Below are 72,089 nucleotides of genomic sequence, written 5' to 3' on the forward strand. Positions count from 1 at the left end.
ATTTTTTTTTTTCAGAAAAATAACCTGTTATGCTGATTAACTAAACAACGAGTAACTGTTCAAGTCACAGTCACAGCGCACCAGCATTATTGCACATTATTGTGAAATTAAATGGAGATGACGGCAACATAATTGCAACTTGATTGACAAAACATAATTAATAAAGCACTGCATTGCTCCCTGCTACGCTGCTCAATCTGTCTTTTAATCAGTGTAATGCAGTAAGTAGGCATGCGTTTATGCAGGGAATAGACACACTAAAAGAAATAAAAACATGAGATTTTGTAAATTACTGTGTAACGCAGTGCATGTGCATTTTTGTAGCGAAGCGTCTTACACAAACACAGACAAATACATCATTTGTAATACAACAAGATGACATTCATTTATGCAAAGCATACACTCACATTAAGAAGAATGCATGTCGTTTTTCTCTCAAAACACATTTTGAATGAAATCCAAACAAAATTTGTATCTGTAGAAGTGGAAAACACGAGAGAGGCATAGATCTGAGGTGGGACTCTGGTTTTTGGCTCCTAACAAGCAGCTCTCATCCGTGCAAGTGCTGAAGGGAAATGCTATACATATATGTTCAATAAAACCTCTATCATACTGTGTATGTTTCATTTTGTACATAGAAATGTCAGAATGGTTCTATTACTATCTTCTTAATAGTGTCTAACGACACTCTTATGTGGGGCAGAGTGCTGTGGTGTAAGTACTGTATTACCTCGTGTCAAATTATTCACCTGCTGAATGCTATCATCTTAGTAGGATAATGACTCTGCATTATGAATAATGAGTACACATTATATTTCTCTACATCTCTACCATGTCCTGTTAGTTATTCTTCTTTAAAAAAAAGGCCTGCTGGTGTTGCTTTCTGCCGAGTTTCCGAGTTAACTGCAGGACCAGGAAGAGATAAATGCCTGTATGCTTGTATTGTCGTTGACTAGTAGTAAAAAGCACATCCTCTTTTTTTCTCGGCGACATGGTTTAATATATGCGAAGGTAGCGTCATGCAGATGAATTACCGCCATTCGTGTTTGTCGGATCTCGCACTTCCTGACGTGGAAACGGAAAGGCTGGGAAGGTGAACAGAAGGCAGCCAGTCATGATAATGTGCCATGGAAATAAAACTTGATTTATTTAAGCAAAAAAAAAAAAAGAAATGTGCTGAACAAAGAATAAAATACATTTTAGTGACGTGCGGGAGAACGAGACCACATCCATTACATTCAAATAGGAGGTTTCATAAATCTGGGTGGAACTGCGGGGCTGTCATACGGGTGATGACAAGTTGCAATTCCGGACTGTTTCATTGTGCAGAATGAATCGGCTCCGATGGAGATTCCATTAATGCAGGTTAATGTAAGGAACACTTCACCAAAAAAAGAGACTGTTTTGCACGCTCGCTAAAGCAGAAACCAAACAGCCACATAAATAACATGGTCTACAGTTGTTAGCACGTTCTTCACGACCATTAACCACCATGTCCTTTTGAGTTTAGTAATTGGAGATTTGTTTGAGACCATAAATTTCCGCCTCCGATATGATATCTGTAAAAAAAAAAAAAAAAATCATGGGGTTGTTGGTGCATTACAGACCGTCACTGAGGTATGACGAATGTATCTGAGAGTGCGGCTCTCGCATCAGTCGGGAGAATGGCGCGTTCTCTGGGCCTGGCTGATACGCCTGCAGATGGTAGGACATCAGTAGCTCCATGCTCTAAGCTTCATAAGCCCCGTCACATATGACTAATCAGCCAAGTGGAACGGAGTGAAAATAGAATGTTATGGAAATGAAGGAAAAAAAGAGAATAAAACCTTTAGACTCTGTAGTATGGAGGAGACAAACTCTTCTCCAAACTCGTAGCCACTCCGATCAGTCCTGCGTGTGCATACTGGCAATTAGCATTTTTATGACTGAAAGTGTGTGAGGAAGACAGATAAAGATAGACGGAGAGAGAGAGAAGAGTCAAAAATTTTTCAACACAATCATAAGCCCAGGCAGATTTTTAGGACCTCCAAATTATTTATATGCCGCGCTGCTGATAACTTAGGAGAAGGTTCCCTTTTATGTGAGCTGTGTGGTTGATGTTTAAATCAAAATCAAATACAATTATTAGTATCTTATGTTTGATATGCTGCCATGGCAACCATTTACTCTAGTGACACCAAGGTTACCCTGTGCTGATGTTATTCTTCTCTGCTTTATCAATATTCATACCTTTCTATCAGACCCTTTCTTTACATCAGTCACACAGTAAAATACAGTAACCCTGGCCTAAACAAACCAGCTCACTTTGCATTCAATGAACACCCACAGAGAGTGAGACTGACTTGGTCACACCTTTCCAGATTCAGAGGGCGGCATCACCTGACGATGCCTGGAAAACATGGAGCCTCTCCTGAGTACAGAATGAGCTCAGAGGACTGGGATAAAAAGATTAAATTAGATCAGGGACGCAAAACCACAAAGAGCGAGATGGGGAAGCATTGCTGGGGCCTGTTGCCGAAGTCAGGTGCATGAAGTCAGATCATTGTGTAGCAGATTTCTTCATATTGAATTTAATTATGATAGGCTCTTTTTCCCCTTCATGCAACCCTGTTTGGAAATGCCAATTGTATATTAGGCTTGTCTCAACACAGCAACTGCTGCGCTCTCACACAAGCGCCGAAGCGAGACAAGTGCAATTCCCTGATACACTCACACACAGCCAACGGCTATTTTTCGCAGCACAAGTCGCACAGCGTGCTAAAGTGGAGTTGCCAGTCATTGGACGGTAGGTGCTGCTCTGACAATGACGTCATCTGAGCAACTCGCAGCGGCCTGACGAATTGTACAGTGCATGAGAGAAGTGAGACGAGGAACCCTGGCCAATCTACACACCTCTATCTCCAGCAGAAGCCAATTCGTTTCACCACTGGAGGGTCCTGGTCATTGCTGACAAATGATGTGACTGGTTTCAAAACCCAAAGCAATGGGTTTAGCCTCTGCTCAAAGAAGATACCTTGCCAGCTGAACCACTCAGACCTGTGTTTCCAAGTCTCTTTGTCGTTCTACACACAGAAAGTAAGATAGGGGAAGAAACAATTCCGCATTATTTATAATGCTTGTAAATACATGGCAACAGGACCCCCAAAGATTGCATTCTCTAAATTTTTGTTGTTCTTATCAAACACACAGGGTAAACAGGAAGATGTTTACAGCTTCACTATGCGGTAATTCCAGCTAGTGTTAACACACCTGAATTTACTCCCAGCAAGCAGAGCAATAACATTTTGTTAAATGTTTGTGCTAGCAGAAGCAGGAAGTTGTAGAAGAAGCAATCAATCACAGGAGAGACTATTTGGTGCTGACAGACTTACAGCCCTGCACTGTTTTCTGGCGGGAAGGTTAGGCGGTCTGCAAAGGGAAGTGCTTTTCAAAGTCTGGATAATAGAAGCAGAATTAGGTAATTACAGGCATATAAATTATGTCTTTTATGACAGAGGCTTTAAAAGAAAGCAGGGAACAAAAGCATAACAAAGTAGGCTAGTTTCTACCAAGCCATAAATGATGGTCATTTTACACACACATATACCTGTATGGACACACATGCATACACACATGCACATCCATACATACACATGCATGGATTTTTTCAATGTTGTGTCACCAATAGCATCACTGAGCCAGCTAGCCTGATAAATGAACACAAAACCAGGCAGTCAAATTAACAACAAAGATTATTGGAATTATTTTAGACTGTATTTTTCTAATTATTTGCATGATTAAATAAAACACACATGAATGCTTAATTTCAACAACTACAATTTGGCTTCACATTCTCATTACCAAGGATGTACTGAATGCTGCTTCAGGGATGTGAACAATTCTCACAGAGGTGGATCCAAGCAACATATACACATGTTGTAATATGAGCAGTGGAGTGTCCAGGACAACAGTAAATCACTGGTCTTTGAAAGGAATCCAATATCTAAATCAATTTTTAGATCAAAAAGTCTCCTCTTTTGTTGTTTCATCTAACAATGAAATTTGTAATCGACACACAGAAAGCATGTGGGAGTAGACTTCAGAGATGTACGCCAGGGGGTCAAAGCCGGGGTTATGTGTAATTCACACCTTGACTCAAAGACGTTCAGTTAATTTTTTGCGAGTCTGAAACATAGCCCTGCTCTCCAGAGCGATTCAGGCACAGGTCCTCTCCTTGCCGTTTATTTGGCGGTGAGCAAACGCCCTGTTCATAGCCCTATTGTGGAGGACACAGCAGGCCGACGTGCCTTACACATGTTCTCCGCTGTGTACAAAAGCGTGCCATCCGCTGTGTCCAAACACATCCACTGGCCTACATCACCAAACAAGTGCACGCATGTGGTTGTACACAATCAATCGCGGTCTCATGAGCCGGGGTTTCAGCACAGAACTATGTAGCACTTTACCCTCTGCACTTGGGTACTTCGCTGGTGTTTACCTTATTTCCTTCGGTGGGACTTTTCAGTCCTAGATAATAATGGTCGGCAGGTTTACTCTTGTATCTTATTTTGTTTCCCTAAACTAATGCACCCATGGTAAAACAAGTTCAGTGTTTGCTTATAGGCGTAGAATCAAATACTTTTCAGCATAACCTCTATCACCTACAGTATAGACAGATTTGCAGTTACAATTTGGCAAGTAAATTAATTACAGTATAACCCTGCTGATTAGATTAGTCACTTAATTTATTTGTTTATCACAAATTGAATAATGTGTTTATGAATCTGAACTGTGAAAGTTAATTTTGTTAATATGTAAATTTGATAGTTGTCCAATTTTATTGGAATAGCAAACACAGAAAACAACATGTTTTCTTGCATATGTAGTAGGAGTGGTCTGGAGCTGTCTTAAGATTCAAACAAATAACAACTCAGAACCATTCATGAATTTCAAATTATTTGTCAGATTGATCATTCACACAAAATACATGCACAAAATAGTTTGTACGCATGAACAGTGAATCTGGCCCACTAAATCTAAAACGATAAAATGGCATGTTGCATAATCACAAGTGACACAGTATGAAGCAGCAAAAATAGCCCAGGCCTTTTTCAGTGGTCACTCTGGGCTTTTCGGATTGGAACGATTCTCATTTTTCCCTGAGCTGAACTCTGAAATCTCTTAGATCCAGCTGGGACACCCCACAGAAACAGAGAGATGGAACATTTCAATCTCTGCTCCTATTTTCGCATCCTTTGTGACTCTGCTTAGATTGTAGAGGTTAATCATCTGACCCTCTGCAATTGAACCTGTCCTATACAATGCCAGAGAGTCCTCTGTGGAGCTTGCACCTCCACTTTAGTATGTTTTCTTCTTAATTTGGAATGAATGATCATCATATTGACTTCAATATCTGGGAAACTGTGGACAATCCAACCCGACCTAATTCATTTTCAAATCTGTGGGATTTATGTTCCTAATAATGGTGATACAATACACAAAAAGGAAACATTACTTCAGTAACACATCAATGTTTTAGCGTTGCGATATTGCTAAGGAATCAAATCAAACAGAACTCCAGCTGGCAATAAAGGTCAAATGAAGGATGTGAGCAAATCTAAACTAAGGCCCAAATACAAGCTCAACATAGTGACGTCCTTAACTCTGAATAACGAAGTTAAATAAGAGATAAATTGCTTTCACAACATTATTTGTTTCAGTTTCAACATCACAACTGTAGATAAACCTTAAACCTTCAACCTCACGATGATCTGAAGCTAAGAAGACTGCGCTAGACTTGTTTCATTTCTTTATTCGCATAGCAGTTTGATTGAATCTGGGTGTAACCAATGACAAGGAGCAAAGTGGTATGAGATTTAATGATCTCAATAACCAGCCCAATTAGATGTGGGTCACATAAGTTAATATCCAAAATCCATAACTTATTAATCAGTTATTGACTTTTCATGAAAAAGATCAGCTGCTGAAAGGAAATGGAGGCTTGTGAAGCAGCAATAAAGTCAGCTTTTGACTCTGTACTGTGGACAAAGGGACCTGTTCAAATATTCCCCCTTTGTAGCTTCTAATTTGACAGACAAATTTACTGGTGGAGCACATTTTTGTAAATGACACATTATCTGTTAATGTCTGCAAGCTTCAGGCTCATAACAGTCTGTGGGCAACCAGCAAAAAAAGGAACAATTCATCAACCTCATTAGACAAATTTCAAGGACGAACCACAAAGCATCAGGATTCAATGGCCACTCAAAGCCCTCTCTCGGTTACTGTGCGCTGTTAGGATGCATAAAGGCGAGCAAAAAAAAAAAGAAAAGAAAACTGCAAATTCCACTACCAAGACCTCATAAAAATGCAGCATTTGATTAACTCAATGGGTTTCATTTCTAAATGAATCAAAGGAAAGGGGAACACTAAAATGCGCCTCCAAGCTCGCATGCAGCAAGGAGGGCGGTGCACAAACATGCCAAAAAAAGAGAGTTCATTATGTCTCCCAGCTGTAAGTATCCTGACCTTGGGTATCTGAACAGATGGACCATGGAGCTGTTTAGTGCCGCCATAAAGCATGTCTCTCAGTCCTCTCCTTTCAGCATCATATGCTTGCAGTCCTCGCACTCTGCCTCCATGGCTGTGTGCAGCAGAGAATATAAACCATGAGGCTTCTCACATCCACCAATGCTGTGCAACGCATCCTGCATCCAGTCACCAGTTCATTAGAATGCATCCCACAGTCAACCGCCAATAATGTCCAATGCATCCAGCATTCATCTACCAGTATTGTACAATCCCACATTCTGTTTTTGTTTTTGTTTTTTTTTTTGTTATAATATTCTTAAAAACAATATTCTTCATAATGTGAGGTTAATTTGTTTGTACAAAAAAAAAGCACTTCCTGGAAGTGACAGCCATTTTTCTCATATTTTCACAATAACTGCTCCTTTTTATGACACACAGTGATCCTGGAAACCCCTTCACAAACAGGGCCATCAGGAAAGCAATCCTATTTTCTCATGCGCAGAATGTTACAGGAAGGGGTTACATTCATAAACGTGGGGCTGTGGGTTTATATATAATATGAATTCACAAGTTATTTATACATGTTAAGGCTGTATAAATATTTGTGCAATAAAATATACTTACACGTGAAGTGCAGTCTAAATATTCAGTATTGTGACCATTCAGAATGGCAGGACACAGAAAACAGCAAGATATAATCACAGTCCTCAGACTGTAGTGTTTATTCACAGAGAAACTGCAAACATACTCAAAGAAATAATATATAAAATATAATCTTCAGCTCGCCCTCAAAGGTTCATGGAGTGAAAACAATGAACTAAAATAAGAAAAACAATATAAGAAACTAAAACAATGAACTTTGACCAGGAAAAAAGTTACTGTCTTTCCAGACATCTTTGTGTACATGGCCACCTTCTGTCTCTCATCCTCACTCCTCAGACTCTCATTCATGATTAATCACAATTTCACATCATTAAACAATTAATGATATTTTAGAAAAACTGTAAATGCAGACTGTTGTATATTTAAACTGTGTGTATAAAATAATAATCTTGAAAAGTTTTTTTGGAAAAAAAAAATTTAATCAGGCTGCAAAGGAAATTACAACAACAATCATTTATTTCTTGCCAGTCCTAAGGCCAACAACTGAGATTTTTAACAATGAAATATTGTAAGCGAAAGCTGGGTCATTTTCATTAACTTTTTGCATGATTTATAAAGTTTCCATAGCAACCAAAGTCACGTGATTTGCATGCGCGCTGTTCATGGAGAGCTGTGTAATCTGCCTGTTAGCATGCGCATGATTAGTGGTGCATTTCTAAATGTGAGAAGCGAGCGAGGTGGCCGGGAATCTCGAGTGCAGGGACTCCTTTAATTATTCTGAACTTCTCTGCCCGCCTTGAAGCGGATTTGCAGTCAATGCTTTGCACCCAAGAACTTGCATTTTGCAAGTCGAATTTCTCAGATTAAAAACAAACAACAACAACGAATGATACTGATCACATCACTGCAACGCTCTCCTACAATATTACGGAACAAACACCCATCGCCGCATCTCTAAAAGCACACCTCCAGCGCGCTTTCCTTCCATGGACTTTCTTTGAAGCGGGTTTCTGCTGAAATGCAAAGCGTCGGAATATTCCAGGATGAGATGCTGTTGTGTTTGATCAGATTTTAATCAGCCTTTGCTGTGGCTTTTTTTCTACAGCAGTGAAGGTTATTTATATTATCATTTTGCTTTTTATCATCCCCAAAGCCATCCCTAATTTAATGGCCATTGGAGAACCGACTTCAGAAGCAGGAACGAGGCTTTGTAGGTGTCTCCTGTCCTTTTGAAGCCTCCCTCCACAGCCCAGATCCATGGCCGGAGGACACTGTACCTGCTGCATTTGAAGATAAAAGGACAGGCAATCAAGCTTTTCGTGAAAAAAAACAGTTAGATGTATTCCTTGTCAGAGAACATACATTATTCACTGTGATGTCGTTACCAAAAATAAACAATAACTCAAAACACATCGGGGTGCATTTAACAGATCAAGTGCACTACCTGGTTTATGATGAGCAGGTTCTGAAACGGTCAAAAATTTTTATATCTGACCATATTACTGCAGATGGGCCGAGAACAAACAGGGCCCCATCATTGTACATGGGTTTAAAGCGACTAGAAATCCTAGAACTGGGCTTAAAGGCATGACAGAAGCGAACGGCCAAAGGGACTCTATTGTTTGTGTAAATGACATTCACACAGTAAGGCTTTGAATCCAGTTGTTCATGAACTGCACTGTGCTACATTACACTGCACTATGCCATACTGTGATACTCAGTACAACAGCCAACTGCACTGATATTCAGCCAACTGCACTGAACGGCACATTGTGTCACGCACTACATTTTTCGACATTATGCCATGCAACACTACACCACACTGGCCTATTCATTAAACCACACTTCATTACACACTGCATTACACTATGCTATCAGTACACCACATTGCATTATACGCTACACTAGACTGCCTTACACACAACATTATGCTGCACCACACACTACACTGCAGTGTGCGCCACACTAGGCTGTGCTTCACACAGCTTGCTTTGAGGGTATTCCCATGCGAATGAGTCTTAATAAGACTGCCTTCCTCCAAACATGTTTTGATAATATCTATGTAAACTTGCAATCAGATGCAATTTTGTCAGCCCTTTAATAATCTCCAATTAGCGCTCACAACCAGGATGTTTCAGCCATTAGCAAGGCTTTATTCTCTACTTCCTTGCAGTCTGCGGCTGATTTTACCCAAGCCAGGGCCTTTCCCAGTTTGTATTTCTTCCTTTTTCCTAATGCTGATTACCATCGTAAACTCTCTTTTGTTTGTTTCAAAGACAAACCCTAGGTTTTGTTCAGTAATGGAACAAAAAAAGAATAACAAGCTCACATTCATTAAATTCTTTTTTGTCATTTGCTGTACATACTCTGTCTGTACCCCACTGTTCAGGGCTGGTTTGGATGGTCACCTTTTTTATTTTTTATCAAGAGCAAACCATCTGCTTAAAAATGTATCCTTTTATCACCACCTTCATGTTTTCCCCCTCTCCCACACACACATACACGTGTGCGCTAGTGTACACACACACACACACACACACACACAGTTTCTGACATTTGGCTTTGTCAAAGATATTGCCCTCTATAACATCCACAAATGTGACAGGATTTCAATGGAGATTTTGCCCCATTTTATTATGGCGTCTGTTTAGTCTGGTATAAACAAGATTTATAGGTTTGTTTTCACAAGTGAAGAGACCCTTTATATATAACTGCACTATTCTCCTGTATTAAGAGCTCTAAAGAAATTCAAGTAGACTTCATGACTAAACATAGAACACCATGTGCTTAAACACTGTTTGTTTGATTGGTGCTGTCTTTCAAACCTTACAGACAAATGTTCTCAACAAAACATGAAATAAAGCTTTGGCTTTGAGCAGCAGTAAGCAGCATGAAAAAGTGATTTCTTTTAGTTTCCTAAACAGTATATGGAAAATGGGAATACACCTCCTAATCTTAGCAGAGAAATGACACACATGTGTCCAGCCAATGATGGACGCATTGCCGGCAGCTTCACCTTCCCACGGCTGGGCACACGCTTAGATTAAGGCTCTACACCCTCTGTGTCCCAGCAGAGGATTAAAATATAAAAGGAAATGTGACATGTTGCAGACGCACACTGACAGCTATGGAGCCCACCCGCAAAAAGATGTACAATAACAGTGTACATAAAGCCAAGATAAAACTTGGTGTGCTGAGGAAGTGTCTGTGTTGACCTGCTCTGACTCATGCTTTTTTCTGTTCTGCTTCTGCTGTTATTTATCATTTACGATGCCGCAGCCAGTCCTGCACTTATCTCCTTGTCTGGTGCTGAAACCTCTCCATTTTAACATTAGCGGATTACCAAAGTGCAAGCCGGGGACGAGGACGAGATCAAACGAGCGAGGTTTCACTCTGACAGTCCCTGACAGCCCACGCTGTGAAGACACATCGCTGCCACGCACGACGAAGTGACGGGCAGGGGGGGACAGGCGTCACATGTTTGCGTGCAACATCTCGCCCCGATGCAGAACCGCCAGCGTTGCTTCTCATGTGGACAAGCGGAGGAATGGACCAAAGGACACGGGCATGTTGCTCTACCTTCCTCCCTTCCAAAGATGGCTCCAGTGTGGAGTTAAAGCACTGGACCCCAGATATTCACTAATTGACAAGAATGCGTACAATGCTCATTTAATGTTTCATTACATCAAATTGCACTGCATTTCATTGCATTGTGTTGTGGTGAAGAAGCTACAGATTTAAAATCAAATTTTAAGAAACGCTGGAAGTTAAAAAACACACGTTTGCTTTTTGGGAACAGCTTAGATTCTCAGTGCTGGCACCTCTTATTACCATAGCCAAGCAGAAAAGGGCAATATGTTTAGATGTGATGCTCAGAGACCACTTATGGTGTTGATATTTTAGAGGAGGACCTTTGATCCAGAGGTACTGGAGAGCGAGCATAGCATCAATTAATTTCCTCAGAGGCTTGCACCTTGGGGAGCTCAGAGAGCTGTGAATCTTTTTTCCACAAGGTATTTTTATGATATCCTTTTACACTTTTTACACAGCAATCAAAGGGGAGTAGGGTACTTTAAGATTCACTGACCGCCTGGAATTCCAGATATACCTACCTGACTCTACTGGGACACTTTCCATGCATGAACTTTACCCAGTTTCTGTGCCAAGTATTCACTAGTCTTTCCGAAGAAGTCTCTGGCTGACTTTTGGATGGTACCTTATACTCTCACGTTGAATTGCAATAATACCCTTAAGTAACACACAAAAAGATAAGAGGTAAGCACTTTAAACTAATAGGCAGAGGAACCAAAAGGCTATATAAAGAGGTGAGCCTTCAGTCTGTGATGAAAGATGGCAAAAGACTCTGCTGATTTCAGCAGACAGTGTAGCTGTCGTGTATAGAGCTCTGAGTAAAATTCTGGGCTATTTATTTGGTATGAATTTGCATACAATCGATGTTTTTGTGGTGGTTATACTGGTATGTTTATGTGGCTTGGAGAATGGATCATGTCTGGCCACAGGCCAGGACAGTCAACCCCCTGTTAGGACAACATAAACAGGGAAAGGAAAGGGGAAGATGGAGTGGAGGAGGAATGCCATGAACAGCTGACACAGAAAGGACATGGGAAGTGGGACTGGTTTGTCTAGGTCTGGATAATTGAATTGGGATTACCTGAAAATTCTCTTCCGGAATCTTCATTTGGAATTTCAAAAATAGGAGCAGAGATTATTTCCGTGAGGAATGTACATGTGGATACCTGATGGCAACTAAAGGAAGCTGCTGACCACAGGAAGTGGGATATTAAAGCGGAACTGAAAATACCACTGCCAAAGTATTGGTATTAAAAATATGTATGTATACATGCACTGAGCTGTTTGCATGATATTGAGTAGTAGTCCTTTTCTAACCTCAAAGATGTAACAAAACTATTATGTGGTCAATTCATAATTTTCACATCAATGCTTGTGAATATTTCTCACAATATATAAATAAAATAATGCCTGTTTATCATGCATTAAATAAAAGGTAATATGGAAAGGCTTATTTCGTCTGCTTCTAACAGTTTTCCAGAAGTTTAAAATGTTCAGCCGTGATTTTTTTTCTATAATATTCTTGCTTTTTGCATTGTGCCTCTGGGATTTTTACATATGAATATGAAATTTCTTTTCAACGATCCAGATTCTGTAGCATAAAACAGCACTTGATTTCGCCTCTTACAAATGCTCTGCTTCAAAGGCACCATTGAAGATCAAATGGCTTTACCACTATAGAAGCACAGTACATAAGGCACTGTGATAGCTTTTTTTATTTTCATTCCATTTAATTTCCACACTCATACCATTCAGAAATGGTAGTCGGTAATTTTTGTCACAGATTTATCTAAATAAGGTTTAAATTAAAAGAGCGGCTGCACAGTGAACAGAACTGAAAAGTGCATTTCTCTGTATAAAAGAAAAAATGAACACCACAGAGTCAGAGCGTAATCGGTCATAGTCATGGGTGTGGGGTGGGACGGACGGCTATGATGCAGTATTGCAGATTGTTTTTTATCATCGGAATATTACCCTAAATATTGGAGAATGAATTTCTGAGGCCCCCCGAAAAGATGACATCGCAATGAATTTTATTTCAACCACATCAGAAAATTGAAGGGCATTAGCCCTATGTTTCTGCAGCTTACTGCCTCCCCGAGATCTCTCCTCGTATGACTTTAAGCAAGATCAGAGTGTGGATTTCACCCCAGGAGACCCCACTCGCGTTCATTAAAGAGGAAAGCCTTCTCCTCTGTCGTGTCACCGAGGGGACGCTGCAGAGATGCGAAAGGGTCACAGAGAATGAGACGTGACACCGGGTTCCATTCCCTGAGTGAATCCGGGCCTCATCAGGTGATTATAGAAACGCCACCTTTGACCCGTCTGCCATCAGCTGAATATCAGTGCGATGTCTCGCTGCTCTCAAAGCATAAAGATACCCATCTCCTCTGTTTATTGTACTCATGCTAATGAAGCCGCATTTTGAGAGTTGCACCTCGGAAAGAAGAGATCAGTGTTTAATGAAGAGGTGACAGTAAAGCTGTAAATTTGCAGTTTGGAGTTTGGAGTTTTCTTGGCTGAGCTGCAGTTTTACAAGGCATATTGAAGTGCAGGGCTTTTTAATAGCATCTTTGGGTATATATGAAAACAGATATCATTTGTAATGCCTGATAACATAAAATCACAAATACAGGGCTATTGAAAATATTAACAATGCTGAGAGAATTGTGGGAATGGAATTTTGAGACACGGTACACAAGAGAAAGAAACCAAGATATATTTAAAGCATTAAAATGCTGACTGATAAATGTTTCTGATTTGTGGCAATATGGCTTGTAGGTATTGAGGATTGCTTATTATTTATATGACCTAACTGAATGTGTTTGGGAGTTAAGCTCTGGTGCAGAGGGCTCGTGGGAACGTGAAGTGGGCTCTTTCATGGTGTCTTCCCCTCATCTTCTCCTCCAAAGACTGAAGATTGCAGTGCAGCACACCATTAATACGACAGCAGCACTTTTGAATGCCTTCCATGTCGTTTGACAGGTATTCAAAAAGACCTGCTCGCAATGAAGTAATGCAGACTCTGCGCCCACATCGATCTGAATATCCAGTTTGAATATTCTGAATCATTCTAATATCATCTGCAAATTTCTCTTCAAAGGCGTCTTTATTTACACCAATACAATCATCTGAAGTCACCGAGCAGAATGAGTTTTCTGCATCCGTGCTCAGTGGTGGTCCTGGAGTCCGCTGCTCGATATTGGCAGCACGTTCCTGTGGAGGGCTCAAGCAGCCACACTAATGTAACCGGGCATTCTCACTCAGAGTGGAGATGTGCTGCAGACCTTAATTGATTGCATTATCTTCTACTCATCAGCGGTGAAACTAGGGCTTTTTTGGCTGCCTCTGTTTAAAAAATAAACAAGAGTCTGGCTCTTCGTAAGATTATTAGTGACAAAAAAATGCTGAAAACATTGCATGTTTCTGAAAGCGCAGAAATTGCTGTGAAGATTGCCTCTCTAATGCTTATGTGGCATAATAAGTAATGGAAACTGTCTGAATTTAAAAGCGGCAAAAATTTGAATTGAATAGTAGTCACACTGCAGGTGGCAACCTTTTTCTCCTCTCTGAACTTGACATCTCCATCTATGACCTTAATCTTTGATAAATGACAATATCAGATGGGGTAGAAAACTGACTGACATGGCTGTTTAGGGGAAAGGGGAAATTAAGAATGTAAACTGTTTAATGGCCCATAACCAAAAGCCTGGGCTTTACGGCTTTACCAAGCATTTGATATGCGGGTCCTGTAACACTGCTGTAATAAGCCATCTGAAACAATTTATTGGATTTTTCTCCCGTTATAAATTATGAACATAAATACTTCATATGTGTTTTACGTGCCATCAATCACTCAGCACTCATTGGGTTAGTGTAATGAGCAGCCTAGATGAATTTCAAAGCCAAACCTTTTATCAGTTGTGAAGCATATGAACTAGAGCATATCCTTGTTTGTTTCTGGTAGAATGGATGGATTTGTTCAAAAATGTATATAGCCAAATATACCAGGCAACACAACACACAGTGCTGGCTGTCTACACAAGGAACTATTTGACTTGTTTATGAATAAATTTTATACACAAAGTCCAGCCGGAGGATGTGTGATCTCCTCAGTCTAATTAAATAACTTGGTGCAGTTTTTGCCAGAACAGATTTGTCCACTGTGGATCACAAATTGCACATCTGTGTCTTCTTGTGTTCATCCTGAACAGATAACAGCCATGAGAAGGTTACAGGTTGGGATGCCATGTCAGACAGCCGTCCCTTTTGCACTACCTGTGCAGCGAGAGGTCTAGTTAGAATAATTCCTTTACATTTGCTTGTTCCTTATTTTGGAGTTCTGCTTATTTTGGACTGCGTACTTCCCTAAATTGGTGCGCTGAAGAAATGTCAAGCCTGCCCTGATTGCAGCTCTGCCATTTGCCGCTCCCCCCCACTGATTGCAGTCCGACTCACTCTCTCCCACTCTGAGTTCCATTAGAATTCATCTTCATTTGTGGTCTTGCGCTCATCTTTACATGACACCAATGGCATGCATGCTCACATCCACATACGATCGCGGTCATTTCGCAGAGAGCAAGAACAACAGAGATTGTCATTCATAAAGTTGAGGAAAAACAAAGTATATGAATCAGACAAAGTCCCAGTCCCCTTTATACGTCTGTCCTTGAGCCCACAGTAATTGCATAGTGCCTGCTATCTGTTTCATCTTTTTTTGTGTGGAAGCACTTTCTACCTGCAATCTCTTCTTTCTTGAATCCTTTCAAGGCCTTTCTCTCCTGTCTTTGTATTGTTATGTAAGATTATAGGGTCTGCCCACGCTAAGAACACAGATAATCCAGCCCTGTAATGTTAGGTTCTTTAATTGAAAGGAAGCAGCTTGTCAGTCTCTGTCTGGTTTCCTACATTGTGGAGGGGAGCAAAATAAGACCTTGCTTTATTGCTGGGAGCCATTCCAGACTCTGACTCCCCCCTTCCCAATCGCCTGTGTGTACCTCATAGTTTTTACTCTGATTGTTCCAAGAAATTTGTTCTCATACACCACAGTGAGTTCTCTTTGTCGGTTTCATTTTATGTTATGATTATTACCATTTGCATTGCACTCTGACAACACCTTTGTTAAGAGTGCCATATCAAGTTAAACATGATTGATTGATTCATTGTACAGATGAAACAGGAGCCGCAGACGAATATTTTATATGACAGGTTTTGCTCACATCTTTTAGATGCTTGCTGTGGTGTTTGGCCCTGTCTTTGCACAGTGCTGCTTACTGAGGAGCAGATTGTTAGAATGAAATCTTCTGAAAAGGATTTTCTTTAATTGTTTAAATGTTCATGTAACCCTCCTAATCACCTTCAGTGTTACTTCATTAAAGGAGCATACCCCCCCCCCCCCCCCCCCCCCCCCCAAAAAAAAAAATGTATTTCATTTGTTGCTACCTTCCAATAAGTTCATGAATCATCTCATATCAGATTCTAACCACAGTTCAAATGATGGTTTGTTGATAGGATGCTTCTTTAAGAGGATAAAAAAATCCATGCCACAGGGAATCCTTTGCAGATAAATAAAACTAAGACAAGGCTGCAAATCTGTGAATCGACAGGTTTATAGCCTGTAGGCGCAGAAATTCAGAGGTATGACCAGAGGCGATTAGCAGACTAATTGTGCTCAGATTTCTGCATTAAAAAGGAGTGCAGTGGATGCCTGACTGACATGGGAGAAAACGCAAGGGGAAGGAAAGGAAACGATCCCCCCCACCTCCCCCATTCCGCTGATCGGCCTCCATCGCACACAGAGACAGGAAGCTGGCACGTGGCGTCGCCCGCATGCTAATCTCTCTCAGGCAGGCTGCTAACCCGCTAACAGCCTGGGGGAACACGAGGCGCTCAGCACGCCCGCTAATTAGACAACCCAGACACTTAGATTAATTGATGGACCATATTAGTTTTCTCATTCCCTCGCCCGAGTCGCTTCGGGGAGGGAGGGATGGAAAAACAACATCTTGATCTGTGCTCTTTTGGCGTGCGCCTGCGGAAGGCCCGCTCTCCGGCTCGGCGCCGACCTCGGGAACGAGGGGGCCGACCCCGAAACGGCGGGCGCCAGCACATGCCCGCACAAATGACGCAGCCGTGCCCAGTCACTACGGCCCCTGGACTTTGGCTGTGGCTGTCAGGGCGATGGGCAAGAGTACAGGGACATGGGCTGGGGACGGGGTGAGTGGGGGAGGGATCAGTGTGCAGCTGCCCTCTGCATTTACTGCATGACAGATCATAAGGAAAACTCTGCGCTCTGGAAACCTAGCCGAATGTAGTGGAGAGTGCATGCTGGTGCCCCTCCTGTTTGATGGAATAATCTTCGCCCTAACTGTGATGTCCGCTACTGTGTCACTCCAACTGTCCAGTTTGGCTCATCTTCCAAAGGGGTGATACAACAGAGCGAGCATGTAGAATTTCCGTTGGGACGTGTGCAATAATTTGTCCCTGCACCTGATCCAGGAACAGCTCCCAGTGAGTTAGAGCTTCAAAGATATGGCCACTTTCCAGGAATACATCACCCGTGTCTTACATGGTAACTAAATCTGACAGCCTGAAGGGGACTGCCATTACAGTTTAAAATGTAATAACATTTTGAAACTTCTTGCACATTTTCAAAAGTTCTGACAAAGAAAAACAAAACTAAAATAGTTATTTGAAAAGTATAAACTTTTGGAAATCAAACAAATTTGTTTGATTACGTTAAAGTTCATTAAAAGTCTTACATTTGGACACACAGCAAAGAAGGCCATGGCTGAACTGCAGAACACTTCCTATTGAGAATGTGCAATACCCCATTAAACGCTCATCCATGATAACGCAATGTTGCCAGGGTTTAACAGCCAATATGTAGTTTAAACTGAAATGTTATGGTATACATTTTCTTTGATTTATGGTCAATTTCACGCGGTGCTTGAAATTGATTATCCTGCGGTGGTAGATCACGTATTTTCCATTAAAGGAAAAAAAAATCACATTACAAAACGTGATAACGTGTATTTTCAGAGCTTGAACATTTCCAGAAATATCAGATTTGCCCCTTAACGACTTATCGATTCCTTCTTCACAAAGCAATGCGGTCTCTCCAGCCACCAGTGGCTGAGCCTCCAATTCACATGTGTGCTGGAGAATAGGGTGAGAGATCCATGCATTCAGAGAGAGAGAGCGAGTGAGAGAGAGAGAGAGAGAGAGAGAGAGAGTAATGGGTTCCACAAAATAATCTGTCGTAAGTATAAAAAAAGAACATTACTTCATATCCAACCCAGTGTGCACATTTGTGCTCTTTTCTCAATAGCACATGGCTGAGGACTTTTAGAGGCCTTACTGAAGGTGGTGGATCTGCGACTCCGCATCCATGGATTATGCTAAAGACCCCGTCCTGTGAGAACGGATTACCCAAGCTCTCTCACAACCGTCAGGAAGAGCCATTCTGCGTTCTGGAGCTGGCTCTTGAGAATTCCTCACCTTCTCATTTCATACTTTTCGTGAAGCCTTTTATTAGCAAGTCGGTGAGTCAGTGTTGCGGGCATCTTTTTGATGGTAACATGAATAAGCCAGACAAGATCAATCAGTGCTGAATGCAAAAAATAGCGACGCGCACAAAAGACCTCTATGGCATTATCAATGGCACTCAAATGACACAAAATATATTTTTGTTTTCTGTATTCATTCATCTATTTGGCAGATGCATAATTTATAAGGCTAGCATAATATGATATATTAAATACATATCACAGCAACAACAAGAACACCAGTAGGAGAGGCACAGAACAGCCAGAATGACAGAGAAAAGGACTAAAGCTGAAAAACGATGCCGAAATGAAGTGTTTAACAGCAAAAAAAACATGGTGCCTATGATTTATTTTTAAGAGCAATGTTCTTAATATCATACTAAAGACTAACAGACTGACAATGGACAGAAAGAGCCAAATTACACCCTCTGAGAATTCACTTAAGGAAGGTTACTATGCATAAAGCCTAGAAGAGGGTGAAACTAGGTGAAGCCTTGACAGGCGTGCTTATATTCTGCTCGGGAGGATGATGAGTGACTCTGTAATTCTAACAGTTACGGGCAGTTTATTCCACCACCGGAGAATGACCACAGAAGGAGAGGAATAGCCAGACAGGCAGAGGCTGCCGAGCAGAGAGCTCACGCTGGGGGTGTGAGGCCTGATGACAGACTGAAGGCGGGAAGGAGCCGTGCTCCCCGACTGCCCGGTAAGTGCCAGGGTCGTATGGGCGTGACGGCCTCAGAGGAACCGCCCAAAATGTATTCTGTGTCGGAGTCTCCGGTCCTCCACGAATGCCACTGTAACCCAGCCATGGCAGCGGGATATTTACTCTCCAGCCAAAAGTATATAAATATATAAATAAAAAATAATAGGCAAACAATGAGCAGATAAGGGCCAGCGAGGATTCCGCTGCATGGATAATCTCTCTGTTTTTGTTTGCTTTTGAACTGCCGGTTCATGCACTCCAGTAAAGATCAATAAACGCTTTTCCAAATCTGCTCATTGTTGAGTGAATCCTCTTTTTTCCCTCCACACTTCAGCTCCCTGACCTTGGCTCTTGTTTGTTCCTGGGCTGTTGATCCACACAGACAACAAGGTCATTAGGGATTATTTGCAAAAAAAAGCCAATGCTATCAGCCTGGCACTTACAGAGAGAGAGAAAGAGATGCAGAGAGGATCATTCAATGTAACCACTACGGGCTTTGTCCTGAAGTTTGAGTTGTGGATTTAAACAAGTGACACATTTTTTGTTGGTTTGTTTCTTTGAATTCTCTGACTTTTATCACGGTTTTTTGTGGGACATTAAAAAAAATTAACATTTGCTGAAAAGTGTCACTCAAGATTAAAGGACAAAGCACTATGTGGTTAGGTTGTGCATGGGGCTTGAGTCCCAAATAGACAGGGAAGCCCTCGGCGGGCCTTCACATAATGACACATTGATATCTATGTTTATGATATGATGGAGAATCGAATGACTTTTCTTGTTGATTGAATAAAAGGATTCATTACCCTTGGGTGTTTTAGGATGATTGCTGAGCAGAATCACTTTGACTATTACTGTGGTGTGTTAGGCCCTTGTACCCCATTACTTGTCTGTGGGATTGTCTGAGAGAAGACTGCAAATGGATGTAAGTAATTGTGATCATTTGAACTCTCCTCTTCCTCATCATTACACACTTAAATGTAGGGTTTGAATGCAGACTACCATCTGGCCAGTAACTGTGTAACGTAACCTTGGACGTGGTCAGTCAAACACTCTGTAAAGTAAAGTGAGTGTAAAACAGGCGTTCATTCTCTGAAGTTACAAACACAGATGGAAATTTTCATCTTTAAAAAGCTGTGCGCCCTTTAAGCAAGATCAAGAAGCAAGAGAAAACACAGATAGATGGAGAGAATAAATCAAATCTGATTTCTCGGAATGTAAAGACATGCTTTAATGCACTTTCTTCATTTGTTTTAAGCATTGGCCGTGCGCTTCACTGCTGTCATTTGTCAGCATGTTTTGACAACCACAAACTGGTGTCTTTAAAAAGTCAAGTGGGAGAATAAGACAAATCCAGACAGAGCGCAGCGTTAAATGCAGGAAGATCCAAACCCTCATGCTGAGCCAGTCCTCAAGTTTGACAAACAGATTTAAAGAAGTGTTACTTTTTCATTACTTATACAATAGCTTTTTTTCTCATCTTTGCTCACTGAACTTATCATTCCGTGCAAGGTCTAACACTTTTTTGAATTTCTATGGCAACATTAAGGATAAACCACAGTGTTGGAGGATTGTGTCTCTCCTTTAAACAACAGTGACTGTAACAGGCTTTATACATAGTTAAATTGTGGCACTCTAGTTTTACAATTTTATATTGCAAAGATTTTATCAGATTATTTTATTCATCGTATAAAATTAACTGTATATATTTCTTAATGTTCTGATTTAGGAGAACAGAACACATAAAATCTTATAAAGAGGTAAATAAAGATCTAATATGTAACCAAATGTAACAACTGTGAATGTCTATTTTGGTTAGAGTTAGAGCTCTCTCTGAGGCATATGTCAGTGCTGGCAACCCCTGTCTTCCGGCTTGTGGGGGACTATTCATGACAGACAGAGAGACGGGCAAACAGACAGACAGGGGCCACTATATAAACACACAGATGTTTAATGAAACGGTGGTACAAAATATTGATCTGGGAAGTTTGATTGATCACAATCATACTAATTTTACTTCATTGAAAGATAAATCAATTTTCTGATGGGTTACTTTGAATGTACAGCAATCTGTCTTCGCTCCTGTAAACAACCTCCAGATTAAGCCCTTGTTTACTATATAATCAATTCAGCAGAGCAGAGGAATTTAGCACAGAGTGTTCATCTTTTATTTCCATGTCTAATTATTACACATAAGAAACTCTTTTTCATTGAATTTTGAAAGGTTGTGATGTTTTCACTTGAGTAAACTGCTGTAAAATGTATGAGGATTGATGTAGCATTTCTCAGGTTTAGTCATTTTAATGCTCATATCAGAAATGCTATTACAGAGACCTCCCCAGAATGCCCTTCACTGGCAGGCCTCCATGTGATTTCAGCATGATCTTAGAACAATTTATGCTCAGGGGAAGAGGGCAAATTGTGATAGCTTTTCTTCAGAAAGATTATGTTAAAAGTGTGTGTGTGTGAGTGCGTGTGTGTGTGTGTGTGTGCGTGTGTGTGTGTATGTGTGAGTGTGCTAGCGTGCATGTATGAACATTGCTGCGTATGTCAACGCATGTATCATGTTAACCTTATGGTTATCCATGCCTATAAAAGGTATAAGCACAGTGACCCATTTTGACAGTGACCCCTTTGACAAATAAATTCTCAACAACTAGGTAATGTCTGAGCTGGAATGACACTTTTACTGTTTCCATGTCTACATATGCACCCAGCCAGCTCTGCATTAACAGAGAAATTTGTCATAGTCTTAACACTGAAGCCTTTGCTAAGAACTTTAGCTTTGCTGAGAGACAAAACTAAATCATTAGAGACTGAACAAAATGATTTGCATACAAATGCCATGTAAAACTGTCTTTTTACATCAGAATGAGTAATTAGCATTACAGTTTTGTACAAATGTCCTGCAAAGGGAGGGAGAAAAGCTGAGAAAGGAAGGTGTGGTCATTTCTCCATGGAGTCCACCACGGACAGACTGAAATGTCTGCTCTCTGCCCTCAGAGGTGGGCCTTGCATTTCACACCAGCTGTTTTTGTGGAACTGGTAAAAGCTTAAGAGTTCAGGGTCCCCCTGTGATTGCATGGCTCCTCTGACATTCCATCAGCCACCTGACCTGTCTGTGATGACCTCATCTTTGGGGAACACCAGCTGTGAGTGGAATGAAACAGCTCCTAGCTGGGTGAAACAGCTGTAAACTCAGAATTACCACAAGCTCCTGAAAACCTGTTACTGTGAAAGTATCACCTCAGAAAATGGCCTTGTTGGATTTGAAGAAGTTTAAATAAGCGCATTACTGATTATCAGAATAATTTCCTGTATTACAAAACAGTACACTTTTAGCTGACTCACTTAAAAATGGGATTACTCACAAAAAGCACTAATGGTTGTAATAATACCAGTCAGTTAAGACACTGGTGATATAATTCAGATGTTTATGACAGAAACAGTTTTTGTATTGTATTGTATGATGAGATGTACTGTACTTGCTGATGTATATCTCATCCACGGAATCAACCACTGATGATGTCATTCATCTTCAAGAGATGACACCATTTATTTTCTACCCTTGACATCAAGTCTGAGATCACATTGCCCACCCCCTAACCCCTAATCCTAACCCCAGCCATTTAGTATAAAATTTTGATGCTGATCCAGGAACACTTTTTAAGAACTGCAATAGGTTGGAACTTGACGGGGACCCTCCACTCTTGTCCCTCGGAGCCTCAGATCTGCCTCTTTTAGTGCCGGACTCAGATAGACACTTCAAAAGTGGAGCACCTGCCACATCCAGAGAGAAAGCCAAGGTAATCAACCTAACATCACCTCTCCCCCCCACTGCTGCCAAGGACACGCACGGCCTGCGGCACTTTCCACACTGCGACAAACGACCTCTTGGAAATGGATCCAGCCCTTCAGTGAGACGACTGCTCGCCTCAGCGTGTGCTCTTAGGCCGGGGCAGCCAGGGCGAGCCTGAACAGCAGAGGCAGGGCTCTCTCTGAGCGCCAGAATCTGCTTACCCCAACCCGCCTCTGCTACAGCGTTATTGTGTAAATAACAAGGTCATGAAGCCTGCTTCCCAGCATGCACTGGGGTCAGACCAGCAGGCCTCTGGCTTTAGCCTCCCAGGGTCTCGCTGATGCTGGATCGGAGAGGCTTCCCCGTCTGTTTTTTTTTTTTTGCTTGTTTCATGTTAGACGCTTCAGATGGATCCGGACATGTCTGCACAGCCCACCAGGTGTTCAACACCTGCCTCCCCAACTGCGAGCTGAGGAGAGACGCCCACCTGGATGTCGTCCACAAATAAGGCAAAGGGCAGCGCACTGTGTTTGATCACACTCCATCACCCGCTCATCTGTCTGCAATAGAATGCTCTGACTCGTGGCAGCTCAGGTGCTGTCATTGAGGAGAAAGGCAGAGCCATCACATGCTCATGCAAAGAACATACCACAGAGCACCTGTAAGCTCCAAACAGTGAAGGTGGAGCTGCCGGCGAGAAACTGATAGACAGTGAAACTTAATAACTTTGTATTCCTCACAGCAGTGCTCCAATCAGCAGCTCCATCAAAGGGCCACAAGAGTGGATCAGGAGAGACCTTATCATGGCTTTCTATTAACAGAGACAGAAGCAGCTATTCAGGATAACACACAGAGCCCTCTACTTACACAGGGTCTGCAGCCTGTCCTGGTCATTTGTGGTTTTGTCATGCTCTGTCCTAGTTTCTCGCTGTTCTTTCCTGGTTCTCTTCCTGTCTTTCCTGGCTGCAAATGTTTTGAGTACAGATAGCAAACCATCTTTTTAAGTGGATTTATTCTCTGTTTGGTTTGAACTTGACTGGTTGCCAAACAAGAGAACAGAAATGGGAAAGCTTTGTAGTGAAGACGATTACAGCCAGTCTCATGCAGTCTGCCAGCAGCACTTCCTGTGACAGAAACACACTTCCTGCACAAATCACACAGCGCAGTTTAGAAGTCACTTGAGTCACACAATTCTGGTAGCTCTGATCCCTCAGAGGAAAAACTGTGGTTTGGGAGCTGTGTGAGACCCTCCCCCACTGCTGCCAGACTCCCACTCCCAGACTTCTCGCTCAGCAAGAGAGAAAGACAGACAGAGAGAGGAGGGGAAGCACTATGTAGTTTCTGAACAGAAAGAATGAAAAGTGTGTCCTGTCTGGAGGAGAGTCCATTAAACCATTAGGCATCTGTGATGCGACAGCGGAAGCAGAGTATCTCTCTCTCTCTCACTCGCTCCCTCTCTGTCTGTTCTGTTGTAATGTAATTTTAGGTTCAGATGGTGGACGTGATGAAATCTGTGCTCTGTTTGCCATGTGCTGGTTCTCTTCATGCTGCTGTAGCAGGGCCATTGGTACTCTCTAACCTGTGGCAGTTTTACTCACACCCTTTTGTACAGGTGTGAGTGTGTGTGCGTGAGTGTGTGTGTGTGTGTGTGTGTGTGTGTGTGTGTGTGTGTGTGTGTGTGTGTGTGCGCGTGTGTGCTTGGGGGGGGGGCACATGGAATGGTGGTGCAGGGGGGGCAGGTGGAATAGCTGTATGGTTGTCAGGTAACAAAGTCTGTACTTTCATTAAAAAAAAATCTTCTTAAAGTCAGATTTAGACAGAGGCCCTTGAAGTGTGCACGTTTGTCACGTGAGTAGCACAGATGAGATAAGCGTCATTAATGTGCACCTGTGTCTTTTCAACAGGCGGGTCTGCAGCCATTTACCATCTCTGTGCTTTCAAAATACAGAGTTTATGGTTATATTTAGAGTTGCTCAATGCCGAATATGTCACGTGGCCATCGGGTCTGACAGTGTTGTCAGCCGGGGGCTTCTCATCTTTATTTTGCACAAAGGTTCCATTAAACCATCGTGTTCTTGTGGAAAATGATGCTCTTACCCACTCCACAAAATCATTACACAAAGTTATTTCTGGCCTCCTTGTGCGACCACACATGTTTTTTTCCCCTTTTTTTAACCTTTGTATTGCTTAGGTTTAGTTGTAACGCTTACATGTAAGGTGTTAGAAACCAAAATCTGTGCCTAAATGCAGAAATACTCTACCACCCCCTAGTGGAGATAATTATTAATGCACTAAAAAGGTGGAGGAGCGTGATCAGATTGTGGAGAAGTTTGGATGAATGGATGGTGCTGAGTTACTGGGCATGCTCTTTATAATAACATGTTTGTGCCGACTGGGAGTGTGCTTTCCTTCAGCAAAACAAATTCACCCTCAAGGCAAATGTTTTTATCATTCTACACGAGCACAGATCAATACAGACCACATCTTTCCAAATTAGATCATATCATTTTTTGTATAATCTTTTGAAAGCCTATTGTAGTGTGCAAGATATTCACTGTGGTAAGGTCAACATTTCATTTTTGTTGAGGACGTGGACTACATCCTCTTACAATGTATGACAGAGAGCAGTAAGACTAACTATCTGCACGCCTCTCTGATACAAAAAAATCCTCCTCTTGTGTGTCCTATGTCAGTAATTCTATAGGCACTTAGAAATTATGGGGATCTTTGGTAAGAAGACATTATTATTTAGTGTAGCTAAATAAGGGACATCTCAGGTGCATTTGAATGACACCAGCTGTTCATTAACAGTGCAGGTCCAAGGCCTTGTTTATTTCATCACTTCCCAATTAAACCATGTACTAATTAATGACACTTCTCATTCAGGCATGCTGGCTCACCTTGGCTGTCCTCGGGGCAGAGCTTCAATGTCTAGAGTAATGCTATGAGACTACTTAAGCTATGCTCAGTGTCATTTATTTAGCTCATGTGGAAAGATACTTAGCTTTGAAAACCTCGAAATATCTGAGTGTGCAATAAAGAGTCATTTTAAATCATATCAATTTCAATTTACAAGCATTTTAAAATACCTTGTGAAAAAGTTTCGTAAGTCTTATAAGTTTATACTTTTTTATCAAATGCTAAATATTTGAGTTGCATTCCGGCAGTGAAATTATCCCTCATGAATATATTTTTTTAACAGGTTGATAGAATGCACCCAATCAGTTGTGCAATTTATACTTTGAATTAGTTCTGAACTTGAGGTCAGTTGTTGAATTGAAGCTTGAAAAATGCTATACTGCTATGAATGTGGGAGGTCCACAGAAATCATACTGATGTATACATCCATTGATTTTCAAGTGTCTCAATAATGTGGAAGTATAACTAGAGGCCTGTGAGAGTGGGCAAGCCTTCCCCTTGGTTACAGAACATTTCATTTGCTCTCTTCAGCTTCTCTCCATTTTATCGCCACGGTGATCTTGTTGTTAATTAAAAACCAGAACAATCAGGTGCTTGCAGAAAATAGAGAAGCCATTGTATGAAGGCGAGGTGCTATGAATGATCTTAATCAGTAGAAAACTAATTAAAGTTATACTCTACAGCTGGAAAAAAAAGCGTTTCATTTGTATTTTCGTAAATCCCAAAGTGTACAGCAGTGACACATGGAACTAGAAAAGAAATGTGCACTTAATTGATGCAAAGGACTCTAGAGGGAGGCCTATCAAAGTTAACTTGACATAAAAGGATTTGTGTTTTTTGAGGGGGGGGGGGGGGGGGGGGTGAAGATAGTTTAGTCAGATGAGATTATGGTCTAATTTGCAGCCACGTTTTGGACCTCAGGTTTTGGAAAAGTTACCCCTTAATAATGACTGCAGGCGAGCCAGTGAGATAGTATCACATTCAACAGGGTCATTCACTTATTTCAGCAGTTTATTCTGTGCTTATCACAAAGGGTAGGAGTTCTCCAGGGTCCTGGCAGTATTCCCAATCTGGCTCTTTCAATCTGGTTATCCAGTCACCCCTCAGTTCAATCAGTGAATTAATTCCCTCTTTCTCCACCTGACTGCCGTGCATCCCCCAGGTGGGAGGCACACATTGATGGAGGGTGAAGTGAGTCACACCTCCCTGAGAGGCACTGTATAGATGCAATTGATCAGTAATACCCATCACCGCTCTGGAAGTAGCTGCTTACATGTCCCCCATACAGTCCCCCTTCCAGCCCTGTTTAGTCTCTCTTCCTGCCAGATAGAGTCCCAGAGTTTATGAAAAAACAAATTTGTTTTGTTTTGCTTTTAGTAGAATATATCAACAGAAGACACATTTTCAGCAAACAAAATGGCAGTTTGCTCACACATTCTCTGTGCTTATTCTCCATACATCATGACTGCCTTACCATACTCCCTATACATCATGCTTGTGCCACTGTCATTATTGTTGGTAGAATTTTACACTTGGATGTAGTGAGATTGAAGACCTCATTCTGTTCAGACAGTAAGATGAAAAAAAAAAAACATTAGACAAAGTTGTAAAAAGAATTTAGCATATACTGAGTAAGTCTGCCTTGGAAAATTACTTGTCCAGGTCGTGTTATGTTATTTTGCCCAAGCTGTTTAATGTAACTAGGCAAATTGGTGATAAAAATGATTTTAATGCCATTACAAGTACAGTTTTTATACTGACTTCTAGAGAAAAAGTACCTAACGTGTGAGTGACTTGCTATTTTTGTATACTGAAAGTAGTCTTTGTGGATATATCATTTTGGCCAACCTGCAAAAAAGTAATAAAAATTGTACTTATCAAACTTATCTAGTTAAGAACCTGGCTGACCTGCAACACTTTTTGCAGCTGGTTGTGACTACCAAATCTTGAGTGGCAGTGTTAAGGCCTACTTTTTAATCTTGATGCCTGCTGCAAAATGACCTTCAAGCAATGTTGCTGTTACATCAGAAATGAAAGGGGAGTTATTTTAGAAACGTTTTTAAGGGCATGTAGAGGTTATATTGTCATTAGCATTATTATTAATCTTTAGTCAGGAGCTTACTTTCAGCTTTTATGCACAACCAGCATGGCTGTCATCCATTTGCTGCCAAAGGCAGAATGTATCTTGCAATTGGCTACAAAGAATGTGTCTGGTGGTGGTGGGGGTAGGGAGGGTGTTAACCCAGGAGATATTTTAAAATAACACCTCCTACACACATATTTAATTACAGATTACGTTTTAACACTGAGTTACTTTTAATTCTGAATGCTCTCTGTCTTAATACTGTCACATTTTCCATGCTTAATCTGACAACACAGAGATTGAAAATAAATAGATCATCAGCCCCATAGTCTGTTCTCATCAAACACAGTTTTCTCTTCTCTTCTGATTGGTCAAGCTTCCCCAGTGTGTATAACGTGCAAGAAGACTGACAGAAGAAGACCTTTTGGTTTGCAAAACAGATGAGCTGGGTTAGTATCCGACCGATGATGTTGGCATTACATTAATAGACTGGCTGAACTATCTTACTTTTCTCAAATGTTGGAGTGATACGTCATTTTTGTCAGAAAGCAGAATGCATTTTTGGACCAAAGAGGTTTTCATGTCAAGTTTGCATACTGTAGATGTGTCTAGATGAATTAGCTGAAGTATACCGTTTTCCTGTTTATATTATTTCTCTCATTTGCTTAGCAGCCACTCCACTCTTGTACAGGGTGACTTGCGTATCTTTCATAATACATGTTATCCATTTATTCAGCTGTATATTTACTGAAACAATTCAGCATGAATACTTCATTGAAGGTCAAAAAAAGCCCGGGATCTAGGATTCAAATCTCCGACCTGCTGTGGCTCCGATTACAATGCCATATAACCACTGTTCTTGAAAGAAATTGGTTAGACCATTTTGGATCCTTTTGCAGAGATGGAATATGGGACTGATGTTAAAAGTTAAAAGTGTTTTTCAATAAATGTGTCCTCTTTCCGCTGTGATTATAAATTTGCCCTTCTGCTTCTAGTGGCTTCAAAGAAATTGGAAAACAATCAGACCCGAGGTGTGTGGACTCAAAACACAATCCACCTTTCAATTAAAATGACTTCCCAGTCTTCATCCATTACGGAGTGCACACAGCATTAATTTGAGCTCCTCTAATGCAATTGCAATCAGTCTCATGCCGAGCCTCACTTTTAGAACAGATTTCTTATTGGAATTCGACCAACCATTTAATGGGCGACGGCAATGAACCCATCAATTTCTTTTAAAACAAATGTTCCCAGTCACCTCGCTCTGAAGGGTAGGACACAGCGCTTTTCCCGTCACTTTGAAAATCACTGGCTTCCTTTGCCTTTGAAAGCTTCTGCATTGGCCAACCTCATCCCTCATGGAAAAGCAATGATTTTGAATGAAATGGGCAAAATCAGAGCAGCATAGCATATAATGGTATGATGAAACTCGCATCTCACTTAAGAATTGATAAAGCAGGGCATGGAGTGAGTCAATCAGGAGACATACGGTACACGCTGCTCGTGTGAGGTGCAAAGCACATTTAGGAGAGCCACATGATTCATATTATAAATGTCATTTTCTCAGGCACACTTTGACACCATGACACCCTGCAGAGCACAGAAACGCCAGACTGATCAGCATCAGAGGCCAAACGGCGTAACATTTTAGGACAGATGCTGTCACCTAAATGAAAAATACAGTGTGTCTTCATTTGTTGCTGTTATTCTACCTAGATCAATTAAAAAGTATGTCTGTGTAAATTTACCTTTTAAATATGTGTTTGGTGTTCATGCATGGAGTGCTTAGCAGATTGAAAGTAGTAATGCTCTCAATGAAGTCATCTAATAAGTAAAAATTGGATCCATTGGGTTTTTTCCCCCCACATCCAATCAGACTTGATGATCTCCCTTTGCCAGTAGAGATAGATGTATGTATAATTGTACACTAACCTGGTCTTAACTTCATGTTTAGTTTAATTTCATTTTTCCTCATAACATTTTGATCACAACAAATGCTACATCTTATAATAAAAAATATATATCAGCAAGCAATAAACTAGCTTGATATTACGTTAAAAACGATTATTTAAAGATGAAAGGTGGTTACATTAAAGACCAAATTTATAGTGCTGTATCTGGTTCCTGCCATCATAGTGTAAGAAGGACCTGGAGGTTCTTGGAAAAGTACGGAAAAGGGCAACAAGATTGGTTCCGGATATCAAACCTGAAAGTGATGAACAGTAATTCAAGACACTTAGTCTTTTTAGTCTCAATGAAAGAGATGTAAAATGTTATAAGGGTTAAGTATAAAGTTGCCACCTGAAGACAGTAACATTTTACATTAGTCCTGTGAGCAGAACAATGTGGCATACTTTGCGGTGTATGCCATAAATAATTGGCCACATACGGACAGAATTGCTGTCAATACATCTGCTATTTCCTTTGGTGTTCATATGCCAAGTACCAATGATCTGTTCTGTTTTTCCCTTTTTTTTTTACTGAAGGAATCATAATTCTGATAGTGGTGCATATTCCATAATTTAGTGGTGCATATTCCATAATATGCCCAGATGACTCTTTCAATCATTTTAGGTAGTTACATGTTAGAGGAATTATTGGTCATTCAAAATGACCAAGTTGAAAAACTGATTAATCAGGCATACAGTCAGTAGTGCCACAAGATGGCAGTATACTCACATGTTACAGTTTTTCATGGTACATTTCTAGACATTGTAGTCCATGCTTTTAAAACAGCTGTCTAAACTCTGGATATTTTTTGCAAAGCTAGGAGTATATTGGCACTGCATGCACAAATATTAAAAACTAAATACAATTTTTAGCAAGCACCTCAAACTAAATTCTACATTTAAGTTCAAAATTCAACTCACTTTCAATCATACTGATGTCAGGCTTAGCATGAGGCCAGCATAATAAAGTTCTAATTGCTAAATTCTTCACTTGCCAATCAGCATATCATAAAATAATAATTATTCACTACAGTAAATATATATTGCAATTGTTGTTTTGAAGTAAATTGTGATCGCATGTGTGAATGATCAATATCTGTTCATGTTCACAGTGTATGGTCACATATTACACAGCCTTCCTAAAACCAACAGACTTGCATAAAGCAGCAATGAAAGAAAAATTTCATATTTCACCCTTTCTAAAACTGTGGTCAAATGAGATGCTTTTGGATATCTCTCAGTTTTTCTGTGTTCTTTGCCAACATTATCTCCACTATTGCAGGCTCTTGCCATACAGTGAAGAGACTGACACTAACAGAGGGTCATCTTTCCACTCTGTACACAAATACAAATATGCTGACATGTGGAGTTTCATACTCAGTTGTACACACATGTAAACTATATCTATGTTTAATTTTAGTTTTTCACTTTCTGTATTCTATGTGCTGCATGTCCTACTGTGTGATACACTACATAAGAATACAACAGACAGCACAGCGGAGCATTGAATAATATTCCCTTACCTATTTTCATTTCAAAACATTCAATTTATAAAGGCTACAGTGAAACAATTCAGATTGGGCTGTGACCGCCACCCAGCCTCCGTTATGGTCAATCCATTGTTGATGAAATCTGCAAGCACCGTTGCTCAAATCATTGTTAAAGTCAATGGAAAAGTTTTACCATTTTCTTGGTTGGACCTTTCCTCTTCCCCTACCTCTTTCTGTTCCCCTCTCTGCTTCATTTGGTTTCATTGCTCTTCAACAAGTTCACCTCTGGCTTCTTCTGTTCATGCTACAGCTCTGACAGATAACTGAACCAGTTGCAAAAACTCTGTTTGCACAGATGAAGTGTGAATGAGGGTAATTGGTAATTAGAGTTCCGTTTTTGCAGTCATTTGTTTTCCACATGAAGACAAGAGATTCCATTATGCAATTTATGCTATAAGTTAGAGCTTTGTGTGAAGTGCTTTGCAAACGAGTGAACTGGATTTGCAATATGAGTGAATACAAGTAAATATGCTTTGGGGTTTGCAAAGGTCTTTTACGATTTTGACACAGTTTTATCGTCTGAAAGTAGTGTAGATACTTGTAGTCACTGAGAGTAAACAAACCGTAAGTGGTATCGTGGCATCTTGTGGTGTCGTGTGACTGATGTCCCAGCATCCCTCCTCGCAATTCAGACAATGCTATATAAAAGCACAGAACAGACTGAAGTTACCAAATGAGCGCTACTCGTCGAGTTCCTTCGCCAGTGAGTTAAATCAGTCATTCAGACCATGTCTCAAGGATTTACATAGCACAATCTTCCTCTCAATGGCAAGATTAATGTTGATGTCCTCAGAGTGCTGACTGAACTATGTTCTATTTCACAAGCCTGTTGTACGCGTCCCTCAAAGCACTGGATACGCATTCTTCTGATTGGTGGAAACACCATGAGCGATACGCCCGGGACAACTGTAGACTGAACATTATCTGTCATTACAATGAAGTCATTGCTGAGAATCTATTCTGAGATTAAACGCCTTCTAATAAGTATTCTTTCGAATGGGAAAAAAATGTAATTTGTTGCTGCATTGTCCTGAATTGCTGCAGTATTGGTTTGACTCATTCAAACTCATTCAAAACTCCATTTCCTGATACAGCATTCCATTTTTCGCTGTTTGTATCTCCAAGGGCAAACAGAATAATGCCGTCGTAAAGGCGACTGCAGTTGAAACACGGAAATCAAACACATTGAAACTGAAGGCGAGCGGAAAAGCGGATTAGCAATTCCATAAAGCCTTGTCTCTATCAATTTACCTTGAACACACAAACACCGAGACCTATTAAGTGACCGAAGAAAATTAATTGGCTAAGAGCGCAGAGAGCGTTTAGCCTACATAAACTGAGATAAACGTGTACATTGACATGGCGCCAAGAAACCTACAGGCTAATTAAGACTGATTTAACTTACAAAGAATATGTGTTGTTTTGTTTTGCTTGCACAGGAAGTAAGATAACAGTTCCGTCTGCAATGGTCTCTAACAATCTAAATTTGTGTGCCACGATGACCGTGTTTCTTGCGATACCTTTAGTCGCCCATTCACAGTGCGAAGAATCGATATGTTGTAGTAGAAGAGGAAGACCCGGGCACCGAAATCGCACACTTGGGAAGGGATTTGGCAATCAGCCACAATGAAAATCCGGAAGCAAATTTTCGATTCACTGACCAACCCAATGCGTGTTTAATAAACCTCAGAGAGACGGATCGACAGATGACAGCTGCTCAGCGACTTGACCGAGAACAGCTTTGTCATCGGTTACCGCTTTGTCTGATTTTACTGCACGTCGTCGCAATTCATAACGGCAGCTTTCATTTGATACATGTGGAGATAGAGGTGCGAGACATAAATGATAACCTCCCGACATTCCCGCTCAATGAAACTTGGATGGAAGTTCATGAAAGCTCGACGTTAGGGACGCGTTTGCCCATAGACACTGCCTCCGACCAAGACGTCGGAAGAAACTATCCAAAGTTATCAAATATCACCCAACAATCATTTTGACATTGACGTCAGCATCGGGGAGGATGGGGGTCGGTATGCCGAGTTGGACAGGGAAGTCCAGGATTCACACACACTTAAGGTTACAGCTACAGAGGAGGAGTCCGCCTGAAACAGTGCTTAAAAGTATTGGAACTCTATGAGGATACTGAAGTGGGGGTCCTACTATTAAAGCTGCACGCTTTTGACCCAGATGAGGGCACAAATGGACAGGTTGTTTATGGGTTTCTGGAGCAAGCGCCTCCAGAGATAAAAGAAATCGATAAAATCGACCCCCACTCCGGACGGTTGACTCTCCAAAGAGCAGTTGATTACGAAAATAATAAACACTATGAATTGAAAATCCAAGTTTACGATTTAGGACTTAACCCCATACCGGCCATGCGTACGTGGTTACAGTTGAGGTTTTCGATACAAACGACAATGTCCCTGACATAAAGATAACGCCGTTTGACTTTGACGCGGTCGCATGACTCGCATACATTTCCGAGTGCGCAGCAGAGGAGAGTTTTGTGGCTTTTGTCAGCACCTCGGACAGAGATTCCGGCAGGAACGGCCACGTGCGCTGCAGTTTACACGGGCAAGAGCATTTCAAACTGCAACCAGCATATGGCGGCAGCTTCGTTATCCTGACAACCACTACATTAGATCGAGAGAACATTTCCGGATACAACCTGACTGTCGTAGCAAAGGACCTGGGATCTCCTCCGTTCCGAACCACAGAGCAATGCACAATACGTATTAATGACGAAAACGACAATGCCCCTCTGTTCAGCCAACCCATCTACGAAGTTTCCATTAAAGAGAACAATGTCGTCGGCGCATTTCTCACTACAGTAGCTATTAGCCCATGATCTCGATCTAGGTCGAAACACTGATATAACCCATAAAATCGTTGATGCGAAAGCCAACGAACAACTTCTGTCAACCTTTGTGTCTGTTGACCCTGTCTCAGGGTAATAAGAGAAGTAACAGTTACGAGTTACGAACAGTTACGAATGACAACGCTCCTGTAGTCGTAGGCCTACATCCGGCGTCAATAAATGGAACTTCTGTTGCTTCGTGATGGCCCTACCAACGTCCCTGTGCTTCAAAGCACAAGATGCTGACGAGGGAAAGAACAGACAACTGACCTACCTCATTTCAAATGATAAACAAAACCTCTTTTCCATCAATGAACAGACTGGCTGTTTTTTTTAGAAGCACACTAAAATATCCCTGGCAACCTTCATCAGATAGAAGTAGAAGTAAATGTCAGCGATAACGGTCTCTCCTCACTCTCGTCTAAAATTAACATCGTCTATAATATATTGTGAACGAGGATTCCCCATCAGATGACCAAACATAGCGTAGGCTGTATTCAACTCTGTTATCTTTAAACACAAAGCACTGGTCTTTTCAGCACAATACTTTAACAGTAACGGGTAGTTGTGCTTGCCTGACGATTACTACCTTCTTCTATAAAACAATGAAAACAAGGGGCCACTACAACACAGCGAGTGCTTTCCACCAAGGGCCTTGGGTGCAAATCGCTATAAACCGTATGAATCCACTTGCTCTAGCGATCGTGTTTTCATATTTACGTTCAACCGGCCTGGGAGACCTGCCTGCAGTCTAGAGTATGGGTTCAGCACGAACATGTTGGGATACTGTGACTGCATGTGTATTTCGTTTACATTGGAATGGTTTATAAATAAGTGACATATCATGCATATACAACGATTTACGAGAAGTTGTAAATAGCTGGCCTACTGTGAAAGAGAATGACAACATCGCTGAATTGAAATCGGGGCTGTGTTTTGCTGTGTGTTTAATGGATTCCCCTCGGTTCGAACGAAAGCCTCATCTTTTATGTAATCTTAGACACATAAGCCTCATAGCAACGCACACGAATGCGATGAACATCTAAATGGAAGAGGCGCGGTAGAGTGGAGGAAAGATATTTCATATTGTTCTGGTCCGATGAACCTGTTCTGTATTGGCGGTTACCGGTAGGTTAGACCCCCTGCGCCATGGCTCTGCGTAGTACGAAATTGGTGGTGTAAACGTGAAAATTTACGACCATATTGTGTACATATTAGGTGAGACATGTTGTGTACTTGCTGTTATTTACAGTTTTATGCTACCGTACCCTACAATTCAAAACCGGTTCTGTATCTGTCTCTCAGCACAATCTTAATATTACATGCATACAACTGAAATAAAAGTACTGGAGATTTTTTCACATAATGCTTTGTTGAATTGAATGATAAACTTAAGAGCCTTCAACCTTGGGGACTAGGACTAGAGATTGCCCTGCAATCTATTGATGCCAGCAATTTAAAATTCACGTATTGTAGTTGTTCTGTCTCATAAATTAAGATGATATTAAAAATCTTTGGTAATTTTGAGTCCTCACACGCATAATCCCTGTCTCAGATGGTGGAAGATTTATTTAAGTAAGGATTATCTAATTTTATCTTTTATCCAGTTGAGGCAGATCGGGTACAGAATTGAAAAGAGCACTTGTGGTACAGGGTCTGAATGATGTAAAAAAAAGCTCTTGTCTGGAACACAGGCCAGCAGATTCAGCGTACTGCCAAACCAGGATGAGCTGCCTCATGCATATTTATATTTTTTCTTTAAAATGTCTAATTTGGTGCTTCTGTGTGTTATTCACATTCCAGGTCCCTTTGTCGGTGGTCCTCAGCGGGTTAAAAGTTCCCTGAAGCCAGTTCCCTGCGCGCTCTTCTTTGACAGAGCTGGCTACTCATATCAGACAGAGAACACGTAACAGCAGCCACTTCAGCCAAATGAGCTCCCCTGCAGAGTCCCGCTCAGCAGGAGAGACACTCTCTCTCATAGCAGCGTTTCTGATACCAAACGACTGCTCCCTGCAAGTCCTAGAGTGGTGCCAGACCCCGGGGTGTGAGTGCTGCCCGTCTGTGATGTGTGCAGGCAGGAGCCCCATGAATTTCTGTGGTGTCACCTGAGACAGCCCAGCTCTCCATATATGCAATCCTGTCTCTCTGAACACCAGACAGTTCTGGCTGAAGGTCTCATGTAAAGATAAAACAGGCTTTATAGGTTTTTCAGTCTCTGTTAATGAGGATCTGTGGTGTTTCAACCAAAACCCCATCAGACTGGTTACCCAGTGAGTTAGACTGAGAATTCTCTGACAACATTCACACAGTTTTCTGACTATAGTAACTCTGTTGGGATTGCCGTGCAGAAATTTTTAATGGTTATGATGAACTCCTGACCTGGGGACTGCTGGAATTGAATCATTGAATCTGACTTTGTTTATCTGTAACTAGGCAACCTTGCAGTTTCATAGTCTGTCAATAGATAATATAGATTACTGTCTGCCTCTTGTTAGGATGAGTGTAATTGAAACTGCATAATCATAATTGCACAAGAGAGAATAAATGAGTCTCAATATTAATTAGGACTGTCTCCTTATCTGATTTGGTACTAATAAATTCATGTTCTCATAAGCAGTGCTATGTACATTTTTCATTGCTTATTAATTTGTATGAAGTGGAGGAAAAAGTAACAGAAAAATCTGCAAATCAATTAGAATTAGTCATATGATCAGTGCATGATTCTGACCATGAGGAAGACCATATGTCAGTGAAGGAATGGTTGGGGAAGAATATGACATTCTCAATAGTTGTGCTACTAATGATGCATGCAAAGCCTTTGTTGTGGTGTACCTGGCATGGAACTGAGTGGGGAAAAGTACTGTTATTTTGCATAAACATATTAAAAAGATAATGAGACACGAAACACATGCACTGTCCTTCGGCCCTTGCACTTCACCTGTAACACCAAAATCTGTCCTTACTGCTGAACTTCACCCTGGGACTCAGCTTTGCTGTGAATGTGACATGTTGTTGTTTGAATAAGTTTGCTCCTTCTACGTTCCTCCCACAAAACTCCCTGTTCCTTCTCCTCCCACATCACTTTCTGCTTTTCTTCTACCCTTACCAATTTGCTCAGTCTCTAGATCAATGTGATCTTCTCCACTGAGTCCTTATTGAAGAGGACATGTTGATTACATTTTTTGCGCTGTCATGCTCAGTGCACATTTGGTTCTATTTATTAAACCCTCTCCTTCAGTGTTTGCTGGGCCTCATTCAGATGCTAGTTAGAAATATATATATAGTAGCATGCATTCATGAATAAAGCATCAAGATATGCAAAGCATATGCACAAACACAAAGACACATTGAAAAATAGAAAGCCAGACAGAATTTTATGTTTATCAGCACATAGGTTATTATAGATTTGTGGGAAAAACAGTTCTATCACTTCATCTGTCAAGTGATTCTTGTGGTTACGCAAGGTTTAAAAATAACCATGGAACTCAAAGAGCCATGCCGCACTTTTCTTAAAGGTGGGTTAAAATGCTGTAATTTGAAGCAAGCGGTGGCAGTTTAGCATTTGGACAGCATTGTGCTGATGATTATGTACTGCTTAGCAACCAGGGCACATGCACTTCTGAATCAGATGACAAGGGTTTCTTGATTCAGGGTCACCGTGGGTCACCCAGAGCTGCATGTGAATTCATTCTATTTTGTGTAGACGAGGGCACAGATCAGCAAGGGCATGAATAATTATTGGATAGCCTCCTCTGCAATCTAGCCTTCTCCGCTCCAATTATGGGAATGTAAAATATAGCCTGCCAGCTATCCTGTGAACACCTTTTACAGAGCAAGTGTGGCTACCTCTACTCATTTTCTTTTTTTACCCGAGCACACACAACTTTAGTGCTTTAGCGTGGCTGAGGAGCATGTTAATGTTGGAAATACTTTGTTAATTTTCTCAGGTGACACTTCTGAGCAAGTTTCCTCTGAAGCGCAGTACATGTCTGATTCACATTACCTCAGTTTAATTAATCTAGCATGCAGCTCTCTAATTTTCTGTCCTCAATTCTCCATTCCCCTGACTATATGCAATTAAAAAAACAGTGCAAGTGTTTCATTTATGCATGGGTCTGTTGGCATTTGTGTGTGAATGCATGTGCATGTTGGGGATGTGTCATTGAGAGATTCTCGAGGTCTCACCAGATCTATAGGTGAAGCTTTATAAGTCAGTAAATCATGAAATTGTTCAGGTGTAGCACTCCCGACTGCTCTATACAAAATGCTATACCTTGCTGTGAAAGAGAGCAAATTGCTACCCTTTCAGTCTGAGCTCATGCCTATCAATTGCATTCAAGCAAGTTCATAGTTGAATTGTTGATTGTCATTTCTAATTGTGTGTGTAGGTGTGTTTAACTGTAATGAGGCCAGCACCTACTGCACCTGCCTAATAGAAGGCCTGTTAAATGTAGGTGTGGGCAGACAGTAAAAGGCTGTTTGAGTTGGAGTTTGGTTGTGTGCTCAGGCTGGTTCCTTTGGGAATTTGTTTTTGTAACTTTTGCTCCATCTTTTTCATTTTTTGTGAGAAGTGTCAGCCAGCTTCTCTACATGTGCCTAATAAAATTCATAGCATTGGTTAGGTCTGGTAAGGACGGGAAAAAAAACAACTGTGTGAAAATAGAACACTCAGATGACAAACATTCAAGAGTTTGGTGCTTACTGAATGATAAATATACAGTTTTATCACATCCCACTGATCATTGCTCTCTTCCTTGCATATGTATGATAATGGTTACTTGCAATAGTTCTGCTTCTAATAAGCATGTAACTCAATTCTGGGGCCGTCTTTGGACAGCTACATCAAGTGAATCAAGGAGTGTTGTTCAAGACCAAAATGATTAGCAAAACATGCCATCAGTCCTCAAAACCTAAGGACTGCATGTAAATATGTGTACATGTATGTCTTATTCAGATATATATTTTATGCTGAGTTGGAACAACATTGAGTTGGGGCAGCATTTGAACTTAATGCTTTAAACCTGATTGCAAAGTGCAAAAAAAAAATTCCCAGGAAAGAAATCTCAGAGTGTATGTACACAAAAATTGAGTCTACATGAATATAAAATGCACATGAATTGTGATTTTATTAATCCAGAACAGTCAAACTGGTTGAAATTTACATCCACAAATGGCCAAAAAATTCAAAAATGTTTAAATAAATATGAAAAAGACGTATTTACATATATACATGGTATGGACATTTAAATATTCACACATAGGCAACATAAATTGTGCACCAGGACAAACAATTTCACATATTTCAAGGTAACGCAGCTTTGATCAAGGTGTGCTTGTGTATGTATTTCTCTTATTCCCTGAAAACACTGGGTTTACTTTAACCCCTTATTCACAAACATGTCTCACAAGCGTGAATAACCTCATTCTAAGTCCTGATACACAAGGTCTGCTGTTGATTTCAGCAAAAACAAAAACATTTGTGACAAAAAAAAAAAAAATCCTCTGCATTTCAATTATGCCCAACCTCCACCACCACTACACATTAATATCTTCCCCTGCAGGATTTCAATCTGCATTTGAATGTTTTAGACATTAAAAGGTAGTAGCAACCTCTGCCAGCGGGGGTGATGTTGAGACATCTTGGCTCTGTGAGTCCATAGCTTCATGACAGGTGTTTGCCTGCCGCTCTGACTGACAGAAGGATGGGAGCAATGTTCCTGCCCGGGGAAATGTCTGTAGCATGACTCTGGCTCTGGGGTTGTTGGCTCCGTAGCTTGAGTCTCTCCAAGTGGTGCCATAAGAATGAGGGCTGCTGTAGGCCGGCGTTTGGGAAAAAGCTATAGTGTACCCACTCCCACGGGGGGCAGTGGTGTGAGTGGGGATAACACGGGATCTCTCCTGCCGATCCACAGCAATGGTGCTGCCTGAGAGAAATGAACCTGAAACACAATGTCACGTAAAGTTAATTTATGCCACAACTATCCATTACAGTAAGACAAAAAGATCTGCAGTAGAGCTATACTGGATTCTCACATGTTCTCTCTGTGAATACAAGCTTCGTCTGTCCTTATGTCTTTTTACAGGTTGCTAATTGACTATTTGCTGCTAATCTGTAGATTGTGAGTCTGTAGGATGGTATAATTTTGCAGACATGTGCATCTTAATCTTGATGACAGTTTTGGAAAATGCTGTTTTTGCAAAACAAACACAGAGGTCAGACACTCACTGTTTGCCCGGGGGTGAAATGTGCTGGAATTTTTCCTGCATCCCTCCCCACTGATGTCAGAATCGCTGTCATTGAAGTCGCTGTCCCCTTTACCACTGTCCTTCACGCTCAGCTGGTCTGTGTTCCCAATGCCACTGTGAATAAAGTGAAACATGTTAGACACCGCGCCATTGCATCAGATATGCTATCTGATTATTGATGTACACTGTCAGAAATAATACCATCAGCATCTGGAAAAAAAATTGCTGACCCATTTAGGAAAGGAGAATTTTCACCCTGAGGACAAGTAATAGCTTGATGCTCGTGATAAACAAAACCTTATACAACACAGCTGTGCAGTGAGCCCCATTTCACCAAAGGTTTTTTCTGTAGAGTTCTCTTCTCAAAACACAATACAAGTGTGATACTATGATCAGAGACATCATCAGAAAGATATATCAAAAGGTGTAGCATTTAATTACACTGTGTGGGACTTGGGCAAGGCCTTATTTCCTGGTTAAATTATAACGCAAAGGAACATACATTGAATCAATTGTTGACATGCTCACAGGCTGGTCTTGTGATCAGTGGTCTTACCTGAGCTGCAAGTTATATTTTTCACAGGGCCACAGGGATACTGCTTCAAAGGGCTTCATGTTGAAAGAAGGCAGGAAGACCTGAAGGAGCAGAAAGCAATTATTCGTACTAGTGTGACTTATTTCATTGTATTTAAACTGACGTGCCTGCTACGACTTTGTTAACATTGGCAGTACAGTTTTGAGGGCCTTACCTTGGTCTGCGAATCTCCACTTCTGTCTGAATAAAGGCTGCTGGACTCGTGATGTGAAGACGTACTGTGGTCGTCGACTCGGGATGCAGTGAACACATTGGAATCTCCTGAGTTGTGTATGGGGAGATGATCCCTTTCAAAAAGGCCGCGTGTGCCGTTTTTCTTTGAGTCATAATCTCTCCCCTTTCGGTTTAACTTGCATGAAAGTGCAACAGCCACGATTGCTATTAGCAAAAGACCGCAACCCCCGCCAAGAATAATGATAATGACGAGCGACACGTCCAGCTCCGACAGCTCCTCCTCGCCCGACTTCAGAACAACGACTATCTGGTCTTCCAACGGCTGCATTTCTGTCACTACAAACCGGAAAGTGGCACTGGTCGACAGAGGCAATCTCCCGCTGTCACAGACACCGATCTTGACATGCAGCACGTCTCCACACACGAGAGTCAGGCCATACTTCAGAACAATCTCGCCGCTCTCCTTGTTGATAGAGAAAAGCATCTGTTCATCCTCTAAAATTTCGAAAGTGAGCTTGCCGTTCACACCCTCGTCTGCATCTCGCGCCTTGACGTGAAGAGCGAGGTAACCAGGAGGTGCGTTTACAGGTATAGCCACGTCAGCAGAGCTGTTGCTTAAAATGGGATATGTAATATGTGGGGCGTTGTCATTCTGATCTATCACTTTGATTCTTATTAAGGCAGTACTTGACAGAGGAGGGGAGCCCCTGTCAGAGGCCTGGATGCGGACTTCAATTTGCTTCACTGACTCGTAATTAAAAGACCTAACGGTATACAGTGACCCTGAAACTGGGTCTACAGAGACAAATGTTGATAAAGGTGCACCCCCAAGCACTTCTCCATCTATGAGTTTGTAGGTGACTTTGCCGTTGTTGCCCATATCAAGATCTCTGGCTACTACAGTGGTGATGTACGAGCCGGGGACGTTATTTTCCATAACTGAAACTTCATAGACTGCCTTGCTGAAAAGGGGAGGGTTGTCGTTTTCGTCAGTTACTCTGATTGTATAGTGCTTTATGGTTTTGAAGGGGGGAGAGCCCAGGTCTTCGGCCACAACAGTTAGGTTGTACTCTGGAATTTTTTCCCTATCCAAAGTTGTGGTCGTAACGATCATGAAGGTGTCACCGTAAGCCTGTTGCAGTTTGAAATGCTCGTGCCCGTGCAAACTGCTGCGCACGTACCCGTTTGAGCCGGAATCTCTGTCCGAGGTGCCAATTAAAGCCACAAAACTCTCCTCCGCAGCGGCCTCTGTAATGTACGCGACTCCATCACTCGTGGAAGTCATCGGTTTAATGCTGATTTCTGGTGGGTTGTCGTTTACGTCTACGATTTCCACAACAACCTTACAAGTAGACGGGACCGAGTTTACGCCTAAATCATAAGCCTTGATATTCAGTTCATACGACCTCTTGGTCTCATAATCAACCAATGCTTTTAGGGTGACGGCGCCGGAAAATTGGTCAATTTGAAACACCTGCTTTACCTCGTTTGATGAATCTTCAACAAAAGCATACACTACCTCACCATTAAGACCGTCGTCTGGGTCAAAGGCATGTACTTTAAGGAGAAGAAAACCGACGGGTGAGTCCTCATAAAGCTCGACTTTGAGGGAGCTATGCTCAAAAGCCGGGCTGTTGTCATTGGAATCCAGAACTCTGATATGGACAGTCATTGACCCTGACCTGTGGGGACTCCCTCCGTCCGTAGCTGTCACCTGAATTGTGTAAGAATCCTCTACTTCCCTGTCCAGTCGATTCACTAGTACAAGTTCTGCATATTTAACCCCGTCCTCTCGGCTCCGTGTTTCCACAGCAAAATGGGTGTTAAAGGAAATCTGGAAACTTTGGATGTAGTTGCTGCCGACATCTTGGTCGACTGCAATGTCCAGCGGGAATCGCGTGCCCACCGATACATCTTCGGAAATCTCGAGGTACGTTTCGTTGTGTGGGAACTTGGGTGAGTTGTCATTAATGTCTTTCACCTCGATCTCCACATGAATCAGTTGAAACTTTTCTTTGGAGAAGGCGACGACATCAAACGTAATCATGCATCGAGGTGATTGAGGGCAAAGTTGCTCCCGGTCAATTATCTCTCCGACAGTTAAAAGTCCGTCAATCTGTCGCATTTGAATCAGAGAAGAGTTTCCCTTCTGCATAAATCGAAAACTTGTCTCTGGGTCCTCCGCCGGGTCGATCTTCAAATCCTGCGACAGATTTCCAATCTCCGTGCCAGGAGCATCTTCTTCGTAGGTGTAGTACTTCGTTGTCGTACTTTCCACACAGCATAGCGCAATAAAAAACAGGACACTTGCAGCTTCTGTTCTAAGTTTGTAAGAACTCATGTTAAACAACTTTGAAAAATAAAACAGAAACTAATGTAAAGCCGTGTTGTAGTCGTCGTGTCCGGCTGTTGCCAGCTGCAGTGTCAATTGACTTCAACAGAGGTGGCAGTGGATTTAACCCGTGCGCTATGCAAATGAGCTCATCTGTTGACCAATGATCTTCTTCTGATCAGCCAAAAGGCACCTATTCCTACTACTCACCACTTATTTGTATTTTCCTGCAAAAGGCAAACGGTCTTCAATTTGTGTCATACAAATGGCATCACTGCTGGGAATGGTTTAAAATATCTACATGGGTGGGCAGAAATTATTTGTAATATTGCTTTGTTTGTACCATGTGCAAAACTGTGTATGCCCTTAAATACCGGTTATATGAATATTAACATGCATATACACAGCACAATAAATAGTTGCCATGTTTTTTGTTGTTGTTGTTTTTTTAATATAGCCTTTGCAAAAATAATTTGCGTATAATGTGGTTTTATCAGCATGATTTATTCTGGAATTGAGTCATTAACGAGACTATTAAATTATGTGTCCTTTCACAATGATCGTAATACTACAGGCTAGTAATGTTAATATATGCGTTAACATTCATTTTGGTAGGTGTAACAATGTGGCGATTGTAAATGTAAAATTTAAAATTATGACTTTCTAAGGACTTTCTAAAGATATGTATTTTACGATAAATGACACGATTAATAAAATCCTGAATGTCATTTTACTTTACTGAACCATACCATGCGCACACAAACATGCAAATCAAGTCAGGCTCCTCGGGCCTAATATAACGCTTAAGAGGATAGCGTGGTGGGGTTTAAATTAAGTCGTTAATTGTCAAATAACCTGGATAATCTGCACCCTGAGTGTCACTGGGCTGTCTGCCACTTGTGGATGTATGGATTAGATAAATAATTTTGGCCCTCTGTGGGTCACAGACGGTGCGGTGGTTAGGTAGCCATCTGCTGGATATCCTTTTAACTATATGGCTCAACGCCTCTAACGTGTTAAACTGCTGTAAATATCTGGATTAACCTCAGTTGCCTCGAAAGTGATTGCACATCTTGTATCAAATGTTCCTGGTATGATTTTCCCATTCCATCTAAATGTGGCAATGCGTTGTTTCTTCGTTTATTATCAATAGCCGAGTATGTGGAAGGCCTACGTAAGCCTATGGGGAAATTATAGTTTTCATAACTGATTAGTCTACAAATGGAAAATATATTTACGTCATGCACATACTTTTATACATTTTATATTGGGCGGTAGAAGTGAAATAAAATGTGACTAACGAATCATTTGAAGTATGCCGTATTCGAGACCATTCTTTGTAATTTGCATGTTTTCCTATAGATACTTGACGATATGACATATGGGCCGTCACGTGTCTTGCAGAAAATTGATGGGGGTTTCCCTGAATAGGGTTTAAGGTGTTACCTCTTTAACAGGTTTGTGCTAAACCTGTTACGCAGCCAAGACACTGGCAGGGCACAGGCAGGAAGTGAACGTTCTTTTTTCCAACGTGGCGATCCGATTTGAGTCCAGTAATACACTGAAAAAGATCCATTGGCGAGATGAACTGCGGTAGAAATATCATTACTGACGCCTTAAAATGCAATTGCGTGCTACGGTAACTTTGTATATGTTCGCTGGAGTGAGCTAGTATTCATTAAAAAGTATAGGCTTCATGGATGCTTAAGGTTGCTTAATGCTCGCTACCTTTGAGTTACACCATTGTAAGGAAAACATATTACAGCCCTCGCTCATATTTGTAAACTTGTATTCACCACAACTTAATGTGAAATCTTGTGATGTAGACACGGCTAGCAATTATAGGCATGTATTTGTTGTCCTGCAATAACGCTTAAATAAACAGTCAAGGGAGCAATTTCGGGCAAATTCGAGATGTCCTTTGATTGATCCAGTCATAATGTTATTTCAGATAGTCCATCCTTTGTAAGTAGCCTATTACAGTATAAAAATGGCCTTTAAACCAAAATATTTTTATACCACTCGAAATAAAATGTGTATGTGTGCCACTTGTTAAGCACTGCAAATGAACCGAGTAATGTATTTAGTTAAGTAGGTCTTATAATTAAATGCTCTTCTGCAACATACTCCTCAAAAATGACTCCAATAAATTGCAATGATGCCTTATGGAAAGCCCACCTATATTAATAGGAAAAGTAGGTGGCCAGACACTGGAATCAAATAAATGGAACCAATGTCACAATAGCAAGAACCAAAAGCTGCTAAGATAGGAAATGCAAGATTATTGTAGCTAGCTTAACAGAGACTCGTGCTTACACAATGTGCTCGAATACACTCTTTATTAGACACCATCTTTGCCTCCAAGAGTTTGACATGGAAGGGGAGGGGGACGTTATTTACAGTTTAAGGTGTCTTCGTTGACCATTGTCGGATTGCGGAAGCTGCCTTCTGTTCATTTTTGAAGCACGAAAGCAAACAATGTAAGAGCAGGGATTTATGTAAAGAAGATCAGCCCATGGCGTGATTAATGGGAGCCTACGAACCTGTTTGTTACTTAATGATTTTGTACTGTTTATCTCTGCAAAGAACGTGTTCGTGCTTCAGTTCGTGCGAAGGAATATGACCTTAGTTATTTAGCACAATTTGGCTTCATTTGGTAGTTTTGACACATCTATTTCCCAGGAGTTCTATTGACTTGTAGGCAAGTGGTATTTACAAAACAGTATGTGTATGGATATCCAAGGTCCCTCCCGTTACAAGGATGAAAAATGCCCTAGACGTTGCTGTGCTCAGTCCGCATAGTCCTACATAGGAGCTAAGTATTTGCATGCTTCAGTCTGTATTGTACCACGAGGCTAAACGGCGTTTGATCCTCTCCGTTTCAGTCTCCCACAGGGTTTCATTATAAAGTAATTGATTTAAGATTGTAGAAAGGACCTTGTCTTTAGTGAATTGCTTCAGTACCGCCGACTCCAACCTGTTACCTACGCTAACATATGGTACGCGACTGAAACCCAAATCCGCTGTTAGATTGCCGCTTCACGCACTGCCAAGTAAAGTGCCATTGAAAAGACCGTCCGAAATCCCCTGAACAAAGACAAAGCGTTCTCTGATCCGTAATTTGTAAGATCTTCAGCTCTTTGTTGAAGATTGTCGCCTGGTTTCCATATACCCGCTGAACGTAATGGGTAGTTATTGTTCACTAATGGAATATACTACTAAACAAAAGTCCCTCTATAGTAGCCACGAAAGAGTATTCATTCTTTTATACGACAAAGACAATAATACATCTAATGTCAATGCTAAATCTTAAGAGGTTTTCACAGCAGAAAGGTTTATACACAACATAGTCGTGCAAGCAGTATACTGGAGTTATGCTAGGCTTAAATTAATGGATTGATTGCCATGTCAACATCTTAGGCAGCCATTGCATTCGCTTGTGGCATATATCCAGTAGAATGCTGCCGAACGAGGGATTGTAAACTGCTATTGATTACATGTCATTTCTATCTGCGCCTGTAGATTTTATCAAATGAGTATGACTGTGACAATGATGAACTTTGCCCCGTTTTATCATATGAGATTGGTACAAATACATTTGTTCATTTATTCTTGTAACGTAGAAAGCACACAGACATTTAAAAGTCATATCCAATACATTTATTTTGCACCACTTTATTCTTCAATACCGGTTATAATGTTTCCATACTTGTGCCATAATTTTATTAATTAGACATTAACGTGACATTTTAAGGGCGTAATGTTTTATGTGACATTGGTTATGTGTGTCATATTTTTATCAGTGATTTTTGTGGTTTGTCATTTTGTAGTATTCAAGAGTAACTCAAACATAAACGTTGTCTACTTATCTGTTCAATAGTGGAATGATAATCGGTTGGTTAAACTGCTGTAATCCAGGTATGAAAGCTGTAGGTACAGTTGTTTCCAATTAGCATGTCATAAACATATGGCCATATGATGAACATTCTGTCCTCCCGTCAGTCAGGATGAAGTCGTGCTGTTAATCAAAATCGACGGGCCTAAAAGGGCAACTAAATCATAACGATGCAGACCTGAGACAGGTGCTAGGTTGTAGCTGTGGGTGAGGGGTTAACAACATGCGACCTCACAATGGGACTAACTGTTGGCTGATTGCTAGTTAAAACATCATATTGTGCCATCCTGCAAATCTGGGGAGACAGGTTTATGTGGACTGAGCGCTCGGATCTAGGATTTTGGTTAATACCAGGCGCTTTGACGGATAATTAATGCCAAACAATTAGACCAAATGAGTTGTTTGTTACTAAGAGGCTCATAACGGTTCAAGCTATTATCTCGCGTGGTAGATGAGATCAAAGCCGCTTAAGTATTAATGCTCACTTTATTAGGCTTCCACTTTAAGGAATATTGTCAAAAAAGAACTTCACAAATGCTAAAAAAACAACTCGAAAAGAGATAGCAAAAACAGTAAAAATGCTTGATACAACTTCAGATTATGTCATTTTAAATTATAATGACTACATTTCCTACAGCAATTTGACCTGAGCAAGCGTGTTTCTTTTTAGGTTTCAGATTTACCCACAAATATCAAGTCTTATTCAGAGCAGCTGCCAAAGAAAATCAGGGCCAAATTGTCAGTACAGCATATATCCAAGTGTTGCACTTTATCCACATATGGAGTCAGACTGTGGGATATGTTCTTGAGTCATTAATTAGTCTGGTCCTTCTCCGGATTGATACTTGTTTGCCACTTAAAGCTGTTGATCAGGGGAGATCACAGCTCAAAGACTCATGTGATGGCATTAAGAGTATTAGAGCCATCTGCCCTGGGCTAAAATATTTTTAATTAAAGACTAGAACGCTTGAAATCCTCAGCACATGGAGTGCTGAAGTCCAATTAAATATTGTAATTTATATTTCCATCTGTCTCCAATGCCACACACACTTAATAGGCCAGTAACATGTTTTGCATTTTGAGGAAGACTGGGTATAACCTTTCACTATTCTATGCAAAATGATAGTCAGGTCAAACCATTCTGTGAGGGATTTCTGCTCAGCTGTGCAGTGGATTCCGACACTTGGAAATGTTCCTGTAAAACGTGCCAAAACAAAGTCCCTACTGGCAGGAAAATGTTCTTTCAGTGTTTGGATGACCACTGGGACAAGGCCAAGGATGTCCCTGCAAGGAGAGATCATAGAAATCCAGCAGGCTGCTCAGCTCTGGTGGAATCAAACTTTGTGTGTGTTGCCTATGTGCCATCCTAAAATACAACAAACACTAAAATGCCTCCAGGCAAGAAAATGTTTGGCTTGTCGGATTAGCTGAGGAGGTTACATTCTTCAGGAGTTTAGAAATGGAAAAAAAAACTAAAGCATAAAACCCAAACCATGACAACCCAGCCGATTTGTTTCCAGGCCTTGCTTCTTCTCCTTATCACACCCCCACCCTCCCCCCACCCCCTGCTAACCTCTAAATTGCTCCCTTAACCGGAGGTGTCTGTTTCAGCCCGGAGGCGACATGAGGCCAGTTGCAATATGCAGAGGTGACGTTTAATTTAAGCCATTTGGGTTGTCTGAAAGCCGGAGAAGGCTTAGCTCCAGCACTAGCAAATGGCGTGTGGAGCAGATGTGGAGGTGACAGAGGGACAGGCTGGCCTTTGGTCCCTGTGGCATTAACACCTCCAGAGGTCTGAAGGGGAGGCTTTGCTAACAGGCTTAAGCCGAGGAGTGCAGAGACGGTCCCAGTACACTTACCACCCATCTCTCATTGGAATGCATCTGCCCAAATGCTTGTGATTGTTCAGTGTATAGCCTTGCTTTCATACTTCACAATCAGGCCAGCAAAAGGAATCTACAGAATTTGAAATAATGTTATAATGATGTACCAATGGTTAACACAAGTTATTTAAGGGGCTGTATTTTTTTAACAAGGCAGCCTTGTAAACTCACAATTGTATCAGGTAGGGGGGATGTTTTAGCTATTGGTTGTCACTTTATCAAAGAAAAGCATGTCTTAGCTCTGTTAACACAGTGAAATAAATGCACAAATAAAACTTCCAAACCTTGATTCCAATATGAAGTTCTCCATAAATAATAAATGACATTTGTTGCAAATTATTTTAGTTTTATTTACTTTAGGATTTTTGAGGGGGGAGACAAAAAAACATAATGGGTCCCAATGCTAATGCTTCCTGTGGAATATTAAATTACTGATATGCCTTTTTGTGTGTCAAGGCAAACTTGAAACAGATTTGTACAACAAGACCAATTATTGTAATGAAATGCGTAAGACATTTCATGAAATATCAATTAATTGTATTCTTACATAAAAAATTAATTGGTCTTTTAGGATATACTCAGAAAAAAAGTCCAGAATATCTGTAATTGGTTCTCAGTGGATTAGGTGTGGTTAAAGGAAATGCAACACAGTTTAGTAAGGAATAGATTTATATATGTATAACTGTATGTGCATTTGTGTATGAGTGTGTATGTGTGTGTGTTTGTGTGTGTGTGTGTTTGTGTGTATATTTGTGTCTGTTTTGTTTCTTTATTTGGTAGGCCTCAAAAGGCTGAATATAATATAAATCAAGAAGGATACAGCAATGAATCTGGCATGTGATAATACTAAATCTTAAAAAAAAAGAAACAGAGGAAGATCAAAAGAACCATTAGTATTCTGAAATAAATCACGCCTGGCTGCTTTCGTAGACCAGTGCCCCTAGCCCCCCAGCCCCCCGTCTCTACTTTAAAGACTACATCCACCTCTCTGCCCCCACTCCCACTACCACCCTCTGTAAGACTGAATCTGTCTGCTTTGGCTGTTTGTTGAATGAGGAACACCCTTGCAGATGTGGGTGGTGTCTGCTTTGTTCAGAGAACCATGAAGGTTCTGCATGCAGCTCTGGAATCCAGCTTCTAATCTGAGTTTGTCTGTGGTGCGTCAAAGTCTCAACACCTATTTATAGGCTCAACAAATTGAAAAGCTGTTTTTCCCAAATCAGGTATTGAGATTATACACAAAAGTTGGCATACATCTGTTTTGCCCAAGTGAGAAGTACAGAGTAAATTTTTCTCAGCCATACATAAAGTCTAAAGATGAGGCAAATAAGTTTATAACTATGGCTTAAATATGAAATATTCTACTTTGATTGCTTCTCTTTGAAGAGAGAGATGATTTTTTTTTCTCGCATGAATATATTCTGAAGAATATTCATTTTCCGATCCATTATCTGAAACATGACATAACTTTTCAGGTTACCACTCTAACTACATTCTATGTGTCACATTTTGCATGTATATTTTGTAATTTAGCAGAAGCTGTTATCCAGTAAAACTCATCAAGTAAATCTGTTATACAGCATGACTATTCAGATAGCAGCCTGGGGTCTAAATAAATGTAGCCTGCCATGGACTTGCTGTTGGCTCTTTGTCATTTGATGGGTCATAAAACAACCATAGTAGCATGTATCACAAAAATTGTGACTGCTTGGAACACCAGTGTAACATTCTCAATGTGCCCAAGACACTGGCACCATGATCAAATATGATTACTTGTTTTTGTTTGTTAGTATGCACTGACACCGCTGTTAGTTTGGTTTGTGGACCGGAAACTTTTTGTCAGTATGGGTTTATCTGTTTTAAAGTGCTATAACCACTTAACTGTTAACTCAATTGACCCTTTGCCACACATGGAAAAAAAAGAAGGTAACAACGATTCTTTATTCTGAATTTAAAAAATAATAATAATGGTTAAACATATGTATCTCTGTTGTTTATATATCCATGTAAGGACTACTTGTTCGCCCACAAATGTAACATTCGCTGTCCGTTTTTCATATATACAGGAACAGTTCCAGCTACTGTAAACAAAGATCATGAAGTGGGAGAGAGTGACACCTTCAGGATGTCAGTGATATTGATTTGCTCTTTATTGTAACACCCCCAACCCAAGGACGCCATTCCATGAAATAACATCAGAATTCACAACCCATACACTTCTTTTATAACCATTGATTTTATTCATTCCTTTGCAAATGGCTATATTAAACAATGTTAAAATAAGCTGCGGATGTGTTTATGCAAAATAGATCAATTAAAATCATAAATAAAACACACTTAAAAGTTCCCATTGAGATCAATCCAAGAGGGTTATGTACTACAGTTTTTGTATTTAAACCTACCCAAAAGCGTGGCAAAGCTGACACATGGCTATATGTAGGCCTTCTCTCTCTAAATGCAATCCTGTCCTCATAAATATGCAAATACATCCCACTGCATGCTTTGTACTTAGTATTTGTACAGCATTCTGTTGAATGTTTCAATCCAATCATGTCCATTACATTTCATGGTGCATGCTGCATTTCACCACCTCGAGGTAAAACGATGACAGCCTAGAAAATTTACATGCACCTGTCCTCCCTCCCCAGATATGTTTCATACAATGTCTACCAGAATTACATTTCCAAAACATTCTGAACATTCTTTACAAAATAATTTGAATCACTGAATATTTCAACAGTGCCATCCTCACAAACCTGGTGCAAAAAACTCAACACATCACCTCAAAAAGGAAACTTTTATTAGCCTTTGTGATAAACTATAATTCCGATATAATTAATTGCCACAAATGTATTGAAGAGTAGAAATGCTCTTTACTGTTAAAATTACTGTATACTACATAGATAACTGTGCACCAACATATCCATCTATAACAGGAGCTGTAATACTTTCACTTTGAAGTGTGCTGTTACTGTTAGCTGTTAGCTGGCACCTCACAAATTGTCCTCCTGATAGAAGGTTGTCTCTTTTTTTTAATTCTTTCATGTTTTGCAAGCCCATTGTTAGTATTTTGGTTTGTATGTTTTCATCACTTAACTTTCCCTTGCCTTCCAGCATCAGTCTACCCCCATATACCTGTGTGTGTGTGTGTGTGTGTGTGTGTGTAGACAGACTATTGCTCTGTGTGTGACCACAGTACTGGTACTGTCTTAGCTCTCATATCATCAGCACCCTGGTCCCACTCAACCCCTTGTGTCAGGTCAGCCCCACCCCCAAATGCGCCCTTTTATGACATCATAAGCCAACTGGCAGCTGTGGAGGTGTGAGCAAGTCTGTCCCAAAAGGTGAAAAATTTGGCTGCTCATTTGGCACAGAAACCATTTGAAAGCAATGTAAATAAGGTTTTGGCATGATGGGGACCAAACCTATTGTGATGTTAAGGTATTGTTAATCTATGTAGACTTAGATTTGTTGCAACTGTGGTAGTGCAGCATAGCGGTAAGGAGCAGCACTTGTACCTAAATTGTTGCCAATGCGATTCCCCGCTGGGGCACCGCTGTTGTACCCTTGGGCAAGGAACTTAATCCAGAACTGCTGTAATAATTGCTGTATAAATGGGTAACATGTAAAAAATGTAACCTATATAAGTCATGCTGGGTAAGCGCATCTGCTAAATGCCAATAATGTAACCACATCATCTAGTGTTTGTTTTATGTGTTCATTTCTATTTGTAATATTTTTACGAGAATGTGATTTCAGAGAGAGCAAGAGAGAGAGAGAGAGAGAGAAATGACCAGGCATTACGTCGACTGTGTTTCTAAAATGGATGTCATTCACCTTTTTTCTCCTAATTAAAGGGCTAAATCTTGTAAGTCCGCTTTGCGCGCAACGAATCGTACAAGTCATACTAAGGAAATATACGGATGCACAAGTGAGAGACCTACAAGTATACTGTCGAGACGCATGTAATAGGTGTAATTTGCGATGAACAAGACAAACAATTAATTTACTTGGGATGTAGTTTAAGCATGTGAGTCACATAACATCCCACCACAAGGTGGCGACATGGAGACGGAGATATTTTCACTACCATCGTTGAGCCGATTTTAAAACGATTTAAGAAAGAAGAGAATGTGATTGTCCACTGTGAACAGATAGTACACCGATGTGTTCACATGAATACCTGGGTGATTCAAGTGTGGTTTTCATAAAAGCCTCTATTGTGTAGAATGATAATATAATAATGGGTCATTTTTAACTAAAGTGCCATCCTATATGACGAGTCCAATGAAACCTCAAATGACGAGCCTCTTTGGATACATTAATGATACATTTCTCCGATAATTTCACAATTTCCGACAAAACAATTCCCGTGTTAGAAAACCGATGGATTTCGTAAGACATTAAGAGGCTGTTTTACCAGCTTCTGTAATAATCCCAATGCAATAACAATACATCGGTTTGTGTAGCATATGAACCATATATACCTCAGTGCAAACCACCTGTGTAATTAATTGGTCGAGAGGCTACTCGCTGATTAAACCAATCTCGCCGAGATTAAAACCAGTGTGTTTTAAATCACCACGAACAAAACAAATGTGAATAAGCAGGGATTTCCACTGGTGATCTTACGTTTAATACTATAATAGTATTGCAGCGGAGCAATTAAGTTTATTAATTGGAGGTGATTGGGGTCAGAGCTGCGGTGATAGGAAAGCAAAAGCTAACGGCGAGTCCGACATCTGCAGACTGAGTTATCGAAACGCCGGCCAGGGGTCAACGGCTCCCGTCTTGCTCACGTGATCAGCCGTAAATGGGTAGCGCCAAATCAATTTCCGCTTCTCTGCAAGTAGCTCGCTCAACGGTGCGTCTTACGAACTTCTACAAATGCTGCCATTATGCAGAAATACCTGAGAAGTATTGTATTAATGCTTGTAGCAGCTGTCTACACAAGATTCTTCAGTAAGTGGTGGCAGTAAACATCGCTCCCCTGCTTCCATGTATTCGTGTAGCCTATTTGGGGCAGCGCACAATTAAATCATTCACGACGTCATGCTTTGCATCGAGCTCAGTTTAGCCATGGGCTAGTTTTTGTTATTGGAAGTCCTTTTAAGAGTTAGATTAGTAAAGAAAGAAACCTTGGATTGGTGGAGGAAGAAGCAGAGATTAGCACTGGTCATCATTGGCACTTAGGGGGTTTGCAGTTCTGCAGGACATGCGCTGCAGAGCCGTGTCTCGCGGGGCCGTGACCCAGCCGATTCAAGCGCGATTTGCAATAGAAACCTCCGTTGTTTGGGCCTCAGGACTCCATGCTACTGTGCAGGCCATACTGGGTTAATCAGTACATTCCGAAAAGCAGTTATTTCAAAGGGGGCTCTTTGAGGGAAATAAGCTCTCCCTAAAAACGAACCCCATCTCAATGCTTTCCTGGAACAAGAGCAGATAAAATGAAGCCTTTTGTGAACATCTTAAGAGCTCTTCTGTCCTCTTGAGTTCTTCTGGGAGAGCTTTCTTCGAGACTTCAGTAATTAATTGTCTCAGTTTAAGAAATTCTCACTTCAACTCTGCTGTAATCTCCCCAGTGTGTTCACTGTTTGCCGTGGTGTGCAGCCAAGCTTAATTGATTTTTAAAGTATGGAGTTAATTTCACATGCTGATATTAGTAGCCGTTTAAAGAGGCAAGATTTGAAGAAATTGGGTACATTTCTATGGGTTGCTCTCTTCATATGTTCACTTCTAACCCACTGTAAAACTGATGAGAGATTTAGGAAATGTAAAATCCCCAGTCATCTATTTGAGTTTGCATCTGTGGTTTCATTTTCTTTAGAGGGAGACAAAATCAGTCAAATCAGGAAGAAGAGATCTATCACATCCAATCTGAAGAGTAACAGTGCTACAACAGACAAAACATGTTGGTCAATTCATCACAGAGAGTAATTAGGGATTAGCTGATAGTTTTTCTGCCATAATTGGGTATGTGGATTAGAACATTTTTGGAGCATGCAGTTGATTAATCAGATAATATTCTTAGCAAGAGAGAATGTAATTCAATTTTCCAAAGTGTTATTGTCTATTTGTCAAATTAACAAAGGCTTTATTTTCTCTCTCTCGTATTTAATAATTGAGCAGTTGTCAGGAGGCTGCATTTTGTTGCGAGGTGTTTAAGCAGGAGATCCAGTGAGATAGAAAGACTCATCTCCATATGAGGATGGGAGAGACAGAGGGACAGAAGGGATTGCGGATGCAAGGCTGTCATGGTGACCGTGGGCCTCTCTCATACAAAACCAGCAGGGTCCTGCCTCTCGCCCTCCTGGCCTCTCAGGAGCAGGCTGTGAATATATTATGCAGAGGCCTGGGGGAGAGAGAGAGAAAGAGAGAGAATGTGTGTGTGTGTGTGCGCGTGTATGTGTGTGCTTGAGTGCCTGTGTGTGGTTGCAGTGTGTGTGTGTGCTTGAGCGCATGCGTGTGCAAGTCTGTGTGTATGAAGAAGGGGGGGGAGGTCTCCTAGGGGCTTATTACAGCTTGTGGCTTTGGCATAATTAAAGAAAGTGAATAAAATATTGACACAGACTGAATTTTATTTTCCCAGTTTGTGTCCACGGATTATGTTCCGGGAGGAGCAGTGGACACTATGAAGATTTAGTTGTGCACAGATCTGCATGAAGTGAGGATTGGATAAAGTGGGAACATTGAACAGGTTGAACCAATCGGATCCTTTAAGTGAATCTTGGTATAATTCTACACAACAGGACACCCTACAGCCCGTATCTCAGAGCACTGTTGTTATATAGAGTCAAACACAATGCCTAAATCTCCCAGCATGCTCTTGATGTACATGCCTAGTAAGGGATTTTATGAAAAGGTTAACAGAGTTTACCTTTATTGGTTTGTCGTAGCTGAAAACGGAATGGAGGGCAGATTGTTTACAACTGATTCCAAGTTGGAAAACAAATTGAAGAAATGAATGTATGCACATTGACTGACATTGATTTAAAACAACAGGTCAATGTTTTTGTTACAACTCTGTTCATGGACACAACGATTTTATATGTTAGAAGTCAACTTCTCCACATTGTGCTCGAGTAAATTACTGATTGTTCAGTAAATTACTGAATAAACTGATTATAAAATAGTGTTTCTGTTGGCCTTCCCATTGTGAGCTGTGGTATACAATGGCTTGAGAAATCTGGAGCTATAAAACTGGAATGAACCTCCCAGCAAACACAATGAATATTTAACTCTGGCTGAAAAATAAGAGTCTTTCTGGATGTTATGTCCTTGAGTGTGTGTGCCGGCCTTACAACATCTGTACAAAAAAGACAAATGTTATCAGCAGAAGGACTGATTCTGTTATTTTCTACAACAGGGAAATTGTGTGCTTCCTTACTCCAATCTATCTTTTATAAACAGATACCTTTTATGCTGCTGCTATCAGCAGTCTTATGAATGCATTCAACATCTGGTGTGCAGTGGGACTTTTGTTTTAAGTAGTTTGCGCAGAAGAAAATGTGGTTTAATATTTAAACCTGCCTTCTACAATTCTGAGTACCTGAGAGGCACATTCTTTTCAAGAGGCACCTTTCAGATCCTACCCACAATGCAGTGTGGTCCTGCAGGAGCAGCTTCCAGTGGAAATCGCAAAATCAATGCGCTGGACAGGGGAGAAGTGAGGGATGTGGGCTGACCACCTGCAGGCTCACGTTCCCTTTTTCCTGTTCCCGCTGCTGCTCGGGCTTCATCATTAACACTGTCCCCCTTGCCTTTTCACTCACAGACTGGCATCCTCTTCCAGTCATTCCCCTTTAAGTCTTTTCCTCAGCTCCAAACTACACAATGAGCACTTCCACTAAAGCCCGGCCGTGCTATTTTGGGGCACTGTAAATATTATACTCCTTATTTTAAATCTGCTTGGATTTCCAGCACAAAGCAGGAAGCCGGGCTGCTTTAAGCTCACTCATATAGTGCCCTGCTGGCTCATTTATTTTCCTGCAGCTTTTCTGCTCATAGGGTTTCCAAAGTCCTTTTCACTGAGCAGATCTATCACTCCATTTTTTTTTGCTTCAAGGCTGCAAGCTGTTATCTGTGTGCTTGGAGCTGGTACTGGTGTAGCTGGAGCTGGTATTGGTGTGCTTGGAGCTGATTTTGGTGTAGATGGAGGTGTTATTGGTGTAGACAGAACTAGTATTGGTGAGGCTGGAACAAGTACCGGTGTGGATGGGACTGGTATGAGTGTGGCTGGTGGCTGCAGGTGTCAGACCTCACCACTCCTCCACTTCTTCTTCCCCCTACTCTGCTCCTGCAAGCTCCCTAGTCCCTCCCACCTTCATCCCTCCAACCACACACACCTCTGCACAGCAGATAGCACTCTCCAGCCTCTGAAGTCAAAGCCCCTTCAAGTGAAAGAAAAAAAAACTGCCTTCTTGTCAAAGACCATTTTTCTAAAAGCTGAGCATGAGAGGTAGACCGTTTTTCATCTTTTCAATTTTTTTTACCATCCGAGTCAGCAGGAACGCAACTTGCCTATCACCACCACCATTATTGTGTGTTACAGAGATGGTTCTTCACATTTAATTGGACAAGTATTGTTTGTTGTTTGTGTAAATGACTAAAGGTAATGAAAGACTTGCAGTGTAATGAAATGAGCGTGTTTTGAGCTTTCTCTGCACAGCATCACTTGGAGATCTTGCATCCACTGACTCCTGGACAAACAGTGGAGAAATCTTTCCCTCACGGCCAAGCTTTTTCCTTTCCCACCAACACCGGCAGGACAATGTAACGAATCTCCCGTGAAACGGGTCGGGTGTACACACAGTGCCGCAGATATCCGGACTTCCTGTCTCCTACGGCGCTCTGCGCTATGAAGTCCTGGTGCTGACAACCAAAGACCCGAAGCAGCAGACCGTGAGCCCTGCGGATGCTTTCTGCTGCTTGACAAGTTTCAAACGGCACGGCAGCCCGGCTGTGATTCCTCATCCAAAACAAATTCAGCGGGGCCTGGTTTCTTCTCACGTACGTCCGAGCGCGCCCCAGAGTCCGGCACCTCAATCACTGCATTGCGATGCTGTTACACTGGGTCAAATACGCTCCGCATCTCTGAGCACCAGGGTCAGCATAAAATGGCCAGCTCTCCCTGTGTTCTGACAGACCGCATGCTCACAGGACACGCCATGCATTTGGATAAAGATGTGGTTAGCGTGGAGCGGAGGGAGCCTGAGGTTAAATTTGGGCCTGTGGGAGTGATGGGGAGAGTATTGGAGACAACATCAACGTCATTCAGCTCCGCAGTACAGTACTTTGGAGAGCCCTGGTCCCAGATGCTGCAACTCTCATGGCTTTGGAAAGAGGCTTCCCTACAACATATGGCCAGGGTGAGGGTCAGACACATAAAATGTTGCAGTGCACTGACAATGGTTAACAACACGTGAATAAAATTCTAACGCATTGTAACACAGTAGCGAATAAATGTTGTGGGGTGGGAGGTGGTTGGGGGGGGGTGGGTGGAGGCTGAACTCAAGGGACGAAATGCTGGAAACGTGCACGGCAGCCCCGCCCCTTCCCTTCCAGTTCATTACTGTCATTGTGCTGAGGAAAAAAGGGGGGTTTTGTGCCGTCTCCTCGCAATCTGTGCCTCTCTCCCTGCCAGGTTTCTAATGACTTTCCAATGATGATTTAGGAGGGTGCAGTTTTTCCCCCCCTTCCCTTCCCTCTGTCCCGACGTTTTTGTGCCGCTTCTTGAGAATGTGGCTCCTTTCACGATCCTCCTTTGTGTTCTATCCAGCTGAGCGCACCGGACCTCACTCCCCCTTCCCTGCCCCCCTCCCTGGTTCCCACCCCGTGGGTCACAAGATCATGTTGGCAGAAAAGATGCGCGCACAACTTAACACTTTTACACCCAACAGAAGATTCATGAGCAATTTGTCCTGCCAGAAGAAGAGACCACCATTCTGCTCCTGCGCCTACCGCCGCCGCTGCTCTTCTTCCCGAGGAGAAACCTGAGAAGGTGTTGTCTGTAAACAACCGCCACTTCACGCTTCACAATGACACCGAAAGCACCCCCTGCGGGCCTGCCCGGAATGCGGTCGCCTGCGGTGTTATCCGACTGCCATTCCAGCGGTCTGCGATGAACTTACGCACAAAAGCGCAGCAGTTTCAGATGTTTCTAATGCTCACATGGATATCATAATTACGCTGGCATCAGGAAGAACTGCAGCATAGGTAGCGGTGCGCAGTCACGGCGTGAGATCCAGACTTCTGACCAGCAGGTTGCAGGCTCAGAACTCAGCAGGGGCACTGTTGCATGTGCATGTGGGTTATTATCTGGTCATATGAATCAACTGAAAATGAGTAAAACTCAATTCACCCTCTTTTGCAGTCCTATTGCATAATTGGAAAAAGTTAACTAACCTGTACAAATTTTATGAGTGCTACATATAAATGCTCTTAGCTCAAGTGGATGAAGATATTGATTTTGCGATAATTACAAAAACAACATGATAAATCATGCAGACTAGTAGACTCTCCATTTACAAAGAATGCACATGGCAACCACTAAGGGAAGAATGTCAAACTGAGTAATAAAACTGTCACAGCCCTCCCTGGACAATGGGAATGCTTCCTATTACCTCACTAAATATTAAGAATAATGTAGGTGTATGACAACAAACAAAATTAAAAGGTACAAAAATGGGCGATTATGAGACAGTGGTGCAACTATTTCAACTTTAGGGTATTTTTCCCCGCATTCCTTTGAACACCCTTGTCCTTAGTGGACCCCGCTCTGAGGGACAGGTGTTGGTTCCTCTCCATCATTCCCATCAGTGCGTGTGCATGTGAGCCATCGCAGACCTGTGTCACCCGGATTACCATCTCTGAGCGGCAGCACCATGTGGCGCTCCATGTTTTTTTCAGGAGGGCAGAGAGGACAAACGACCCAGTGGCTCATCTTTAAAACACGGCCCTCTCAACGCTGAAGCCCGTGACACCTCCAGCGTCGGCGCAGACCAGCGCTGTCCGGGCCCTGGAAATGCATCCTGGTCTCTCCAGAATCTCTAAGTGTTTTTCCTTTCTTTTGATCGCATATGTGCTTGGAAGTTTTTTTTTTTTTTTTTTTTAAAGCAGCATGTGGATGAAGTTAATGTATAGCATTGTGAAGTCATTCACATAGCTAAATGTTCTGGAGCGCCCATGTTTAGATTAGTCCCTGTTTTTACAGGTTCCTGTTTGTTTCAATATTCTTGCAGTTTACCCTGCACAGTTTTATCATCTCTGGTCTCCTGCATATGAAATTAGTCAGAGGCAAATACACTTGCAATGCTTTCCTAAATAACCTGCTCAAAGTCTTTCACGAGGTTATGCATGTTCTGAGAGAGATGTCAGACCCATTCACTGTCCGCCAGACATTTATGGAGTTTTGGTGTTCAGGTGTTGTTTTTTACCCTGCCCACACACGGTGGAGGCCTACATCAATGCTTAGGTGTATGCGAAGCAGCATGAAATATGAAGGAGATCCTTGTACCACTTTACAGTTCTAAAAGCTTTCAAATGCTGTTCTTCCACGCCTAATTGGCTGTTAGTCTCCAGCACAAGCCCAACAGATGGACGCCTACGCTCAGAAACTCACCGCTATGCCTCTGCTGTCGCGTGCAAAGGGCTGATTTTCTCTGTCAGAGGAAGCTCTTTCTGTGTGTATTTGTTTTTTTTGTCAACTGTGATTGTTTTTTTCACTTTAAATGGAGTCTGCACTACTTGTCTCACACTGCAAGTTCAGGGATCAAGCCACTGACAGTGGACTCCTAAAGAAATAGACCTGTAACTTAGTCAGATTAGACTGAAATATATTCTTCTTTAATCCTGAAGGTTTTTTTTTTCTTATCTGGTCAAAAAATCTGCCTTTGAAAAAGGAGTGGGCTGAATTCAAATGTTCAATAGCACATTTGTTACAGCATTTCTGAGAGAATTTCTAAAACAGAGCTTACGGTGGAGAAATTGTCTCCTGTAGTTCAAAGCCTTCACAGGGAGAAAAGAAAGAGATTGATGTTTGTGCGGCAAAAACCATGAACAGAACTGGCCCTGAGTCTAATCACACACTCACGCATGCACTCACCCACACACCCTTCACTCAGCGCGCGTGCGCGCACACACACACACACACACACACACACACACACACACACACACACACACACACGCACACACACACACACACACACCTCTAGCTTCACAGAGCCACGGGACTCTCACACTATTCAGCTCTGATGGATGAGCCCCTCCTGGTGCTCCCTCTCCGATTTCTTCACTCTGAAAAGACCACATTCATCCTGCGCTAATGTGCGCTGAAACTTTCGGGCCCTGGCTTTTTTTCTGAACTCAAGTGTCACTCAAGAGCACTCCAAGCACTGCTCTGTCTGTCCTCGATAAAGCCTTGCCTCTTTGTCTCCCCTTGCACCCCCTTCACGTGCCCTGACTGCTACTGAATAAAGGAAAAAAGAAAACATTGATTTACTTCTCTGCTTTCCCGCTCAAAGTGAAAAGCGTACTGGGGCTTAAAAACGGATGCACTTCAGCAGACTGCAGACTTTGTGTCACTGCAGAAGAAGAACCAGCATTGAGAGACATTGTTTTCACAAAACAAAAACAGAAAAAGGAAAGCACCGCCAAGGCTTTTGACAAACCCAGTAGGAGCGCACAAGGTCTCCTGCTCTGAGAAAAGCCGCGATTGTATCCAAAGCATTTCAGGAGGAAGCAGAAGGAAATCGGCATCTACTCGCTGCATTCTGAACCATCATTTACATCTGCAATAGCCATGAAACAGGGAGCTGGGTCCCTCACAGCCTCCAGCACAGATGAAATCACTGTTGGGAATGCTGATGAAATAGTGCTACTGACACCATACATTCCAACTGCTCCCGGGTATGTCCCAGTGCTTTTCCATGTAACGTGGACAGAATGCATGCACTCTTACCCATTCAGTAAAACACAGAACTAGCAGGACACACAGAGGAAAAACAGCCATAATTCTGTATTGCCAGGTATTCCTTTCATGACTCTGTTATGAATTCTCCACTATCATTTTAAGGTGAGGCTGACAAATAATCTATGATGTTGACTGCTGTATTTGAGTTGACATGGCTTGACAGGGCAGGTATTGAAGATGGGTGCTCTTTGCCATTAAGTATTGATGCTAAATGCAGCATACAGCTCAAGGAGGGTTACTGCCCTAGAATCGTACACCATGACAAGGCCGGCTGCCATTCAAATATTCATGTTAATGGGGTAAGGTATTCAGATTTATGTCACTAGGACTACACATGAATATGTGGCACACGTCAAACTCATATCAAATCAAAAAAGACACCTGAATTCCACATGGCAGTACCACTGACCCGATGTATGATAGAGTCCTGCTAAACAACATGTAAGAACACCAGAAGAACGTAAGGAAGAAAAATGACAGGACTCCGCTCAGATACAGCCCATTCCAAGTGCTCTTTTGTCCATAGTCTCGAATGAATCTGTCACCGTGTCAAATTTGGTCTTTTAGGATCACAACTTATTCCCTGCCTTAATAACCCTCTGTGCAAAGAAATGCATTCTACTGCGTGTCAATGTTAAATTTACTTTGAGCTTGTTTCAATCTGTGTCCTCTTTTTTCCCTTTGGCAGAGTTCTGGGGTCTTTTACACAGGTGAAAAATCAAACAAAATGCTCTCAATCAGTCACTCACTCACTCAATCAATCAATCAATCAATCAAAATACATTTGTTATTTCACATTTTAACAACTGCAATGTCACATAGCACTGGACAGACTAAGATTTCCAGAGTCAATTCAAAATAAAATTGAAAAAAAAAAACATCCAAAGCTAATTGTAGGTAAAATGAAAAATGATTCCCTGACCCCATGAACAGACGGTCAAAAGAAACCTGAGAAATAGCAGAACTGAATACAAACAGTGGAATAAAAACCAATGAAAATGCTTGAAAAGGAACAGACCAATCAATTTACTGAATGAATCCAGAGATTTCTACCCTTTATGGTAAGGGGTGACAAAAGCGGGACAAGGATGGGACTGAGATACCTTAAGGTTTAGTTTAGAACGCCTGTGATTCAACTGTCAGCCCACTATTTCCACGAAATAAGAATGATTATTTTCAATTCTATTATTTATAATAGAGCATAAGAAACAGAATACCACAGAGGAAAACCATAAACGTCATTCTGCATTCCTGGGACATACACTCAATTTCCCATATTGACATGCAAATGCTTGTTTCTTACTATCTGACAAGAATCAATATCCCCCAGAGACAAGCTTGTTTCCAGTGCTTATCCAGATAATTCTGTATCATTTTATTTTGATGAAGGACTCACATGGACCTGCAATCCATCTCAATTATACTAAGATAGTGTAGTTTGTATTGAGCAGGGCAAAACAGTGTCTGAAACTTCAGAATTATCTACTTCCCTGCTAAAGACCCTACAAGTATTCTGTCATTGAAGTGTCTGCCAGTGCCTCTGCAGGAAGAACAGAGGAGTACTAACAATCTAACATGCCCAGCCACTGAGCAAGGCACCTTCCTCTTCAACATGGCATTCGGCAGCAACTGCCAACCTTTTATCACTAAAATGACCCATGCCATGCTAAACCATTCCACAATCAAGCCCAGCTGGCTTACATAGCTTGCTTGGGTTTCTATGACAACATCTAGACTACAATATGCCACACAAGTCTGAACAGAAGGAGGGATAAGTGTCACCATAGACACCAATCATGAGCACAAAACATAAGCATTTACGGCTCCCGAACAAGGGGCAGGCTAGCAGACTTACTGCAAGCTAACATGTAAGAAATAGTTAATAGCAGCTATATTATGTATCAATCCTAGTTTGAGCAATGATGACTGAGTGTGCAGCTACAAATGTTTTCTGTGATGAACAGAAAGTCAGTAATGCAATAAATAGCTCTATCCATCACAAAAACAGGCTATACACCACTAAAGAGGACAAACATTTCATGACGCTTTGCATATGTGATCTTTTCATAAGCTTAATTGATAGCTTGTCACAATTTCTGTATCTCCATCCTGATTGCGTTTGAGCTGACTATTGTGACATCACCACACAATTTCCTATCCCCACGCCTGGCCTGCTTGTATCCAAGCCAGTGCCAAAATGGGTAGTATGGCTACAGTAACATGGGTGGTTCTCTTTTGAGGTGCATCGAGGTGCAGCAGTACCTTAGCCAGTGAGATTGATTGTGATGCCACAGTGCAACTATTGCAACCAATAAAAGTGCAACTCTTCCAGCAGAGTGTCCCCTTCAACACAGGCTTCTGAGCACAGCTCCACATGGCAACCCTCATGAAGCCCTGTGCAGATGAAGATGGCGGAGCGTGGCACGTTTCTACTGCAAATGGCCCTAGCTTCACTACCTCGTTGTGGCTGTTGCAGCCCTCCCTTACGCGTCTGTGCACTCTCCTGTTGAGCACAACCAATGGAAACACAGTGCTAGAAACAGTGCCCCATGGCAACCCTCGAAACCTGGCACTGCATTGCAATTGTGGGGGAGAGATTAGAGATGAAGAATGCTGTAAATCTTCAGTAGCAGACTTCAATAAGTACACTCTGGCTTCAAGCAATTGTGCCAAAAGCAAAAAAAAAAAAAACTTATTAATGCTGTTTGCCTAAAGTTATGCTGTCTGGGTTTGGTTTCTACCTCAGGTAGACACATTATTACTATGAAATATGAATACAATCTCTGCCGAACCCAGAGTGCTATCTGGGGTATGGCTTTCCATATACAAGAAGACTGGGTATTTCTAATAAGGCAGACACAGACATCCGTCTAGGCTGAAATATTTCGTTTAAAAACATTTAGAAATACAGGCTGGCAATAGCCTGCAACTATCAAATAAGCAGAAATATAGAATCAAACACGAATCCGACTATCACAGTGCACTGGAAAGCTCATGGGCATTTGCCTAAATTATGTATTTCATGTATTTTTAACATAAAGAGCAATCTTTCTTCACTTAAAAAGAGGGTATACTAATAACGTCTTTTAAGATACAGCCTCGTTTTTTATCGCAAAGCAGCCTTTCCTAATTAAAATCTGACAGGCGTTGAGAATATCATTTTCGGCTAATTTATATTCTTCTTGCGAGCATAAAGTAGGCCACTCTTTATGGTCAAGTAATATGTACTTTATTTCCTCAGCAACAACAACTTTATTCAGGGGACACACTGTAGGCTACTCCATATGTTGAGAAACGGTGAGTTTTGTTCCCTCTAAGCTATATGATACGCATCCTGTTCAGCTTCTAAAAATGTCAAAGTATTTATGTTTGATGAATAAACACCGTTGGCATGTACCCGAGTGTAAAAAAAAATACAAATAATAGCCTCACATTTGATGAACAGATTGCACTTTATTTGTGGCTGTGAGCACGTAGGTGGCACATTTACTCCGCATGAGGTGTTACCGGGATGTCTTTCAGGGTCAATTTACATAATCTTCTGCCTCTTTGTACAATGCGCCATCCTTTTAACAACCCACTCCTCGCTAACTCGCGTGCCTTGGATGGCATATTTCCTTTAGCAGAAGAATGCAAGCAATTATCACATCTTTAACCCCTGTAGCGAAGAACCCAAAATGAGGACTGTGCTTACGTACCCATCTGCTACATTTCAGAGACAGGGTTGCTTCACTTGCAGGGGAAATACTTCTTCATTTGATACACTTGTAAGGAACGTCATGATGTCGCTTTCGGTTGCCTGTGTTTGTTTTACTTTCCACACATTCTGAAATCCACAGAAATAAATACAGTTCCATATGCGCCTGCACTAACTAAAAGGCCCGATTACTACCCCCTTGCACATAACTATACATCCTATAGTATCGGTCTGCATTTCCAGTTATAGCATTTGAAATAATTGATCAACTTTTAATCTGATCAAGTTTGCATCGGTTGCATGTTGCATACTCTTCACAACCCCAGCATGTGACCTTGGTCGTTTGTTATTTGAATAACGGCATACCCCCAACTAGCAGGTATGTTTTTATTGTACTCATTGCTGAAATGTCCAACACGAGTTTGGAAGGATACCGTAGGAAAGAAGACCGTATATATATGTTTTCACAACTGTACAAGTTAATACGTTAACTATTTCTGAGTAAGAAATCCAATGTCAGACTATATTGTAGCCTGCATCTACATGTGGCCTACTTCTTTCGAATGGCGTCGTAAGTAATTATAGTCGTGGTTGTAAACTACTAGCTAGCTAAAACCGCTAACTAGACTTCTTAATGAGTTTTGGAGTCATGCAGTCGTGCTTTGGCTACGGGTGTTTTATGAATAATATGTATCATGCTGTGTCCCCCTATTGTTAGGAATTTCGCCGTGAGGAAACACCGTGATATCCTTTGTTCGGGAAACTAGACGCGTTATATATCACCATGCCTTTATCGATTTACGTTTGGCTCATCATCCACTGAAATTTTCACCTGCTTCCTGTAGCGACGCTCGATTCAACCCGTTGGCTTACACCTGTCAGACACACAGAGACAATTTAAGATTCAAACGTCCTGTGCTTTGCTAGATGTGCGTTATGTTCAGCCGCATTTAGCAGTACCGTTTAAGAAAATAACAGTAATCGTACCTTTAAATATCCGACTGTGTTAGTTGGGTATGAAAACTACAGCTTCTGGCTTAAGTATAAGGAAGTCTAGGGAGAAGGCGATGTATGTGTGTGTGTGTGTGTGTGTAGAGAGAGAGAGAGAGAGAGAATGCTAATAGCCTACCATAAACGACACATGCATGGCGACCTCATTACAATCAAGAATATCTTTGCCGAACATATGAAAGAACATAATACGTCACTGTCCACTTTGCGGCTGAATGTGGGCTCTATAACCCCGTCTTTATTCTTTAAGCATTTAACCATTCTATTATAATGCCGCCGCATGCATTCGCTTGGGCTTTCATCTCTCGCACAATTACTGACAATTTAAGTGGCAAAGAATGACGTGTCGCGGTAAGCGGTAGCAATAAAAAGAGGTTAATTGTCCTGCCTATTGACAATTCGGTTACGGTATATTACTGATTTTCTGCTCCCTCTTGAAATTGACTCAAACATCTGCAGGAGGTTATGAGACAGGAGTTCTGAAACCATCTGCCACAAAATAGCCCCTCTCCATGGCCTGCTCTTCGATTATATTCCTGTTTTTCTACGTGAATATTTGTGTGGAGGCAAACGTTTAGCTTCATGTTTTACCCCAGAACTGAAGTTATTCTGATACACTTTGATATGCCATGTATGTTTAACTTTACACATTTATTTTCCTGATGTTAGAGAGTATGAGACAGAAGGTTTGAAACCATCTGCCACAAAATAGCCCCTCTCCGTTGGTCATCACCTTGATTATGTTTCTATTATTACTATTATTGTGGGTATTTGTAAGGAGGCAAGTGCTAGGCCTCATGTTTTAATCAGGTAGTAAAGCTATTTTGGTAAAACACTTTCACATCCTGTGTATCTTTCACTTTAATATCTAAATATCCCTGGTGTTAGAGTTATCACAGGTGTTAATGTTGATGTTGATCTCCAGTGTTTAATTGTGTTGTGGTGAACTTTAATCTGAATTCTGAGAGAGTGTATATAGAGAGACCAATTTTTTTATGGTGGAACATGGATTTCATTTACCCAATGAACTTCTCACATGCATAATGTAGCACCAGAGGCCTGCTTAGCTCCAGAAAGCCATAAGCTGTTTCCTATCCAGTGATGGTAGAGTATGAATCCAGACTGTGTAGAGGCTTATTTGTGCCAAAATGAATAAGCAGCTGCAAAGTGGGAAAATATTGTAAAGGACATTACTTTTATCTGCTTGTGTGCATTGCTTTGGAATTTATCTGATTTGTGGAAAAATTAAAAAAAAAAAAAAACAGAAAAGCAAAAAAAAAAAAACAAATGGTCATGTTTCAGTGCTGCACTCATCTGCCATATAGCTACTCCATAGCCTTTTAGTGGTGTTTTTTTTTTACTTGTTGACATATCTGTCAGTCACTCTGCATAGAGGTCTGCATAGAAGTGATGTCAGTGAGGACCGGTCATGTGTCCAGAATTGTAGGTTGTTAGTAAATGCACACATTTTCCCTTTGTCATGACTAGATATTCAACTCTGTGTGCTTCACAGTGAAAGTTCTTTCTCCTCCTGTCTTCAAGTTGTGAGTGCTCTGATTTGCTGTCTTGTTCTGAACATTCTTCAAGTGATCTAAAAGCATCCATAGCTAGTATAGGAATGTTGACAGCACTGCAAACCTCCTGTTACCAGAACCTCCTGTTACTAACTTCCTAGACTGTGGACAGAGGGAGTACAGGAGCTGGATACGTGGTCATAGTAAATGGGAAATCTGTAGTACTGTCACCATTCTCCTGGCTCTGGAGTTCACTAATGAGGAAATCTATTCTTGCAAGGATGTCCATAAAACTCAGTCAGTGGTAATAGTTTTCCTATGCAAAGACAATTCAGACAAGTTTGGGAAGGAATGCAGTTGCCTGGCAATCTTAGCTGGTAGAGCATGAGACTTTTATTGGCAGCAGTGCGGTGCGGTATCATAGTAAGGGTTGGACATTTTACCAAAAAGCTGCTCCTGAGATTCCATGGGTGAGCAGCACTGTTATACCCTTAAGTGGAGTCACATAACCCAAATGGTTTTAGTAAATGTCCATCTGTATAAAATGGAGGATATCTAAGCTACTGATGTCAATCTGGATAAGGACATAATAATTTATCAAACATGTCAATTAAGCATAAACTTGGTTTACATTACATGTGCTACCACTGGTTGACAGCTAATGTGTTGCATTTGGAATACAGTTTGAAAATATGGAATGAAAGTAATCTGAGCTGACTATCTGACAAGGCAAACGACCATGGGCTCCATTGTCCACTTTCTGGATGGCTATGTTGCCTCTTCACATTATTATATTAGTGGCTCGTAGTGGCTCGTAGTGGCTGTAAACCAATGACAGGCACTACCTGACACAGCGGTATGTTTGTGCAGTAATGCTAGCTTTCCATGAGGCTCGTGGGACAACTGCAGTTGGCACGTCTTGCCCTTTTTACTATGTTAACCATGATTTCAGTTAATAGATATTGTTTCCAAAATAGCTATGTTTATTTTCTTATTTGAAACAGGTAGAGAGCTGATTTCACACATGCATTCTTAGATGTTTTATGTTGGTGAGGGAGAGAAAAACAGAATGCAGGTTCCATTGAGCCATTTCTATGGCAAAGAACCTTGGTAACGTCCTCTCTGGAGCACGTACTAACTGGCGAATTAGACAATGTAAAATAATACAGAAATCTTGCTGTCCTAGTCAATGTGGTCTGAAGCTAAAACACTACTCTTACGTCGCATATTTCAAATCTGGCAAGAATTCATTTATTTACAACTCAGTTCGGTGTACATGCTCACTTTGTCAGCTGCTACTGGAAATAAAAGAACATTGTCTTCTCCATTTATTTTATCACATTATTACATTTTTACATGATTGTTGATGCATCACTCTCTGGGAGTGATCACTCTAATAACACTGCACCCTAAGATCCCATCCTCAACGAAGTGAGCTTTATCTGTATACCCATCTCAGAGGACTGACTGACATACATAGTGACAAGGAACACCTGAGCAAAAGTTATGCAAATTAACACATCCAGAGGCTATTCTAATTATCACTGCGGAAAGCAAATGAACCAAAAAAAAAAAAAAACAGGGAAACAAACAAGTACACCAGAAGTGCATTGCCCACACATAATTACTTTTTGCCCTTGCATTTCTTTTTAGGCTTTGGCACAGCTCGCATTGTATCCCATGGAAATGAGCACATCAGACGCTGATCACAAAGTGATATCCATCTGCAGTCACCTTTTTTGCTCACGTGTTTGCTTCTTCCATTTCTGCCCCAATCGGCCTCCATCCTGGTTTATACACACTTGCATTTTTATACTGATTGTGTATCTGATGTCTCTACTAGCGTTCTCTTTGCTCCCACATCCAGCTCCCTGCCTTTCTGAAAACTTTTTTTTTTTTCATGGGGAACAAAGACCGGAAACTTTCTCAGTGCCTATGCGAGGCAGAAGCTCTAGATGAAACATGCCTTCAAACCCTTTCAGGCTGCTGATAGTGATAATATGCTGTGTGTGACAGTTTTAAAACAAAAACAGATTTTTCATTGGAAGAAATAGGCCTTCGTGCATGAGGATTAACACAACGCTGGTTCCTCCGGGGCCTCCTCGGAGGCTCTAATGGTTGAGTTTCCATCCGCTGTCAACTTTTTTTTCCCCCTCAATTCTGTGAGGAATAGAAGATACAGATCCTTTCTTCCTTTTGTATTTTTAATTCTTCCTCTCTCTCTCGTGTCTGTCATTATTTGTGTATTTATTTGGGGGACGTCTTTAAGGGTTGCAGTGAACACTGGGATATGGTTCTGAGCCAAAAGAATTAATATGCAGGTGGTTCATTGTCTCCAGACTACCAGAAGAATCAATAAAATATTATATTCAAACACATGTGGTACCCTCTTCTGAATTTAAGTCATCCAACAGGCTTCAGCTCCTGACCTTTTTATACCAGGCACTCTTGGATTCACACACTCCCACACATGTACACGCAGTATTACTGAGACACAGCAAGATTTTATTGCAGTATGAATCTAAGCTCCAAGCACACAGGTACTGTTTCATTACTTTTAAATTAACTGTAAATTAATCATCTGAGAGCTCTTCTCTAACCAAAAATAGCTGACATCGCCTTTGGGCTCATGTCTCTTTTGGGATTTGATACCAAGTGTTTTGAAAACATTTTCATAAGTGTGTCTGAACAGCTTTCCGATATAATCTCACAGACACAAACAAACAATCAGGGCCAACTCTTTAAATATTTATTAGAAAAAATCAGTAAATTTACTTTGTATCATCTAAGAGCTTTGTTTTATTAATTATCTCACTGTATTTATTTTCAAACAGCAATTATTTACACCCCAGGGAAAGAGTGCTTTTCTGCAAACCAGCAAAGAGAAATATCACAGGACACATTGATTCTGCATTATGTTTTCCCATCACAGATATTTTTCTTTTAAGATTGGGTATATTTTCTGACGTTCAAAGAGAATTATATATTAAAGATTTCGCACGTGGCCCCAAACATACACTGCAGTTCTGAATGTTTTTTTCTTTTTTTCTCAAACAGCACAGAAATCTGAGGAGGTTCTCGTTGAAATACCAGGGGGATGCCTTGATAATGCGCATAATCAGAAGTGTTTTCACGCAGAAGTCTAGAATAGTGAAATCTTCTTTACTAATGGCAGTCAACAGTATATGCTGAAATCTGTACAATGAAACAACACTGAACGTGACAAGCTGATTTTATCGATTCTGACTTACATTCTGTTCATGTGGGTATATGATGTCATGCAAGTGTGTGGATGGGAGAGACGCGTAGGCAGACAGAAGTAGACATTACATATATAGTATACATTTAATATGGATATGTATAAATATAATTAACTGAAATGCATCCACTGGTTCTTGTGCATGACTATGTAGCCCTGAGAAACATCTCAAATATTGCGTGAACTTTGTAGTTCTGAAACGTTCATAAGAATCCTTGTGATCTTGAAATAGTACTTCAGGTACCTCTGTATACCTTGCTGAGATGCATCGTTTGCTGTCGTTCGCCCTAATGTTTGGGCCCCAGCGGGGTGCGAGGATACTTTCTGTGAAGTACTGAGGAGACAATCGGAGCGTCGGAAGACACGCGAGTCAAGTGTGACGGAAGCAAAGGCACACGA

The 72,089-nt window shown here is 41.3% G+C and overlaps 1 protein-coding gene and 1 pseudogene across 1 annotated transcript; one reads left to right on the forward strand and one right to left on the reverse strand.

Moving 5' to 3' along the window:
- Nucleotides 1–16,693: 16,693 nt before the first annotated feature.
- On the forward strand, nucleotides 16,694–34,208 carry LOC118785860 (annotated as a pseudogene).
- A 5,495-nt stretch (nucleotides 34,209–39,703) lies between these two features.
- pcdh8 (protocadherin 8) lies at nucleotides 39,704–43,467 on the reverse strand. Its single transcript, XM_036540808.1, has 4 exons — nucleotides 41,107–43,467; nucleotides 40,914–40,993; nucleotides 40,338–40,471; nucleotides 39,704–40,050 (listed from the first exon to the last, which is right to left on the reverse strand). The coding sequence occupies exons 1-4, from the start codon at nucleotides 43,465–43,467 to the stop codon at nucleotides 39,704–39,706; spliced, it is 2,922 nt and encodes a 973-aa protein (XP_036396701.1).
- Nucleotides 43,468–72,089: the final 28,622 nt, after the last annotated feature.

The sequence above is a fragment of the Megalops cyprinoides genome, chromosome 11 (assembly GCF_013368585.1).
Source record: "Megalops cyprinoides isolate fMegCyp1 chromosome 11, fMegCyp1.pri, whole genome shotgun sequence".
Taxonomy (NCBI): Eukaryota; Metazoa; Chordata; class Actinopteri; order Elopiformes; family Megalopidae; genus Megalops; species Megalops cyprinoides.

Bases quoted from the DNA above. Each gene is read 5' to 3' on its own strand.
- pcdh8 (XM_036540808.1), bottom strand. From the start codon at position 43,467: ATGAGTTCTTACAAACTTAGAACAGAAGCTGCAAGTGTCCTGTTTTTT. The intron at 40,994-41,106 runs GTAAGGCCCTCA...CTGCTCCTTCAG, and splicing joins GTGGAGATTCGCAGACCAAG to GTCTTCCTGCCTTCTTTCAA. The intron at 40,051-40,337 runs GTGAGTGTCTGA...ATTGTGTTTCAG, and splicing joins ATTTCACCCCCGGGCAAACA to GTTCATTTCTCTCAGGCAGC.